Source organism: Pimephales promelas, chromosome 15, assembly GCF_988280905.1.
Source record: "Pimephales promelas chromosome 15, fPimPro1.hap1.1, whole genome shotgun sequence".
NCBI lineage: Eukaryota > Metazoa > Chordata > Actinopteri > Cypriniformes > Leuciscidae > Pimephales > Pimephales promelas.
The window spans coordinates 19,161,695-19,222,642 of NC_142783.1; the positions used below are offsets into that span (position 1 = coordinate 19,161,695).

Sequence of the window (60,948 nt, forward strand, 5' to 3'; positions counted from 1 at the left end):
CTGTCGTTCAAACCACACAACTTTGCAATGCTGTTTGGAAATGTTCGTTGGAATGATTGTTTCGGGAAACACAGACTCGTTGAACTATGCTGATAACGACGGAACTTGCGACCATTGCTGGCTAACGATGCTTTCAGGAAACGCACCCCAGGTTGATTAATTGTAATATTAATTTTACTACATTAAATTAATTATATTACCTGATAGAATATATTCACAATTAATTATTACAAGTTATGATTGATTATTTATTCATTTTGAGCTAATTTACTACATTATTACACTGTACTTTTTAGCTTGTCAATGCACAAATGAGAAATAGATTTCAGAGCCATGGTTCTTAAAAAATGTTTTGCCTATACAGTAGCTTACATTATGAATTTACTTTATTGCTAGATTTTCCAAAATTGCTTGCCTAAAAGAGATGCCAGATGAGCTGTCAAGCGAAATTCAGTTCAAATAATAACAAAACAAAATATGTTGAAAACTTGATGCGCTGTACAGCTATTAGGATGTCCTTGAATTCTTTAAAAATTCATTTCCACAAATACTCTTAAAATATGAATTCTTAAAAGCTTTAAAAAATGAAATCGAATTTTGTTCAACAAGTAGTCAGTGAACAGAAGTATGTTGCCTTCGGATGATGTTGAGTGTCACCTTAGTGGCACAATATTAAATGAGCAGTTTAATTTTTCTATGTATTTTTAGAGGTTGCCGGTTTTACCGTTAAAACCTGAAGTATATATTTACATACCAAAAAAATACTCCAGAATGGGTAACACAACTTCTAAGGAGTATTGAGATCTGCTCGAGGATGTCTTAGGTCTTACAACAGCTATATGAGAGACTGTCTTGTGCAGAAATAATTCTCTTTCATTTTCCTTTTCAACTTTGTCTCTTTCTCTCACTCCTGTGAATATGAGAATGATAAAATGAGAGGATGAGAGAATCTTATGTATGTGTGCTGTGGGGGAGAACATTTATTTTGCAAAGACCATATTACTTTATGTGGGTCAAGATCTGTTGATTTAAAATCTCTTAATATTTCACTGTGGGGTTTTTATTTGAGCTGATGTGGTTATTGTAATGTTTACTGTGACCTTGTGCCATGCTTTGCAGGGCTGTTGCTCAGTCAGATTTCATATGCCTGAGACAGACACTACACTTACATTGTGCATGAACGTCTGTGTTTTTGTCCTCCTTAGAGTGATTATTGATGAGTAGATGCTGTTAAAGAGCATATGTGTGTAACAATGTTTTGATTTAGCTTAAATTATCATTGCCAGAGAGAAGGAGTCTAAAAATAATGTTTGGGTGTCAGGTTTTATGGGGGAATTTAATTGGGGAAAGTCATCTAAACTTTATATTTTTGTCTTGGGTTGAAGATTCAAATGCAGCTTTATTGGGACAATCCAGAATCGTAATCAATTTAAAAGGGCAAATGGTCAAACACACGGGAAAACAATGAGCAACAGTGCAGAAAACAAAGGAAAATGGATAATCAAGAGAATGGGCAAAAAAACAAGACACGATAAACCAGAATAACGCACAAAAAATGCCATGTAACAACATACAAGACTTCGAAAAGTAAAAGTGAATACACAAGGCTTAAATAGGCAGTATTATTGAGTCCAGGCAATGGATTATGGGAAATGTAGTTCATGGTGAGATAAAGCAGATGGAAGGAATGTCCTCTGGTGGAGATCATGAGCGCAGCAGCTGGTGGTTGTGACAGTTACATTAAAAATATATATGTTATTACAATTAATTAAAATCAATTTCAGCAGATTTAGCTAAAAGATTATCCAATTTTATTTAATTATTAAATTCAGTTGAGAAGCTAAAGGGTGGAATACACTATAACTTTCTAAAATCTGAACAGCTTTTAAAATACTAGCATACACTTTGCCCATTTTTTATTTAAAACACAATAAAACACATGTTATTAACATTGTTTTTATTTTATTTTATTTATTTTTTTCATTTAACACTGGGCTTTTTTACCTTGGCATTAAATGAGAGAAAACTGGTTATTGACGCCGTGTGTTTCTAATATGACGCCTGAGGGAGGGAAATCAATGTAATCTTCTGACCAATGTAATCAATCTCTCCATATTGAAACTCTTGCAAGTATCCTGTAAGTCGCTCTGCGCAGTGCTACAGGTGCCATATTATACCCAACAAAAAGTGCCATCCGGCAGATGGCACGTCCCAGTCTCTTTGTCCAGCCAGTTCTTCTTAACTCCTCCGCTGTGGACGTATGCCGTTATATAAGGCGACTGCTGACAAGATGCAGCTTTAGTTCAGGGCATGTGTAATAGCAGCCGTAGACAGACAACATCAGACGGCAACATGAATAACAGATAGAGCAGAGTGCTGTTATGTTCTATCGTCTAAATTCCCAAAACACCTTATACTACACTCTCTCTCCCTCTCTCCCCACCTCCCTCTGTTTTCCCCCCTTCAGCCTTTTCAATCTGCGTAAAGACATGTTGCTGCTCGAGAATGTCTGAAATATTACAACAGCTATATGATAGAATGTCTTGTGCAGAAATAATTATCTTTCATTTTCCTCCACTGACTTTATGTCTCTTTCTCCCACTCCTGTGAATGATAACAGTAGAATAGGAGAGTTTCTCCTAGATGCATGTACTGTGGGAGAGATTATGTATTTTGCACTAGCTTTATTATATGTGGGTCAAGATCTGCTGATTTAAAATTTCACTGTGGAATTTTTTTAGATGCCATTATTTTAATGTTTACTGCCACCCCTTGCCATGTTCTTCAGGACTATTGTTGGCATATCAGGATTTAATATGCCCGAGATAAGAGATTTTATACTTTGTAGAGAGATAGTATAGTGTAAATGAATATGTGTGAATGTGATTGTGAATGACTGTGTCTTGGGACACATAGAGAAATTATTGATGCGTAGATTCTTTTAGGCAGCAGATGAGTCTCGTCATACATAATTACATGCAGTCACACATTCACACACACACACACACACACACACACACAAGAACATTTGGTCCTTATACAGATGAACTTGCACTTATATCATATATAATTAGCCTCATTTAAATTACCAAATTTCTGACACTCATCTGACTTGACATGCGGCCACACACACACACTCACTTGGGACTCTCAAGGGATTTTAAAGTACTTTTGCCTTACCCAGGTGAAAAAAAAAAATCACTAAAATACATTTTATTTAAGTGCACTTAGTACACTTCCATAATGTACTTAAAGTGTTCTATTTTCACACACTTATTTTCAGGGGCGATTTCAGGATTTTAGAAATCAGGGGGCACAGGGGGGACCAAGAATCAGTCAGAAGAAGCCCATGGGAAATCAGAAAATTCAACTGGAAATAAATAATTGTTTAGAAAATATTAAGCACGATTTCAAAAAAAATGTCCAATGCCCAGTGCCCCAATATAAATGGTATTAAATGTGACACTAAACAATAGTCTGAAAATCAGACTTTTGTATTTTACAGGATTGGACCATCACTCAAAAAAAAAAAAAAAAAAAAAAAAAAAAAAGATATGTTGGCTTCAATTAACTTATTTATGTAAAAGGGGTCCTTAAATTAACTTTTTTTTATATCAACATATCCACATAACTGGGTTACGTTAAACAAACATAATTTGTTTATGTAACTTCAACACACTCAAAAAATGATATGTTGGCTTTAATTAACTTTTTTATGTCAACAGTTTCTGATATGTTGGCTTTAATTAACTTTTTTATGTCATCAGGTTCTGGTAAGTTAGCTTTAATTAACTTTTTTATGTCAATAGGTTCCACATAACTGGGTTATGTTAAACAAATTATTATGATATGTTCATGTAATTTTAACATAATGGAATTAAGTCATTTTAAGTGACCCAGGTAAACTCTAAGCAGTGTTAAAGTTAATGAGATAATTAAGTGAATAATTGAGTGATGATTGAGCATTATTGAAGACACCCGATGTCAACAAGCAAAATCACTGAAGGACAAAACCGGAATCTTAAGTCACCATGGTAACCAGTGTTTGTTTTAGTTGAGCTCTTGACCCTCACTTCATTGACTTTATATTATGTTTGGCTGCTGTATACCAGCCAGATGAAGAAATAGAAAAGGTAATTTGATGATGATGGTTGTGTTTTAACATAATTATTTTTATCACAATCATTTGACCTTAATCACTGAACTCATATAGCACCCAATTTCTGAGTTAAGTTTACCCCATGGATTATAGCAGCACCGCCATTGTAGAGCATACAGTTTTTAGCCTTCACGAAGAAATCCAAATAATGAAATCTATCAAAGAGAAACTTCAAAAAAAAAAAAGTAAAAAAAAAAATGTAGAAAACGCACAGAAATCAAGAATCAGACTGTGAATCTCAACAATGGTGACAATTACAAAGCATGTTCCAGTGCATTCTGGATGCCCCAAATCAAAACTCATTCATGGCTCCCATCATGCATTGCTGCATGAATAAATAATAAGTTTATGTTCAGAGGTGATCTGTTTGTCAGCACTGCTGAAATTCATACGCTAAGTCTGTGTGTGCCTGCATACAGTTGTTTGTATAAGTTTTTTTTTTTATTATTATAGATTTGACCATTTGGATTTCATTGAAAAGGCTAAAAATGGTATGCTCTACAATAATAATGCTGCTTAAATCCATAAGGTAAACTTAACTATATGAGTTCGGGTCAAATGATTGTGAAATGATGATTATGTTAAAACTAGGGATGTGCATGAATATTCTACTACTGAAAATTTTTAATAAAAATGTATTACAAAGTTTTCATTTAGACCCTAAACATATTAACTTGTATAAAAATGCCATTATACGACCCCTTAAAGTAAAAACGATCTATAGTTCTATAGTTCTATACTATACTTGTAACAGATCTGTACTTTCACTCAAGTAAAAAAGTTTGTCCACCTCTGCACCTCTATTGGGATGCTGTCTAAGTTGGTAATAAGGACGCATGATGGGTTTTAGACCTGTTATGTTATCAGATTCAGTGAGGTGGATGTGTATTTTGTATCCATTCTTTCTCAGTGTCTATCATTCCTGTCACCTGTTGTCTGTGTGACATCTTACTAAAGTTTAAATGACTATATTCAAAATATTTTTAAACCTTTAAATAATATATCATATTCTACACATACATTGTAGACCTGATAAGCTGCCAATCAAGTCCAAAGGCAGCAAAATAAAGAGCAGACTTTGATGTTCTTTCTTCTCCTTATCTCTTCTCTTTCTTGTGCGACTTTTGACAACAATTTCAACCTGTGGTGTGCCGCTGGACATGAGAAAAATCAGACACTATGGAACAGGAAATACAGAAAATCAGAGAGGAAGTAGCTCTGATGGAACTTCACAGCCCTGGAGGAGAGAATGAAAGTACGGAGAGGTTGTGTGTGTCTGTGAGAGACAGAGAAAATGAGTGTGTGTGTGCGTGCGTGTGAGCGGGAGTGATGGTCGGCTCCTGTCGTTCAGTCTCTGTGGATCTGGGAGATCAAACGCTGTTGAAAATGAATCTCTTTATATGTCTCTGAGGGTAGTGAGAGAGACGCTCTGATCAAGGAGTGTAAGATGTCTGTTGGCCGGATCAATAACAGACTCATTATGGTGCCAATTTTACAAAAAATCTACGAAAACAAAGATACAATTTTAGAATGTGGTGATAATTTTTACATTATATTTATATATAAAAAACTTAGATTTCTTAGTTTATTCAGAATTGAGTTTTTGCTGAATATTAATAATAAATGGCTATTCAAGTCTTTCTTGGAGATAAAAAAAAAATTGGTCCCACTTTATATTAAGTAGCTTTAAGTACTATGTACTTACATTGAACAATTAGTAAAATGTATTATTGTTTTCCTGTTGTATTGTAAAACACTTTTGCTGCTATTGAGGTGTGATACGGGTAAGGTTAGGGACAGATGTGGTGGTATGGGTCGGTTTAAGGGTAGGTTAAGGTGTGAGGGAAGGGTCAACTGTGTAATTACAAATGTAATTACATAAAGTAATTATAGCTGTAATTACATACTGGTATTTTTAAATATATAAGTACAATGTAAAAACATGTATGTACACAATAAGTCCATTGAATCAAATTATTAATTTCAATGTAAGTACATAGTACTTAAAGCCACTTAATATAAAGTGGGACCAAAAATTTGGATGATGGTTTGGATGTTCATTTCCATGCTGATACAATGAGCATAGACTGAAGCTTTCAAAATGAAAAACGAACATGAAAGTATTATAAATGTGGTCCACATAACACACATCCACAGCAGACTAGTGGAAGCAGCCTTGGCCAGCAACATGCCCAGCGCATGCCCACTGCCTATTTTGGAAAAAGAGAAGACAATAGCCTTTTTTCTTTGTTTTCTCTCTAGACAGGTACTGTTTTTCATTTTTTCATCTTCCTACTAGGCAGCCAAGTTTTACTGAAAGCCTATTTTGCCAGTGGTAAATGCATGGACCATTTCTTTTGTTTTTGTATTCTTTTTCAAAGCTTGTTAGCTTTCGTCTCCATTCATTGTATACATGTAAAACGATGACCAGTATGAGTAAAAAAAATAACATAATTTACAATCCATCCCTTTAAAACGATATAGAATTCTGAAACACCGCCGTTAATACATCCACGGCACATCTCTCCCGTGAACACCATCTAATGAGCGAGAAGCCTGGCCTTTAGCTCACTATAGCTAACACTCATAGCTTTCATTTCTGAAAATGTCACATGTTCAAAACCGACACAAAACAAATTGAGGTCCGTCGTTTCGTTGAGGTCTGCACTGAAAGATCCAGAAAGAAATGAAAGCAAGTGGGTTCCATTGATCTTTCGCAGTGTGAATGAGAGTGAATGAAATTATTATGACCTATATCCTCCAGGCCGGCCAAAAAAATAAAGAAATCATTCAATCTTATCCACAGACTGTCAAGACACAGGCGTGTGTAGCCCTGTTATTTTAGGATTCTTCTATATTGCCGTCAAGAATGAATTCCACAGGTTTATGCGTAAATCACAGTTCCGCTCTCTTTGATATAAACATTAAAGTCTTGATCTGTCAGAGCCTGAGGGGATGGAGAAGCTTACCCTCTCATTAAACACCCATCTGCAGAGTATCACCAGTCATTAGGATTACTTAACTAATTTCATGATAATTTAACAAATGAATTCACGGATGAAATATTAGATATTATAAGGGTAATGTCTTGAACCACTCAGAGTCATTTGGAAACACCCTGTTTTGATGAACTCTTTCTTTCTTTGAATGTGTGTGTAGACGTGTAAAACACTCCAGTGATCAATGGGAGGCTCAGAAAGCTGCGGTTCCTTAAAGCTGGAGGTATTTTGTAGCTTTAGGAAGCTCATAGTGTCTTTGAAGGGCTCTTCATATGCTAATGAGGGAACTTTAATCAAGGGTTCTCATTAAGGTCGCGTTTAGAGCTCTTGTGGGAGCTTGTTAAGGTAAACCTGCCCCAGGATTACACCTAATTAACAAACTCTAAACCAAGGGGAAAAATGACCAGCGTGGAAGACTAGCAATGGGTTTGTGAATGCAAAGGGGAGTTTTTCCTCTAAATATCTACTGAATATTAAGCTCCGTCTCCTGGGTGTTGTTTGAAATGCTCCTGTAGTTTTATCTCCATAATGACTCCATCAAATTACCTTAGCTCCGTGTTACAATTTCTCAGCTCCCTATAATCGTCTGGTTCAGGTGAGTTTGAGGGCAATAAAGGCAGCTAATGTTTATTTGTTTTTCCCTTGTTATCTTTATGCACCTCGGACGGGCATCCACACGCGTGCGTCGCTCGGTGGGTTCTCACTGGGTGTTTAAACCTCTCACGCCGTGGCTAATTCTGACTGATGTTCTTCAGCAGCACTCAAATATGTAATTAATTCAACTGAGCCAATTAAATCCTCATCTGACTTACATCTATAAGTGTTGTGCGTGTGTGAGACTCATTTTTGCATTAGACCCTTGGTCAGCATTACCGGAGCCTTTGATTTTTTAGGACTCCATGATCACAGGTTTAATTTATCCAAGGAATTTCGACTTTCTCCGGTCGGCTGCTTTGCAACGATTGTATACTGATGGATCTGCGATATGACTAAGTCATAAAGTAGAGGCAGCCGATCGCCTCGGGCTGACCTGCAGCGAGACTGATAAGATGGCTTACATATGGGGAATCATAATATCTCTTATACACATTCAAAAACAAAAATCAATTAGCTCACATTCTGTAAACATGTGTTTTAAATAAAGCACACCTTTAATTGGGAGCCTGATATTTTCCCCACGAATGTGAATCTTTTTACGTGTGTCAGTGTTGCACTTGTGAGTGAAGGCCTACGTGTGTGTGTTATTGATGTAAGAAACCCAAAAAGAGTTTTGCAGATCAATTCTGCATCTAGATCAACTCAATCTTGTCAAGTTGAGCCTTGATATTTGAGGTTTCTGCTATAATCACGATGACTGTAAATAAGCACACAAAAGTCTGATTTCTGGGACACAGAAATTTCTCACACCTCTGCATCCCCTCTCTCTGTATCACTCTGTTCTCTCATCCTTGAATCGTTTCATCACCTCATTCTTAGAATTCATCTCACACATCATTCATCTCTGGAAAGGGGAAAATAACAATATACAAATATATTTATGTGGCAAATTCTCACCCCGAGAGCAGTGAACCAAAAGCAGCATATCAAAAACCGGTGACAGCGGCTAAAAAGCATGAATATGAAATGGGTTCATGCTTACACATAGCATTGGTGTAGTCACACCAAATTTCATTTAGTTAATTGTGTCATTGTGAACATATGGCTCTCAGATGCTTTTGTGCATCATTGAAATGCAGATCCTGTCTTTTCAAAAGTGTGGACACTGTCAGTAAGAATTGTGTTTCATTTTCTTTAATTGAATCATTTGACTTTTTTTAAACGTATGTTTCATCCAGCTACCCTGCCGTAAATGTTTGAAGACGTTAACGCCATCATTTCTTACTGATCTCTCCATGTCTTTCTCTCATACGCAGTGAGCTGCCTCTGACTTCATAGGTGTGTTCCCGTCGTGAAGACTGTTCCAAAGGGAAGGCAATTTAATTATGCCTCTCCTCAAGATACCTCATTTGGCCAAATTCGAAAAGGGCGTTTGCACTAACAGTGATTTGCACTGTCAAAGACACATTCATTAATTTTGAAAGAGAGAAATGCTGATTTAAAAAGAAATAATTGAACAGCAGTCCTCAAAATTGGTTGGCTGATTTGTAGCACTGGGACTTCACTGAGGTATCACTCCACTACAGACAGAAGCTGTGCTTTATCAGCGAGGGATGTACAGTAACTCTTTCTGCAGGTTACTGATGTATTAAAGGGTTAGTTCACCCAAAAATGAAAATTCTGTCAGTATTTACTCACCCTCATGTTGTTCCAACTCCGTAAGACCTTCGTTCATCTTTGGAACACAAATTAAGGTATTTTTTGATAAAATCTGAGAGCTGGATCACTCCTCCGTCCATAGGCTTCTTGAGGAATTGAAACTTGCCGGACTCGAAAAGTTATTAAAGACATCGTTAAAATAGTCCGAGTGACTACAGTGGCTCAATCTTAACTTCATCAAACGACGAGAATACTCTTTGTGCGCAAAAAACAACAAAAATAATGAGTTTATTTCAACTATTCATTTACTTCTCTCTCTGCCTCGAGTCAGGTTACTAGTTTAATAAAGTAAGCTTCTGTTATTGTACGTCACATGCATCATACACATGACCAGCGTCGGCCAATAGTGAGCCTATACGTGTGACGTAGCTCTACGCTATCACGCTACGTTAATTGACTAGCGGCCCATAGAGAAGGAAGTGAATAGTTGAAATAAAGTCGTTATTTTTGTTTGTTTTTGCGCACAAAAAGTATTCTCGTTGCTCTCATGGATCTAATGGCAGTGTGAACCATATCTTTGGGATGAACGGACACCGAGGATAGCGCGGATATTGGGTCATTGACAGGCAATTTTTTTTTTTTTTTTACGGGACAGCCACTTATTTAAAATTGGAATTTATCTGAAATAAAAAAAAAATCTTTAGAGACTTTGGGGATATTGTAAGTAGTGCAGGAAATACATCACACAGTGCAAGTGATTTTTGGATATTTTATTACAAAATTATTACATTGTACTCTTATGGTCAAATAAATGCATATTTGGTGAGCATAAGAGACTTCTTTGAAAAAAAAAACCCTTTTGGTTTCATTTTATTTTGATGGTCCCGTTAATATGTTGACTATAGGTAACGTTGCACCTATATGTCAATTAACTCTCAACAGGATTGGTAGGGTTAGATTAAATTGACATGTAGTTGCAAAATTACTTAGTCATTAAAGTGTCTGTTGGACCATCACAATAAAGTGTTTGCAGATATTATGCATACAATCTACTAATACTATAAAAATATGAGAGTTAGTTGACATGTAGTTGCAATAGTCAACCACACGTTCAAAAGGGTCCATGAAAATAAATTGTTACCAAACTATTTTAAATCTTAATAATTTTTTACAGTTGTTATTGTTATTAACTTTCTGTTTGTTGAACTGCTGTTTAGGGTTAGGTTTGGTTTGTATATGATAGTTATGGTTTGGTTTGTATATTATATTATATTATATTATATTATATTATATTATATTATATTATATTATATTATATTATATTATATTATATTATATTATATTATATTAAAGATATCATCTCCTTACCTTTATGCTGCCTTTAATGGACAGAGAAACGGAGTGTTTTGTTCTTCAAATATTGCTTCTAATCCAGGAGGCTTCTTGTGGACTACAATACACTGTTGTTGTGCTGTGTTGTCTGAGATGGTGCTATGAATAAAAAGATGCTTTTTCTGTGAGTGTTTATATTTTTGAGTCTGTGTGTTTTCCATTTGGCAAGTGATGTTTAAATGGATGTCAAAAGAGAAAGCAGATGAAATGGTGCACTCTCACAGCACATCATGAACAAGCAACACTAAGTGGGTGTACACACACAGTTTTGTGTGGAAAAGACAGCAGGGGATGGAGATTATCACTCTTTAAGAGTATACACAGAAGAAAAAATCCTTCACTTTCATTCGCCAACATGTCATTAAAGGATTAGTTCACTTAAAACTTTTGCTGATAATTTACTCACCCGCATGCCATCCAAGGTGTCTATGTCTTTCTTTCTTCAGTCGAAAAGAAATTAAGGTTTTTGATGAAAACTTTCCAGGATTTTTCTCCATATAATGGACTTAATGAGAACCTTGAAGGGTTCAAGGTCCAAATGACAGTTTTATTGCAGTTTCAAATGGATTTAACGATACCAGACGATGAATAAGGGTCTGATCTAGCAAAACGATCAGTCATTTCAAAACTTAAGTTTTATAAGTGTAAATGCTTGCCTTGCTCTGTTCTGTGAGACCTTTTCAACATAATTGCGTATTATGTGGCATCATGTACGCGCATCACAGAACAGAGCAAGGCAAGCATTTGTGCTTATAAAACTTAAACTTTTTGTTATTTTTTTAATGACTGATTGTTTCGCTAGATAAGACCCTTATTCATCGTCTGGTATCGTTTAAAGCCATTTGAAGCTGCACTGAAACTGTCATTTGGACCTTGAACCGTTTGGGGCCCATTGAAGTCCATTATATGGAGAAAAATCCTGGAATGTTTTCACCAAAAACTTAATTTCTCTTCGACGGAAGAAAGAAAGACATGGACATCTTCGATGACATGGGGGTGAGTAAATTATCAGCAAATGTTTTTTTGAAAGTGAACTAATCCTTTAACAACCGTCAGAGCTGCAGATACACCACATACAGATTAACATTTAAGCTGTTCAGAGAGGAATATCAGTCTTCTGCTTACTGTGTAATGTAGCTCTATCTATCTATCTATCTATCTATCTATCTATCTATCTATCTATCTATCTATCTATCTATCTATCTATCTATCTATCTATCTATCTATCTATCTATCTATCTATCATCTATCTATCATCTATCTATCTACATATGTCTCTGTGCTTACACTCTATGTCCATCAGGGCTTCAGGGACATGGGTGCATCCAGCAGTGTTAGAGGACCACGATTCCTTTTGGTTTCATTGGAACCAAGATGTAGGCTATGTGTGTGTGTGTGTGTGTAAACCCAGCTTTATCCATTACAGAACTCATCGTGGTGGAGGCCAAAGGTTCCTCCTGCAGAGAGGGGGTGTAACCTGTTAAAAGCAGATAGAGAGAGACAAGAGAGGGAGAAATGGGAGCTGGTGGAGGGGGCTCTGTTTGTAATGAGCTTGGCGTGTGTCCAGTCTCAGAGCTGTGAGCTTAAAACTCTTTGTCGGGTTGAGTGAGGTTTCAAGGTGTGTGTGTGTGTGTGTGTGTGTGTGTCCATGTGTGTGCTTATGGTCCATGGGTCTGATCTCATCTCTGAATTACATAAACGCTCTCTCCTTCTATTCTATCCCAACTTCTCATGCGGTTCCCCCAACTTTTTATTCTCTTTTTCCAAGACAATTACTCTCTCCTGTCAGGACAGGCCCTCGTGTTTCTGCCCTTTTTTTATACTGTGCAATTCACCTGCCTGCTTGTCTGTCCATATGTCCATCTTGAAGTCTCCCTGCCGGATTGCTCACTGTGCGTAATTGCTTCTCGCCTTCTTGTTTTTTCTTCTTTTGGTGTCTGTGTTTATGCCCATGTATGTCCTGTCATCTCTCAGTCAAGCTCATTCTCATTTCCTCCACCAGTGAAATCACTGAGCCGCAAACAAGCCGATCTTAACAAGAAAATCTAAATTCACACCCACCCCCCTTTGCTTATGAGAGAGAGAGAGAGAGAGAGCGAGTACAAAAATAAAGGAACAGAAAAAGATGACAAGAAGGTTTTATGTCATGTAAAATGAGAGATTTATCCCACATTAAGAGTTTGCAGAATTTCCCGTCATCATGCCTTCACTCTGATCAGACCTGTCTGTTCTGTAAACTCAGTTTAGAGAAGCTTTGTGGGCTTTGAGATAAAAGAACTAACAGGGATAATCTTACACACACATACATTCTTTCCAACAGCCTTGACAACCCTGAGAATTTAAAAAAAATTATTTAATTATTTCACGTGTTGACTCGTGTACAAATCTGACATGTATTTTTTCCTAATGGAACATTTCTCTGCTCTGTATTTTCAGATAAGCTGAAGATGTGAGTATACTTGTCTATGCCTGTGTGTGAGTACCCAATGGTTAAAGCCTTTAAAATTTCATTGCTTTATATTGACCCAAATTTCTTGCCAGTTTTTTTTTTTTTTTTTTTTTTGACGATGCCTTGAAGTAAAGTGTAAATAAAAGACTGATGTCCTAATGCATAAATGCACCAGTAAAATTTCCATTTTATGGAGAAGGAAATCTAAAGGAATCACGGTCACTCACTATCTGATGCTATGAAACCTGTATTTTATGAGCCAACCTTGGCTGTGCAGTTGTTAGTGGTTGTGATTGATTATAGTTTATCTCGTATCTTTCTGACAGCTCTCTCTCTTAGTCTTTCTGTCTTTTCTACTTATGGTTCTTTTACCTTGAAACTTTAAAGACAGGGTGATAAAAGGCTTACAGGTAAATAGCCAACATTTCACACACCACAACATCAAACAAGCTCTTCTGGAGGAATCCCTAAGGGGAACGTCACCCGCCAGAAACGGTTCAAGCACTGACACCACACCGCTGACACACAAATGAGACATGACTTTCTGAGTTGCCTAAATTACTAGGGATTAAAGCATTCAACAAATGCTAATACAGTAAGAGAACACACAAGTCATTGAATAATTTTGTATATTCTGTAGTTCTGGTCTACAGCAAAATGAGAAATGAGTTCTGGCCTGTGATCATTTGTGTCCAAAGGGATAGTTCACGCAAAAATGAAAACTCTGTCATCATTTAGGCTATCCTCAACAATTCTTCTGTGCAACACACATTTTTCATTTTTTATTAGTATTTGTACACACAATAAAAGTCAAAGGAGCCCATTGTGTTTTGGACCCCATTCACTTCCATATATGGACCAAAAAAAAATCTTAATTATTAGACCAAAAACAGTAGTGTGTATAAGTCTACATATGACCCCTTTAACGTCATTTTAGTCCATAAACCAGTTGTTTGAAGGATTTGAATCATATTAGCCAAAATTGTTTGAAGGACTTTAATATTAGCTAAATTAGTTAACATGCATACAACCATTTCTGTCATAAACATGCCATGTTATTCCAGCAAAGTGTATAAAATCTCAAATGCTTTTCCTGTGATTCTGAGACACAGATGCCCTTTACCTGCCATCACTCATAAGATCAGTATCGTGCCTGCTAAAGCCTGTCTGGGTTTTGTGCATGTCACAGGCTGGCTCATAGCCTGTGGTAAAAATGAGGGGACACGAACGGGTATAGGCCAATCAAAAAGGTTCTTGAATGTAAACCAAAACAAATCATACCTGGAGGAGTAGAGAGAGAGATGAGATTGGTCAGTGAAGCAGCATGGTTACCCTGAGCCTAGGTGGCTCCAATCACTAATGACCCTCCTATGCCTGCAGGAGGAACCGCCCCTGCAAGGTAGAGGAGGGGCCATGACCATAGATATCCACAAAAAAGGCTAGATGACTTACAGCTGAGTTTCTATCGGCCGTCTGGTCACAGGCAAGCTGACGTAAGATGAGTGATCAGCACAAATCTCTTTCTCATTGAAATCTTGATGGATAACAGTTTGGTTTCTTCCAAACCCTATTAATTTGGCTATAATTCTGGATGATTATTTATTTATGCACTAATTATTCATAAGTATGCAGTGTCATAACTTCATCTCTGACGTTTATAACAAACTAAACCATTTGAAAATCGGTAAAACATTGAGCAAGTTATAGTTATTTAAAAAGTACATGCATGCACCATTAAAACACAATGTGACAAGATGGCCGCCAGGTGCAGACATCGACCTCCATTGGCCAGCAGCGTGGACGAGCTCTAGCCTTTATTGTGAATATCTATGGCCATGACAGTGCGTGATGTGTATATGGTTTTCATAGATCGCTGTAAAACAGGTCTGTCTGTCATTTCAGCACTGGTAAAAAAAAAATTTTACCAAATACATTTTATGTAAATCAGTTATTAATCATTTTTTGTCTTTTCATACTGCAGTCTGCTTACTTCCATTTTGTATGCTGTAACAGCATGCATAAAATGTCTATAAAGTATGAATTTCAAGATATGATCATCTCTTTCTGGGGTATAATTGGATATTTATCACTCAGTTGCTATAAACACTAAATGATACATTTTTGAATTTGTTTTTTTGATTGGTCTGTTTATGTCTGTTTCTAGATTAGTTCTCACTTTGTTCAGTTCATGTTTCCTTGTGTCTGTATTACTTTCACCTGTTCATCTATTATCTCTTTAGTCATGTCAACTGTATCTTGTTTCTTTGAGTAGTCTTTGTGTATTAAACCCTGTGTTTTTCGGTTCAGTCCGTGTTCAGTTCTATGTCATTATTGGTTGTTCTGTTTCTGATCCTTGATGTTTTTTTGTTTTTTTTTTGTGAATAATGGAGGTTCTTTCAAAATAAAGACAACTGCACTTAGATCCTGTTTCATCTCTGCTGCAACCAACTCTGACAGTAAATTATATATGAAACAGCTTGCATTAAAAAAGTAGTATGCTAGTATGCAACATGACCTATCACATGGGTAACACTTTATTTGAAGGGGTGTGCATAAGACTGACATGACACTGTCATAAACATGACATAACACCTGTAATGAACATGAAGGAGTCTTTATGAACGTTTATGACTTTTGTCATTAAGTGTCATTCGGTAAATTATGACGCTTAAGTTGACATTGTTTAAAATGTCTTTGTTATGACTAATTGTAATTCAGAATTCAGTGTTGGCTACATTGTGTACAGAGCAACATGCAAAGACCTTGTTTACAGCTTTTTAGAGCTTGCTTACGTTTCACTCATCAAGTTGCCACATTCTTGTTGTGTATATTACGTGTTCTTTATATTCATCTTTATTTCTAAAGTCGCCTCGCCAAAATACGAATAATACAGCGTTTTTAATAGTTTTCGAGAATCCATGGGAACAGGACAACGTTGTCGTTTGTATGCAAAAAACGCAATGGAAAAACGTGTCCGTTATTAGTACATCGTTGTCTTGTAAACATACGAAAGTGAGGCAGAGTCCAGGGTGTGCATGAACTAAACTAAATTTCCCATCATTCTCTATGGCAGTTCAAGCACATAAAATATAAATACTAAATAAAGAAACATTTGCGCATCGTATGTTTACAATTGTTCTTTATTTTGAAGCACTTTATTTTGAAGTTTATTTCACTTTTAAAATCCATCTTGTCCTTTTTTAGGAAGAGAAAAAAATAAATACATTTAAATGGCCCATCGAGTGAATTTTATTCCAACCAAAATCACACACACAGAAATACACATAATCTACAGTATCTGTTATGAATTTCATATCACTATCCATCACATTATACCTCGATCACTGCCACTGATGGAAGATGCAGAGCATGCACTGCAGGCCCTGCGAGTGAAAGATCCACCCTTGAAAGTAAACACTTCCACACCAGGCACTTAACATTAAAAAATGCAACATAACATTATGAGACCAGACAATGTGACAATGTTCCTAAAGTGCATTTGTGCATCACTTCTCTACTGTTAAGAAATTCATCCAGCCCACACACAACACAAATGTGCCTCGTGGTCTGTCACAAGCCACGACTGATGTTGTTTATGTATGAGGTTTATGAACAGCAATGTGCACTCAAGCAGCTGGCTAGGGGTGTGTGATATGATCAAAATCTTTATCAAGATATGAGTAATTTTATTTCAAAATAACTATATATATAATGGTGTAGAGAATTTGATGTCAAAATTCATATCACAATTTTCAATATTACAAAAAAGAATACTAGCATATTGACACGAAAGTGGTGATACAATATAAACAAAACAGATTACAAGCATATAGGAAAATAAACTACTATAAAAAAGACACAAATTAAATAGACCTACCTGAAAAGTAATAGTAATCAAATTAACAAAAACACTGCATAGTCTTCACTGTGTAAATTAAAGTAAGAGATTTTCTCTCTTTAGGTATTTGATTAACAGTGGGCGCCATGAGCTAGGCAGGCCACTGCCCTGGAAGATTTCACCTTGGGTGTGTCAAATACGTAGCCTACATGGATTAAAAATGAATTTTGTTCATTTCACTTCGTTCTTAGGAAAAAATCTTTTTTCATTCAGTCAGGTTCCAGACTGAAATAAAAGAATGGAATAGTGTTAAATTCACTTTATACAGTAAGCCTAATGAGAGTTTGTGCCAATAGGCTAATCTTTGAAAATAAAAATAAAAATTGCAGAGAGCAAGAGACAGATGCAGTTGTAAGCTTTTTAGCTATTTAACTTTTAACTGGTCTACAGCAACCGTTTGCACAGAAGTGCTTTAGATAACGATTTTAAATTCTTTTAGAGCTCCTTGGATTTAACCCACTTTAATTTCCTCATTCGCTTGAAAAAAAATTAAATTACATAGTAATAAACTGCATATTGTCACAGTCTGCGTCTGCACCATCCTGTCTGCGTCTCCTGCACTACACTTCCCATGATCCTCTCGTCTGCACACCTGAACTCACTCCCTCATCAGCCTCCCGTTCAGCGTCCTGTTTCATCTGTTTCACCTGTTTGCACCTCATTATGTTTGATTCTTGCATGTATTTAGTTCCCTCTGTTCCATTCAGTCTTTGTCGGTCAATGTTGATGTTACCCTGTGTTTGCTCCTGTTTATCTTTATCCTTGCCTGTTCCTTTTGTGAGTAAAAGTTATATTAATTGAATCTGGACTCAGCCTGTCCTTCTGCCTGCACCGCACCGTGACACATATATACAAGTGTTTATCCATTTTTATTATAGTCTAATATATTAGATGGCCCGAGCATCAAGTTTGTGTTTTTTTTTTTTTTTTTTTTTTTGTCATGTACAATGCAGAAATGGTATTTGTTCCCAGGATATTAGCATGAGCAATATCTCTGTGTAAGGCTTCAGTAACATGTATATCCAGTTGAAAAATACAAGCACATAGCTACACACAAAAATTTTGGTTCTTCAGTGGTTTCATATTTTAGAAATTTATTATAATGTTTGTATGCGTGTTTGTGTGAAGCCTATGTTTTTTCTCTGACTTGTCAGCTCAGAATTTAATTGCTGTGGAAAAAAAATTAATTAAAAGTTTCAACGCATTCTCATCCCAAGGTGTCATCTAACTGAATATTTTGACCATGCTTCAATATCTGACGCTTTAGACACCCTTTAGCGTCAGTTACATCTAACTCACGCTAAAGGGTGCCTAAAGCGTCAGATATTGAAGCATGGTCAAAAATGCTTCCCAAGCCGTCGGATTTGTGGGAACCACTGTGTGGAAACAAATGACTATCATTCACTTTTTAAGTAATTGTAGTTGCCATTTATAAGCATATTAACATGTCTATAGGATCTGCCATGATTTAAGAATCCTACTAGGGCAAAATGCAAAAACAATACATGGCTCGTAATGGTTCCATAAAGTCCCATTTGAAAAAGCTCTTTAAAAATAGGTGCCATATACCACCACAACAAGTTCCCCTATGATTACGAACCAAAGTCACTTTACATTTATATCAACTCTCAGGAGAGCGTTTCTCAACTGTTGCTTCAGGATCCAGATTTAGGACTTAGACCTGCTGTTTGTGAACCACTGGCTTAAAAAATACCAATTACAGTTTTCAAAAGATGCAGTAGTAAATCTATTAAAAGGCATTAATCTTCATTGGAATCACTGTCCCTGTTAAAGTGCCAGTACCTGAATGTGATGCTGTTGCATAACCAGTTGAGACTGACAGCTTTGATATTTATGACACAGGCTGATGAAAGAGAGAAATCGGCACTCTGCATGGGTGCTGTGTGTGTGTGTGTGTGTCTATATTGATTGCTGGGCTCTGATGGGTTCGCTGTTGGTGGTCGTCTAAGACTTAGTACACACATCTCTGTTAATAAGGTCATACTAGCCACACAAGCATACACACACACACACACACACACACACACACACACACACACACAAACACACAGCACACATGCAGTGCTGATTGCTCTCTTTCAATATTGTTTTTTCATGCATGTGTTGGCTTTATGGGGACTTTTCATATAGATAGTAATTGTTATACTGTACAAACTGTATATTATATCCCCTAAACCTACCCATCACAGAGAACATTCTGCATTTTTATATTTTGAAGAAACATCACTTAATGTGATTTATAAGCTGTTTTCCTCATGGGAACCAAAAATGTCCCCAGAACCAACCACACACACACACACACACACACACACACACACGTGTGCGTACGCACACAGTCTTCTCTGATGCACAGCCTTATACAATAACATATAATTAAGCTCTTTCTATGAAAAACAAGATAATTTGCCTTTGCCAGCTAAACAGCACATATCTACTACGCTATTCAGTATTCAAACCAAATGTTAATCTCCCCCGCCTGGACAATTGTTAGATTATAAAAGATTCAGAGGGGATGTGTGCAAGTGCAAATTCATCAATGCAACTCAAAACATTTTTCACGAGTATCTTGGTGTTCTGCTCAAAGTCACGTTACAGTGAGAGTCTCGTGGAGCTTGTTGGTGGTGACATTTAGGCTTGTAAAAATCAAACTGCTTTTTAGTGTGAGTCTTTCCCCTTCGCTTGCTCTAAAATATAGTTAAACCGTTATTTGCTGAGAGAGAGAGTGAGAGATGGATGTTCCTAAATTGTCTGAAAAGATCAAAAACAAGATCTACTGGAGAAGAACAGTTATTCATCTGAAAAAAATGTATACTTCATATTCAACTTCACATTCTGAGAAACCATTACTGCTTTAAACATATTCATGAGTTGTCCGTACCATAGGATTTGTTTAACTGCAGCCTATAGGCCTACATCTGTTTAACTGCAGTATAATCTGCAGATTATACATATATAAACTGCATATATATAAACTTTATATATGCAGTTTAAGTTTATATATAAACTTATATATAAACTATAAACTTATACATGTGATTATACATGTATAAACTGCAGATTATACATATAATCATTATAATAATCATAATAATTAAATAAATAAAATGAAATAAATATTTAAGTAGTTTAACAGTAATTTAGTAATTATTATTATTATTATTTTTTTTTTTTTGCTTAATGTAATTTATAGCAGGGTGTCTATTTTTGGTTTGACTGTAAGTGTTCTAAAAAATATAAATAATTCATATATTAAGTAATTTAACATGACTTTAGAATAGTAATTTTTACACAAAAATGAATAGTCACAAGACTCAGTGTCTGGAATGTAGTCTCCAGTCCCATCTCCTGATACTGCAACTTTTCACTGCTTTCTTTCTCTCTGTCTTCCTCTCTTTCTCTCTGTATAACATTCATTCCTTTTACTTATTTCCTCTTCCTCTATCTCTTACTCTTAAGCTTCTGTATCTGTCAAGGCCTCGAGAGGCTTAATCAGTGTCAGAACGGCCTTCACCAGAGCCTCCAGCTGTGGACATATTAGTTTACACACACACACACACACACACACACACACACACACACACACACACACACACACACACACACACACACACACACACATACACACATATATCACATGTCTTTTGTTTCCCTGCAGAGGAAATTGTTCAAACTATCTGGACACAGAATTAGACTGTGTCTGAGAGGGTGCTGGGGGGCGCACAAGCACGCACACACAGACACACACACCATATGCACACATAATGAGATAACAGCTACATGAAAAAAATTTTGATATTTTGTCAAAGTTTACTCTTGGTAGAATCAATCAACCAATGTTGTTGACAGTGTTATTGATAAAATACAGAGAATATTGATGCCTCATAAGAACAGGTGGAATTGAAACGTGAACGGCCAGATGTTTAGTGAGTATAGGGCACCCTTCAGTGGACGAAAGAGGAACTGCCGCGTCGGATAAGAAATAATGTTGATCTTTGTTGCATAAATGACGTTTGAGATAAAACAAGTAAACATGACTGAACTTAATTTGTTTAATTTCCATGGCTGAGTAACAAAATACATTTTAATTGGTCGGTGGCTCATTCTGAACCGCTTAAACCATTGTAGAATTATTCTAATGAGTCATGACCCGATTATTACTGTTTTAGAAACTACAACGGGAACAAATCCAATCACTTATGACTCTTATGACGAGGTTCTTTTTTTGTCAGAGGGAAAACATGTGCTGCATTCGGAACCACATTCTAATATTAGCCTACTCTATTTTACTAAATATTTTGATGGCAGAAATGTGCAGTGTGCTGTTCCGAATTCAGCAGAGCTCTGTCACAAGTAGCCTAGGTAGGCTACACTTTATTTTCACCTGGGATATTTTTTATTGGGGGGAGATTTATTCTCAAACGCTATTTCTAGAACTTCATCAAAATGCTCTAAATTGGAGTGAATTCAGTGGCTAGTGGAAACGCACCATTCAGATTCTGGGATTGTGCTCCTACAGTTTCGCGTCCTTTCAATCAAAATGAAACTGCCTCGCACCGCGATGTGTGTGAATCAGACGACAGAGCAGCTTTCACTCACGTTGTAGGCTAATACTTTGCAAAAAAAAAAAAAAAAAAAAAAGTTGCAGAAACAGGCAGTGTAGCTAAAGTGAGTTTTTCCATTTTATTTTCTGTTCAAAACCTCACAATGTAGCCAACTGTAGCTAGATATGTTATTGCAAGACCAGTTTAAAACCTTGGCATTTGCATTTCATTTTTCGATTGTCTCTTTATCTAAATTGATATCGTGTCTTTAAGTGAAACAGATGTTTATTACGTCATGCCCGGAACTGTACAGTTCACAAGTTTAATGTGTTTAATAAAAATGTTTAATGTTGCATACTTGCAGCAGGTTATCTATAGCCTACATCTGGGTTCACAATTTATAATTTATCATTTGTAGAGTAGGCCTAGCTAGTAGCCTACATTGCAAAAAGGGGTAACCTGATTTTGTTGAGTTTTTTTGTAACGTTGATGACATTCTGTTGTCAGATAAATGTATAGGCCTATGAATTATTTTAAAGTATATTTAAATAATAATAATAATAATAACTGAATGTAAATATTCACATTATTTTATTTAGGATGGGGGGGGGGGGCACTCTGAAGAAAGTTTTGTAGAAAAATGACATCAGGCTATCATTAATAACTGTCTATGACAACTTGTCACACATTTTTGAGTTTTTCTACTGAAGAAATTTTCATAGAATGGCCAGTGCAGTAGTTGCAGGTGAAGTCTCTCCTGCTGACAAAACTGAATTCAAACACTTTGTGGGTGTGCTTTGCTTGTTTGTTCATGCAATCATGATGAGCTTAGACAAGAAACTGATGATTATATGTGTTGTCCTTTTTGACCTTTCACTGCCATAGCCTATCATAGCCTATCTGCAGGTAGGCTACACCCACTCACAGTCACAGAATAATATGTGCCTGTCTACTGATTTCAATTGAAGTGAAGCTGATTTGATCAAGAAACATCAGACCATCTGACTCCCACTCAACAAATTTCCCACTCTTATTTATGTTATTTTGTGATGCTATGCAAGATATTCTTGTGGTCATGTCCACTCTGTGTTTATTAATCGGGTGATTCAGACGTTGCTAGTTGTACAGTAACTTTCCGAAAACTTCTAGTCACCTAAGCCAATTCATTTTCATAATCCAATCCTTGACGAGTAGACCTCCCAAGCCCCGCCTCTTATGCTAATGAATTCGCTGAAGGGTTTTAGTGAATGGGAGCGCGTTTGCATGTGTACCGCCGCTGTACAATAACACACCAGCGAAGTATCTGACACATAGTGCGAGTTACTTTATTTTCACAGCTGTTGAAGACGTTTTTCAGGATTTCATTGTGTGAACATCGCTGAAATGGGTGGGCAAGTCACCCGTACCGCTTTAGGTGAGTGACAAGGAAACATGCGTGTAGCATAATCCATAATTTCATATTGACTTCGAGGAATCTTTGTGAACTGATATATAGAGCATTTTAATTATTTTCCAAAATACTTTATAAGGAAATATGACTGTATTTTCCCAAATTATCTGAATGAATTTGTTATCTGCCTTACATGAGCTATTTACCTTATTGTTAGCCTTAAAAACGTGATAAACAGAATAATTGTTGCCCAAACTCTTATCAAACATATTTGTAGGCTACTGCATGTCGATCAATAGGCTACCGATCAACAGTTTGTCTTTCAGGGAGCATTTATTGTTTTATATATAGGCCAATACAGTGTATATACATAAACTAATTATAATTGTTATATACAGTATAATTATTATAATTAACTCTAATCCAAACCTTAAAGAATATGTTTTGGTATTTTAATAATAATTACTGTAAAAACATTATTCACAGTTTTGAGCAATTTATATACAATTTTTGCCCCAAATGGACTATATTGTTCCCTATATTCATCAGACACCTATTCATAGTTTTAGATGTCTGTTGTATGTTTTGCTCTTTCTTGCTGTGAACAAGAAAAGTGTGCATTATAAACCATTTCAAGTTTATAACCACTTAGTAAAACGAAGCTGACACCGACTCAACCTGACACTTAGGCCAGCAATTGCCTACAGCACTGAGAGAACAAGTCCATAAATATAATGGGATATGACATTTTTATCAGGAGAAAATTCCTAACATCTCTTCAAACCAAGAGGCAAATAATGGATATTGAAATCTGTGATTAGTGACTATGAAAAATTTGTGATGGTTCTGAATGTGCAAAACGTGTAGTTATTTACATTTTTCAAATGTTTTTTTTTTCTTGGTTATGCAAATGTTAATGGAACATTCCATTTCATAATTTTGCAAACATAATGGGAATGTTACTTTTGAATGTTCTCTGAACATTCAGAAACATGTAACATAGCTGCAGTCTGTATAGCTTTTTAGGGGGTTAAAAATGATCCAAAATACATATTTGAGAAAATGCATAACCAGACAGTGTTCAAAACTATCTGCTTGCCTTAGCTCGATTCAAAGCGGTAAGATTGTAATGTTTCATGTGCCAAGTTTCAATGTTTCAAATGATCCAGTGGTACTGGTGGATTTCCGTGGGAGATTCGAGCATGTCTTTGGATCATTACGTCATATCCAAATAAAGAAGAGTCTCGGCTAGTAGTAGGCTATATTGCTCATTACGTCACATCTATATAAAGAAGAGTCTCGGCTAGTTGGCTATATTTCGTGTAAGGATACTGGAGGTTGAGATATAGCCTTTTCTCACACTTGATATAATTAAATTTATTAATTTGACGTTTAGTGTTATGGAATAGAAAATATCATTAGTTCAGTAAAACCGAATGTAGTTTTAAAATCCTCACCATGAAAACAAATATTGGTTGTCATGACAGAGAGCTCAGACTCAGAATATTATTTCTATTTATGTCCCACTTGGCTACGTGCGTGTGTGTGTGTGTGTCTTGATTCCCTATTTACTCATACACCTATAACTACATATCCTCATTTGCCCTCACAGAGCTTATGTGTGGAAGTAGAAGTATGCAGAATCTGTCTTGCGCTTGTGCAACTAAAGTTAAAGACCCACACCCAGTGAAATGTCAACAGCAGTTAATTAAAGAGAAAAATATCTCTGTAACAAGACTGTGTCCTTGACTTAATGCTTCGGAGAGGCCTGGGAAAATATGAAAGGGAGTTGAGGAGCAAGTGTTTGATCACAAGCCAGTTTCGTCTGTGAGAATCAATGTGCATCGTATATGTTACTTTAGGCTGTTTGTGTAATTTATTTATTGTCTCATTCATCATCATGGAATTGTGTAAGATCTACTATCCCAAACTGGTTTATTACATTTTATCACTCAACTAAAATACCTTGTACCTTTATACCATGCACAGCTGTTTTTAATGCATTATTCTGATTGGCTGACTGACATTCTAAGCTGTTTATACACATTTTATTTATTTTTTTCATTTCAATGACTTGCCTAAACGGTATGAAGTAGTTCTAAAACTGATCGTTGTACAATTCTAAATCACAGCAAATTATTTAAGTTATTCAAAATAGCAATCCTGTATTTGTTTGTTTGTTTGTTTGTTTGTTTTTGTTCAGTTCCGTAATTCTGGGTTGTACCGGACTACAGAAAAAAAAATACTTTAGCAATGGCAAAAAAATATTTTAGTAACATATTTATATATTTCACTTCAAGTTATGTTTATATATTTATAGCAGCAATATCTGGTAATTATACCGTTATAATATAACTCAGTAGACAACTGTATTCTGATAAAAACTTATAGTTGAAACAATGACATTCTTTACTGGTGAATTTGTAACACATTCAAACTGCTTCCATTCTCAAACATTACAATTGTGTCAAAACCTCAGATTAGTCAGCTATAACTTTGCCCTGGTAAAATGAGAGTTCATGACAACAATGTTCAGTAAACTGAGGCTTGCATGAAATCAAATGTATGACCAAAGAATGAACTAGTCTGATGTTGAGTTGAGATGTTTCTCCAATGTGTAAGTATTTGTGTGTGTGGAGACATAACCTCATTTTTGGCAGCCTGAATAGTTCTTTCTCTCTCTCTATCTCTGTGTCTCTTTTGTTGTCTTTGTTCTTGATAAAGATTTTCATTCAGAGATGGTAGACACTGTGATCTCTAAACACAGCACAAAGCTCTTAAGTAATAACAGTAGCTAGTCAGAATGTACAGTACATTGTTGCGAATGCCTAAATAGGCAATAGCCTTCATATTTAGCAATTTAACTCTTTTTTTTGTCCATTTCTCAGATGGTGAAACACTTCACTGCCACCCCTTGAAGGCGAGCATATACCCACAGGTGCCAGCCCTCCTGCCGCTCTCTTTCCATGCCAACACTAAAGGCTCTCAGATCATGATGGACAAGACACAGCGCAGCGTGTGCCGAATTGCCAGCTTCTGCAATGCCATCACCTTCACCAACCGGCCAATCAGAATCTATGAGCAGGTCAGGCTAAAGGTATGGTACTCTCGCCCGTTTCCTCATTCCATCCTGTGTGGTCCCAAAATAGCCCTCACATATCCCTCCTTCATATCACTCCATCTCAAACTTTCCAGACGAAGGGAAAACAGAAAGATAATGCTAAAAATGCTAACAGGTGAGGTTGTGCTGTTATCTTGTTTTGGTAAATGTGGTTGTTTGGGAATGAAAAAAGAAGAATCTGTTTCTGATAAATGCTTCTGCTGGTTTTTTGTAAATATTATTTTAAAAATGTGTAATTTTTGCTAACTTTCTCAGTTTCTTAGACGTTTGGCCTTTTCTTTTAGATCACAAAGAGAGAGGGATGTTGGAGTGGTGCCCTGCGTTTGGGTTTCAGTGCGGTGGACCCGTCAGACTTGTGTTCAGCGTGGCTGCCACGGTTCACCTGTCCAGATCTGGTCAGCGAGAGGGGATTTTGGGCCCGAGCACTTCCTGAGGAACAGTGTGAAGAAGGAAACATTCTTTCCTTCTGGTTGGATAACGAAGGACGAGTGTTTTACCGGGTTAACGGCGGCTGTCCGATCTTCTTCTTCAGCGGTGTCCCTGCCGGAGAGCCAGTTTGGGCGCTCATTGACATTTATGGGCTTACACAGGGAGTACAGCTACTTGGTGAGTTCACATTTCTCTTATACGAAATATCAAGTCCTGTCAAGTTCTAAACCAAGAAGTCATCAAACTGGCTGAAACTGGTTTGTCTGACATCTCTGTGAAATAACTCTCTATGCAGATCAGATGATGTGCCATTCAAAGTTTGCTCCAAGTGGAATTGCTGAGCTCCAGGTCGGCGTGTAATGTGGGCCAGTATCTGAGCTGCGCTTCACTGAGCTCCTGCTGATCGCTTGATGAGTTGTAAAGTTCACAGAGGCTAGTTTGTGTTCCCTGTGCCGAGCACATTTAAACCATTTAAATTCACAGCATTTAAAAATAGAATCCTAGATTTATACACTCTTATCCTAATTACAAAAACTGCCCAATGGAAAAAAGATTGGAGAGATTGGAAAGTTGCCTAGCAACACTTTCGCTTCAAAAATGAAAAACGTATGCTGGGGAATAAAACAAAAAAGTGAGACTGAGAAAAAACTATTAGTGTTGAACAAAATCATTGAAACTCAGTTATTCCATTCACAAGTTTTATTTAGATACTGAAACAAAGTCAGGTTTAATTAAGCTAATTAAGCGTTCAGTGAGCCTGCATGCAGATTCAGAATTCAGTTGTTTTTGTTGTTTGGTATTATTAATCAGCAAATTTTTAAAGGTAAAAAAGTTTTATTTTAGGTAATTTCTTCACCTAAAAAACTGATCGGCAGCTATAAAAGGTTAACAGTGTTTGGAAAGTGACTTTATTATATGTTAAATTACTGTTCTACTACCATTTTGCAAAATTAGTTTTCTTTTAGTTGTAATAGAATACCACCAATGCACAAAATTTACTCTAAATATTATCTTGCTTCATTAAATCTTACATTATTTTGTGTATCACTACCAAAAGACGACATAAAAAAACAGGTTGATGTACACTACCGTTTAAAAGTTTAGGGTCAGTAAGGTTTTTATATTTATTTATTTGTTTATTTGCTCACCAAGGCTGCATATATTTGATTAGTAACAGTAATGTTGTGAAATATTATTACAATGTAAAAAAAACTGTTTTCTAATTTCATATTGTTTTGAAAAGATCTGAGCTACTGTCACAGTCTCTCTCTCTCTCTCTCTCTCTCTCTCTCTCTCTCTCTCTCTCTCTCTCTCTCTCTCTCTCTCTCTCTCTCTCTCTCTCTCTCTCTCTCTCTCTCTCTCTCTCTCTCTCTCTCTCTCTCTCTCTCTCTCTCTCTCTCTCTCTCTCTCTCTCTCTCTCTCTCTCTCTCTCACATATGTTTGAGTAAAAATAAATAGTCAATGTTTCCACAGAGTCAAACAGCAGTTTGTGTGTGTGTGTGTGTTGAAATCAGGGGTCAGTATTGGTGTAACATCAATTAACCATGCTAGACTATTTTAACATTCATTATATAACCCGATCTCAAATTTAAAAATGTACTAGACACGTGCAATAAACACAAACATCAAGCCATATTTTGCTAAGTTCTGTTATCCAGCTAGCAACATCCTCTGTGTATTCTAGCTAATTTTCAGTTGCACTTTGCCTCTGCATAAATAGACAGTTGGTTTATAGATGAACCATCGTCACGCAATGTGCTCTCTCACATTACCTCTGCCGCTTCCAAAACGTGTTTAGTCAGATGACCAGATGCTGTGACTAAAATCGCCTCCTCTGGCATTTTGTCAAAGTGTTTCAATTTTAGATGGAAGGTCCCTTGTACTGTAGGTCATCACATATTACCTACAAGTAAATTTCATCCTGTGGATATAGGATTTTAATTGTTAAATATCAGCATGACAGAAATAGTTTAAAATATTGAAAAAGAACCAATGCACATGCCTCGTTCCTTCTTCCGTTTCATGACCCCAGTGTCATTGAAGCTTCCATGTCTCAATAATTCCTGTTCAGACTAGTCAGCGTCAGCTGAAGGCACTTTAGTGGATGGCAGCGACGTCAAGCCCGGAAACTAAAAACAACCCAGAGAGGAATATCTACTGCGTCTGAGGAGGTTTCTGCTGATGCGACTGCTGTGAAAGTTTAAGCAGACCAGTAATTTCCATCACTGAATCTCTGGTATTCTCATCAATGGCTGTGCAGCATGGATGGCCAATGTTCTTACTGACTGAGGTGAAGATGAAAAACTACCCAGTGCAATTATACTGATGTTGCTGATTACAGGCTATACATGAGCAATAGAGTTTTACAATATATGAAGAAAATATGAATTGTGCTTACCTATGCAAAACTTACAGCCACAGTGCTAGGGTGTTGTCGTGGATTTCAATATTGAAAATATTTGTGGCGCTCAATATTTTCGTGGAAACCGAACGTTGTCACGACAGAACTGGCATTAAATTTTTGAACGATAGTGAAAAATGTAACAATTGGGGAAACTAGAATGTAATTATGGTTGCTAGGGTTTTCTGGTAGGTTGCTATGTAGTTGCTTATTGACAAATGGGGTGGGCTCATGTCCCTTGTAAGTGTAATCACATTACTAAAAAAGCAGTGTTTGTTTGTTTTACAGACAGCAAGATTGTGCCAGCTGAATATCTTTGCCCTGCTTTGACTCATGAAGGGATGGATGAGTGTCATCTGTCAAGCAACTGCTCTGAGCTTGACCTCCAGGACGGTCTGCCATCCTTCTCAAGCTCCCCAAATGCCCTCAACTCAGTGTTGTCACGTCAGCTGAACGATGACTTGCATTTTCACTGTGTCCATGGCAACGGTCTACGTCTGCTGACAGAACACATAGCAGTGCGTTATTATAACAGACGTGAGGATTGCGCTCTAGTGTTCACGCATCGACCGTTGCGCTGTGGAGAGTGTGTGTTCCTAAAGGTCTCATTGAGGTCATCTGCCCTGAATGGATTTTTGTCTTACGGATTTACTTCCTGTAACCCGGCCCATATTAACCCTAAGCACCTGCCGGTCAACCCAGACGACCTGCTGGACCGCAAAGAATTTTGGGCTTTTAGCTGCCTGACTTCATCACTTGTGGGCGGGGATATCATCGGTTTCCGGGCAACTGCAGAAGGGGAGGTGCTTGTGAGTCATAATGGAGGGAGAGCCTGTAGAGAGATATGTGTGGATAATTCCACTCCTCTGTGGATGATCTTCGATTTACACACTCACATCAAGCAAATCAGCATTCTGGGTAAAAAATATAATAAATATTATATTTTTTTTATTATAATATAATAATTATTTTTGTACTGAACAACAGTCATGCATACAGTATGTTTGACTTTTTTTTAAAAATTAATTTTTTAATTTTTTTTTTAAATAATGTTTATAAATAATAACATACATCTTTTTTTTCTAGGTACGTCCTTTGGTTACACTGCATCCAGTTCAGAAACACAGAAGTCCATCTTTAGTGATGCCAGTCACACCTCAGCCAATCAGAGACACAGAACCGCAGTCATGGGCTTTACTGACATCTTTCAGCTCCGCCCACAGAGCCTCAGCAGTTCTGCAGGTGTGTTCCTGTCTCTCATTGTTATTCTTTTGTTGATTTACCAAATTCTTTAATGTATTACTCATTGCGGTTTTCTATGTGGTTGTTGTGATCTCCAGAGACAACATTCAGTTCTATGTCCTCAGAATCTCCAAATACCTCGTCATGCTATGCGATTGCTGGTGAAGAGTGTTTGATTTGCTGTGAGAGGGCAGTGGACTCAGTGCTGTACGCGTGCGGACACATGTGTGTGTGCTCAGTGTGTGGTGGCAAGCTGACGGAGATGTCAAACCCGTGTTGCCCCATGTGCCGCAGCCCAATCAGAGACATCATTAAAATTTACCGCAGCATGTAACCTGCCAACAAACAGGATCCCAGTACCTGGATGGTTCCGATGAGGCCCTTAACAGGTCATTGTCTTGTTCCAAAAGGATTTCCCACATGTCCATTTTAAAGGCTGCTTGTTTGAGCTCTGCAAGGAAGAGGCACTAAATGGCTGCTTAAAACGACTAACCAAAAATGCAAGAAAACCCAGAAGTGACTGTGCTTATGCGAATGGCACAATATTAATACATGACATTTTAATGCAATCTCAGATTCTATAAATCATAATTATTATTGCTAAATGTGCACAATGGAAAGTCGGGGTACTATGAGACTAATTCTGATTTTCAGTTTGATAATGTCCTAGTAACTTCATACAAAACTTTTCACATATTTTTTTTTCAATGTTTGTTCCTCCTCCAACTATTCACATTTGTAAGAAATAAATATTTGCATACTTTAAAAAAATCCAGGGTAAGAATCTATGAACTGATTTGTGGATTTGATCTGTTGCTAATTATTTATTTTTTTCTGCAAAATATTAAACTAACTAGAAATGTTTTTACATACCAGACATTCACAATAATGTAAGTGCCAATAACTTTTATCTATGCTCCTTGTGTAATAAAACCATTACTTCAATGATATTCAACAACAGAACTTGTTATTTTTTTGTTACTGTGAATATATAAATATAATTATAGATTTTTAATTAAGGTTTTTAATTGCATACAATTTAGTTTTTATTTTAAGCATTCTGTATTCTGTATACACGCTTATTTACCTAGTTTTTTTGTGAAAAATGCAGACTTACTGACTGATTTATATATCAATGCACAGAGACCATCAAGCTATTGTGATTAAGATGGAAAACAGCACTTGGACATTTATTATAAGACTCAGTTTGAAAATGAAGTGATTTAATAGGAATTAATAGCACCATGTTTAATTACACAAACGAAGAGACATTTACAGATAGATAGATAGACAGACAGACATTCTGAAAGTGCATATAGTCTGTAAACATACCTTGATATATTTATTTAGTAAAACAAAAAAACAAAGATATATTTTAAAAGAAGCTTTCTGCAGCACAAGACCAGCTAACTAAATAACTAAAATAACAATAACTAAAAGCCTGTTCAGTGACAATAACATCACATCATCCAGCAAAAGCGGGAGAAAACAGCATATAAACAAGGTGTCAATCAACAGTTGGGACTTGGTCTGTTTGCGTTTCCTTTGATTTTGTGAACAGAGACGGCCATGTCTCATATGAAATAAAAAGAAAACACATTTTGATTGGGGTCACGGTCAAGATAGAAGAGTGTTTAAAATGAATGGGAAATCATTTATTCTGGTATCCTTTTTAGTTTCTGATGGCAGAATCAAAGAACACTAACTCCTCCTCTCCAGGAAGTTGGAAGGCACCCATCCCTTGCGTGTTTTAGCCGTGTCGAGCACACGGCAGAACCACCATCCATTAGGGTTTCTCTCCAGGACCTCCAGCCTCGTACCTGCAGGGAAGCTCATGGTCTCTGCATCACCGTAGTAATCGGCAATAGAAACATACTCCTCGCGCAGGTTGTTGTGGATCAGATGAGGTTTAGGCTTCACCATTGACACCGGTACCTTACGCCTCATGCTCTCGGTATTACCTACACAGGAAGAGGACGTTTGGTCATTGTAGCTATGTAATGCGGCATGATTAGTCACCATGTCGTTCCTCCATCCTGTGGGAGTTGTGTGCGTATTAGTGTTGTCCTTAAGGACATTTTGAGGTCTGACGGCGAGCTGTTTCACGCCAACCCTGCAGTTCTGCTGGTTAGATCTGTGTCCGCCCTTCAGGCTTTGGTTAACACGCTGCTCGTTCTTCTCCAAACTTACACATTTACCCATCTTTCCAACATCTACCTGCACCGAAATCTCCAGCTCAGGAGCTGCACACCAAGACGTCTCGGAATTAACCTTCTCGGTGGTTTTGGCTTCTATACCACTTGCTTCCGTGCTTTTGATTGGCTGAAGATAGTAAGTGGGTGCCCATCCCTCTTCGTTCCCCCAGCGGACGAACCACCAGCCGCTCTCCTGCTTCTCCAGCACCTCCACCGGCACTCCTGCAGGAAAGCTGAGCTCACACGGCTCTTCTCGTTGGTACGCTGCAGTAGTCCGGTACAGGAGTGAAGATGGATCTGACAATCTCATCTGGAAATCATCCCATGAGCCATTTTCTGAATCCTCAGATGTGCAGGAGGTCCTGAACTGTCTCCGGCCTGGTTGCTCCAGGTTTCGAGGGCTTCTGAGGGAACTACAGTCTTGGTTTGCGGGTTTCGGATGCACGGATGGTTTGCATTTAGACTCATCAGCCTGCTGTTTGAGGTAAGGTTGCTTTGCGTGTGCGTAGAGTGTTGTATTGGTGTCAATGCCAGGCTCAATTGTAGGGGCGTCATATTCCGGTGGATCCCACATAGATGCCCGATGGGCCGTAGAGGGCGAGTATATATCAGAGTAACTGTCCTTACACTGTGGCACAGATCTAAAGCCACCGTTTGCATATATACCCTCATCATCCTCTTCATCCCCCTCGCCCAATGTGAAGGAAACGATGCGCTGACACAGAGGAGGGGGGGCTTTAGTCGGCGCATCTCCTCTGAGAAACTCCAGCTCAGGGTCAAATTCAGGGCCCACTGCTGGAACATCATATTCTGGTTCCTCATACACTCGTGGACTTGCTAGGCTAACATCCTCAGACTCAACACATGACAGTGAGTTCTGCTTTTTGATTGGTGGAGCAGGAGGTGGGACCTTGGGGCGGGTCAATGTACTGGTTTGCCGGTTCAAGGTGGGCTTCTTGCGTTTGTCAATGTAAGAACAAGGGGCCCAACCCTCCTTCTCTCCAATCTGGACATACCACCAGCCTCCAGAGTTCTTCTCAATGACCTGTAAACATACACAGCTTTTAGGTCTTCCATTTAGATACTTATATAGTGTTATTTGCAGCTAATTAGGAACAATTGGCTCAGATGTCACACTTTTGACACTAGTGAATATTGTACTTTTTTTTACACTGATATAGAATAAAAAATTTCAAAAGGCATTTTCAAAAACATCACTACTGTTTAAAAGTTTGGTTTCTGTAAGATTTTTAAAAATATAAGAACTTGTTTTTGAAAGAACTTTTATTATGCTCACTATGGCTGCATTTCTTTTTCATATTGAGAAATATTTTTATGATTTAAATTAACTGTTTAATATATTTTAATGTGATGTCAATGTCAACAATTACATTTTCAGCATTAATACTCCAGTCTTCAATATCAAATCATACTACAGTAATATGCTGACACATTTATTATCAATGCTGTTTTTGCTCCTAAATATCTTTATGGAAACTGGTACATTTATTTTAGGATTCTTTAATAATAAAAAAGTCCAAAAGAACAGCATTTACAATATTTTAAATCAAATTCATTTGTGACAATATAAATGTCTTTACTGTCACTTTTGATCAATGCATCCTTGCTGAATATACATTTTTTACTTTCAAAATAAACATAGCCTACTGACCTCAAATCTTTGAACGGTAGAGTATTATTCTACAAACCCCTAAACTGTAAATTAAAAATAATTCCATGTAGGCTACTGAACAGTGTCGTACGTCAGCTTTCTGTCCTCCGTTGAAACTGATCCCATCTGTCAAGCAGGACCGGAACTCAGCGATGGTGTAATACTCGGCTTCAACGGTAGGGGGATCTGGGGGCTGCGGTAACTGAAATCCCTGAACGAGACGAGAAAAATATGCTGTTCAGCATAATACAAACCACAAAATGACCTATTTGTGTGTGTTGTGTGCAATGGAGAGAAAGAGGAAAAGAAACATGGAGAATGGGAAAATGAGAGAGACATACTGACCAGGCTGTTTTCTCGACGGGGAGGTGGTTTTTGATTGTTTGATGGGGATCCTGGATTCAAAGGGAAAACAAATCAAAACACACTATCTTTAACACATTACACGGAAGAACAACATTGTAAACAATCAAAAGAGGTAGAAAGGAAAAGGGCGAGAGAAAGAAAGAATCTCACGGGTCTCAACGCTGTGGAATCTCTGAGGTGCGACTCGAGCAATGGCAGGAGATGTAGGGACAGTTTTGGTCTTTAGTGCGGACGGTGTTGAAGACACATTTGCTTCAGAAACAGATGCAGATACACACGCATCTGACACTGACACAGACACAGTGCTCTCTGAGACAGACAGACGCACACTTGAGTCTGTGTGCTGGTTGACCTGATCATCCGAGTCTCTCTCTGAGCTACTGCTGCTCATGTTAGCAGCTGTGCTAATGCTGCCGTTTCTGTCAGTGTGTGTATTGTTACTGTAAGCATCAGTCTGCTCTGCATCGCTGTTGTACTGTGTATAGGTGTCAGTCTGCGAGTGCATGTATGTGTTTGCTGAATGTATTAGTGTGTTGCTGTTAAGGTGTGCATTGGTGTCAGATTGTGTATGCGAGTGCCGTTCGTTAACGGGTTTCTTGTTCAGGAGGTTGCTGATCTCCATAAGGTTTCCGATGATTTCCACCTGACCATGGACAGCTGGTTTGTTTGTCTCTGTTGCCTGGTTACCAGCCATGGCACCATCTTGCATTTTCCTCAGGTAAGCAGCTGGGGCCCATCCCTCCTTACCACCATAACTGAAAGGGGAAACCATAGAAAGTGAGTACAGTTCAAATGTTTGGGGTCAGAAGTAAATATTTTTTTTATAACTATTTTTAATTATTAATTGAATTATCCGCTTTATTTAGCAACGATTAAATGGAACTTTCTATTCAAGAATGAGTCTATTCAACTTTCTATTCAAGAATGAGTCCTGAAAAAATGCTTTCAGATTTCTGTTGCCACATGGTTTCCACAAAAATATTAGGCAACACAACTGTTTCAACACAGATAATAATAAGAAATGTTTCTTAAGCACCAAATCAGCATATTAGGCTACGTTCACTCTACAAGCCTTAGTGCTCAGATCGGATTTTATTTCTTTTTTTGTATAGCTGTTTACATTGTTGTTTTAAATGTGGCCAATATCAGATTCCAGTGTGACCAGATCATGGTTTGACCTGGACTGTCCCGGATGCACACACACACACACACACACACACACACACACACACACACACACACACACACACAAACAAAAAAAAAACGATAACTAGATGTCACGCAAGGACATTAAAGTAAGTGATTACACGTTTATTTTATAGTGTGATTTTATGCGCCAGTGAATTTATGTGCAGGCAATATTAAAAACAAAGACAAGGATCTGAAAAAATGAGTTTTTAAAACTTCCTGATACCTTTCCAAACTGTCTTGATAACTTCAGGAGTGTAAAATGTTTGAAGTGACTCCCATGAGGCCGAATTATGATGAATGATGCTCTAGAGAGTGAGGTAAAAGTCGCATGAATTCCAGTATGACTGTTCAGACTAAGGTCGCATTGCAAAACATGACCTGAATCGGATTTAGTGCCACATATGGAAGTTGCGCAAATCGGAATTTAGAAATATCAGATTCCTTTCGCACTGCCATGAGAAAAAACAGATCTGAGTCACATGTGAGCAAAAAAATCGAATTTGGTCTAAATGTAGCTTTAGAATGATTTCTGAAGGATCATATGACACTGAAGACAAGAAGCACTTTACCATCAAATAAATTACTTCAAATAAATGATCATAAAAATTTCATTTTTTTTTAATATAACAACCTAGCATAATATAACAATACTGCCTAATATTTCCGATCTTTCATTGACTATAGTATAAATCAAAGAAGGTCAAAAAAGAGAGTTAAGAAATAAATCCTATTACGAGACAATTAAGTGAGTGTTTTTCTAGTTGTTTACATTGCTGACTGCTGACCTAGCACATTTTACAATCACATTTACTGTTTCTGCAAAAACCCAATAAATACAGAGTAAATTCCAGCAAAAGAAACCAAAGCAAGTAGCTCAAAGAGAAGAATAAACATGTGGAAGAAGAGTTTACCGTATGAACCACCAGCCCTCCAGATTCCTCTGGATGACCTCAACAATGACGCCACTCTCAAAGCCCAGCTCATCCTGACTCGAACTGCTGAAGGACTGAACTGTAATATACCACTCTGCTATGAACAAAAGAGGAAAGAGAGCACATTGTATACTGTCCAGCAACTTGATACACACTTAGACAACCAAATACAATGCTTAGACTAATTACAGGGGAGAAAAAAGCGTATAATAAATGCATTTTAAATCTGTGTAGGCGTCTTGCACGTCTATTCAAACTCTGAGGTGTATGCTTTGGTTCTGTTTAGTTTCAGTGAGTTTTAGTTTGGTTCTTTGGTTTGCCTGTGTTCTTGTTTTATCTATAGTTACTAAGGTGATATTTAACTCCTTAGTTTTTTCAGTTCTTGGTTCAGAGTTGTATATGAATTATGTGGTTGTGTTTTTCCTGAGATTTGTCATTAAAGACTACTACAGTAGTGTCAACTACTACAGCCACGTTACACATACAGTACCCTCAAAATTATGCAACACTTACAGTCACATTTAAACATTTCATCAGGCTTTTAACACTTAACATATTTAACTCCTAGTCATTCCCCAGATCGATTTCACACTTGCATAGTTAGAGGGAGTAAAGTTTAATGTGTATTTGTACGGGGGGAGGGCTCAGAGCTCGGAGTTCAGCCCGACCCAGAGTACTCCCCCCTGTATGTAAATGGTTAAGGACTAGAAGAGTGGAGAAAGGATGCTGCTAAACTGTTAACGAATTGAAGTGAGACTGCTGAATATATATACACCTATTACCATTGATTGCTGAGTGCTTTCCACTCGTGTTAAAGGCTCCGGCGCAAAATGATCCTTCAGTCTAATAGAGTGCCAAAGTGAGGATGTCACTTTGTAGGCCAACTCAGAAGTTATCGGCGCATGGGTTCCCTCGATCGAAAAGTTATGCATTTTCCCCATAGACTTTTGGAAAATCGCAAAAAGTGTTCAACAAAGAGTTGTGACCCTTACATGTTTTCTCTATAAATATAATCTTTACAAGTTAATCCAAAATGTAATCATTTTGAAGCCTATATAAAGTTAAAAAAAAAACACAAGCAGACACAATTATGTTTAGAAAAACACAAGCAGGTTATAACTGGTGTGTTTTATGTCATAGATCAAAACGTGAAAATATTTAGAGGCTTTGTTAACCACAGACCTTATCTCAGACGATTTAGCAAAAACACATTAAAAAAAAAACATAGACTGTTGCCCTGTTAACTCTGCAAAAGCGGTGCTTCCTTTACTTGCCATTAAAAGTTTAGATTGATGATAACCCAGGGTTAAGAAGTGTGGAAAATGTATTGAATTTTATATGCAAAAATCAAACCTTGTATTATATGCTACACCTTTTCTCCTGTAGTAAGTTTTTTTTTTTTTTTTGGAATTACTTCTTTTAACAAACTGGTCCTAAAGTCAGTGGATCTATGAAGTCATCACATTAACTATGAACATGTTCCACTGACATCTGACAACAAGAAATCCCTTTTGCCTTAATTTCGAACAGTATGTCTACTGTTTTATCATATAAAACTGAACAAACTTTGTGAAATGTTCTGGATAAAGGTTTGTTTGTGGTATATATTTAAAATACATTTGGTTTGATATTTTGTTGTCTAATGTAATAACATTCATACATAATTTAAGGCTACTTTATGTAATGCTTGTGTATTCAGTTTGTTTGCTATTTTCAATTTTCAGTGGAAAACCAATCAAAACATACAGACACTGCAGAATCTAGTCTCCACATCTAGTTATATTCTCTCTCAGTAATATAGGTCAGCGTGTGTTGTACCCAGTTGTACAGCAAAAGCCTTCTGGACCAAGAAATGGAAAATCTGACATCTTTGCTGGAATTTCCACTCCCAGGCTGTTAAATGCTCGAAGAAAAGTGTGTGTGTGGTGTGGAGTGAAGGGGTCCCTTGACTACGATCTGATGACTGAATGGTTTTCATCTAAGCAAGACTCTATGTGCTGACAAGGCAAAAACTTGCATCCATAACAGACTTAACCAACAGTTTTCACCCATAAATCTCGTGAAGCAAATGGATGGAAACATGTTAAGAGTTAAGGGTTGCGCAAGACAAAGAAAAACAGGACATTTGGCAGCTGCTTGTTTCAAAAAAGCCAGCAGCTCTGATATCTGCTTTAAAAGACGAGCCTCGTTTCTTTTTAAATCAGTTTAGCAGCAGCGTGGGTGAATAAATATGTAGTTTAGCGGTGTATTTTTGCCTTACTCTCTCCATTCGTTGCTCTGTGGCTGTCTCGACGTCCTGTGAGGGAGACAAGGTATGTTGCAGGAACCCAACCTTGTTCTTCAGCCGTTCTTACAAACCACCACCCTACAGAGAGAGAGAGAGAGAAAGAGAGAGAGAGAGAGAGAGAGAGATTCAGTGAGCGCATACCACTGATGTAACTGATTCCAGCTGTTCTTTTGAATTAGGTCACATCCTCTCTGTCTTAATAGTCCTGAGCACATCAACATAAACAAAAAGAAAAATCAGATCATTAAACATTATTTTTAAGGACAAAGGATTTGGAAAAATGCATCTGTGATTAATGTAATAGAAACCATTTTCAGGCCGAGGACCCCTTGGTGGAAAGCAAAGTATGAATATGGATGTTGTACCCCTTTAGTTACACTTGAAAGCTATGATGTCTTTATTGAAGTCTCATACTTGAATTTATTGGGAGGGACTATGAAACATTTACCTTCTTAATTTTCACTTCAGATATTAACAATATCAAATCTTTTTAATGCTTACGCCTTATGTTATACCGTTGAAAAGTTTTATGTTTTTATTTTTTAAGGAAGTCTATTATCCTCATCATTACGGCTGCATTTATTTGAATAAAAATACAGTTTAAACAAATTTGGGGAAATATCATTACAATTTAAAACAGTTTTAATGTATTTTCAAATGTAATTTATGCTGTATTTTCAGCATCATTACAGCTTAACTGTGCTACATTTTTTTAAGAATACAAAAACGCTAAAAAGAACAGCATTTATTTTGAAACAGATATTTAATGCATACTTACAAAATAAACGTATTCAGTTCTTTTTTAAAAAAAAACTGTGTATTTTACATAATTTACATTATATTTTACAATACATATTTTTAACCCATGAATCAATATACTTCACAAATGTTTAGAAAATACCCCCCAAAAGATAAAACCACAAAAATGTTTATGCTTATCACAAGAACGTTGTCACTATAGTTGCACATCCTGCCTTGAGTTAGTGCTCACAGTGTGAAAGACTCATTAGAGCAAACAAACTAGGTTGCCAGATCCTCAGTTTATTATGCTGTGTAAAAAAAAAATCTCTTAAGGACCTTTACATAGCATACATCATTTTGCAAAAGCATCATATACTGAGGAAATGTGAGACATATAAACATATAAACACCTGTTTGTGTGTGTGTGTGTGTGTGTGTGTGTGTGTGTGTGTCAGGATATCAGGATATTCCAAACAAATGTAAGATAGAAAGACATGTTAACAGAAATTAGAAGTCACTAATGAGGAAGAAAAATCAGACATGGCAAAAAAAAAAAAAATAAGAGTCAATTGAAAGAGAGTGTAGTGTATTAAGCTCATAATGACTTAAACATAAAGAGTTCAGCGACACACACTCACACAAAGACATCTACACAAACAAGTGCCCATACACATATTCTGCACTTTTTCTGCAGAGGAAATATTCTGGAGGATCCATTAAGACGGTCTAAAGACCTTCACTCAAGTACAACGCGCTGACTGTGGTGGGATTTTTCAAGACACACATATAGCTACACGCAAACTACTGCTCCAAAATGACACAATATCATTGGTTTCCTCACTACTGGTTGTTTAATTGTCTGTTTTTTGCATGTGTACGTTTATTTGCAAATTTCAATGCAGTATTTTAGTAAAAAGGTCATTCTGAATTCTTTCCAGATATGCTATTTGTTTAAAACACATTGTATGCTGAAAACTTTCCATTTCTAGTAAACCAAGGAATTGTTCATTTAAACTCTAGTAAACCAATCAATGTTTACTTAGAAATCTTGACAATGACTAACATTTTCCAACATCCAAATAGTTGTAAAGGCAAAATAAAAAGTTCTGTCCTGAAACTCAAGATGGCGCAGGCTAATTGGTCCATAACTCAATTTGTCAGCGATCATATTGTTAACTACATAGCGCAGTTGATTGGTCGCTGTGGCATCAGCAGCCAAATGAGCTGCGGCTCAACATTCGAAGGCTTGGCCTTGTATGTTGTTAGCGGTCTGGAGTACGCTTTCAAAAACCCCAGCTCCGCCAGTATAGATCTGCTATAGAGTTATTTCATGTATGTTATACTGTATTTGCAGCAGCAGCTTGTCTTATATGCTTACAGCAGCATGACTCTTTGCATGTCTTTTAAATTAAATTGGTGATTTTGTGGTTTTCATATATCCTTGTTCTCTCATTTAGCTTCCAAAAAGGTCTTAAACTAATTTAAAAAATAAGCACAACTGCCATGAAAGACGAATCGCAAAATATGCTGCAGAACAAGATTATCTGACTTTAGACAAACTTGTGGAGTTCATGCAGCTTGAGTGCTGCGTTAAGAGAGTAATGTAATGTTATTTATATAATAAGTAATTAAAAATGTTGCATTACATTATAAAATGTAAAATACAAGCATGTTTACACATGGTCTTGGACTTTTGGAGCCCACTGTACATATGTTATGGTTGTGTGTCACTCACCGCTCTCACTCTTTTCAATCACCTCAACTCTCTCTCCTGCTTTCAGGCTGATTTCTGTATTCTCTTGACGCTGATAGTCCGCCGTCACCACATACACACACATACACTCCTCTGCACCCAAGGCTTCTCCACGCTCTTTCCCTGAGGATGATGGAAAAAAACAGGCTGTGAGCCAGCTGCCTCCCCGCCCGTGTCCACCTGAACTGCGCCGCGCCATTCACCAACACCAACACAGCCCAAGCCAATCAGCACGTGGTAACAGATCAAGGGTCATCCAAGAATCAACAAAAACACAGGCCCAAAGAGGCTCAGATGTGTGGAGTTAATGTCTCAACATTCAAACGGTTCAGGTACAACAAATCCAACTATTCATCCCACATTAAAGTTCCAAGGTAAAAGCTTTTGAGCAAGCACAGTTCAACCTGAAGCACATCCTACCGGCCCCGGGCCCAGGGGACCAACCAACGACAAGACTCATAAGGGCTCTGGCATCTCCTCTAAGAGGTTCAGATCCCTTCTGCAGCAGGACACAGGCCTGACTGAATAAAGAAATGGAGCAAAGGGGGAAAAGAAAGACAGAGAGAAAAAGAAAAGGGGTAGCTGACGAAAGGAGTGAAAGATGAGATGAGGAAAATAAACCAAGAGCTAAAGGCTCAAGGGGCGGGGAAATTGAGAAAGTGGGAACAGATGCCAATCAAATGATGCTCCACCCCTTTAAAACTGTTTAAACAGAAACATATGGCCTATGAAAATAGAGCATACTCACACAGTCAGCACATACTCACATTCTCTCTAATTTTCGACAGATTCCCTGAAACACATCCTACTGCCAATGCTCTCTGACACAAAAAGGGCACATTTACATTCACATTTATTCATTTTGCTGACGCTTTTATCCAAAGCGACTTACAATTGCTATATATGTCAGAGGTCGCACGCCTCTGGAGCAACTATTGGTGTCTCACAGTGGATTCGAACCTGGGTCTCTCACACCATAGGCATGTGTCTTATCCACTGCGCCATCACCACCCCAACACTCATAAGCTTCTCTATTTTTAAGGGGGGTGGGACTATATGCCTAATAATGGTTATTATTAGCATTAACATGAATTGGTTATTATTAGCATTAACATGAGTAGAATTTATTAATCTTTAATGAAATTTCTGGAATGTATGCTATTTTGAGGGGGGCGAGGGGGATGGGGATATATATTTCATTAGAATACAATAACTGACAATAACCCACTAACCGAATATGAATAACCGTCAATGAAAAAATATAATAGTGTAGTTCCAGCATCTACCAGCAGGGGCTTTACAGTTCATGGTCATGACAGAAGGTGAAATATTGTGTGTGTGTGTGTGTGTGTGTGTGTGTGTGTGTGTGTGTGTATATATATATATATATATATATATATATATATATATATACTGTATATATACTATATTAGGGTCGGGCTCTAATATATATATTAGAGCCCGACCGATAAAGGATTTTGAAGGCCGATACCGATACAAATATTTGTTGGTTTTAAAATCCGATATTCCGATATATTTTTTTCCGAAACGTGCAACAAAAAATGAACAGATTTCCCTAACATTAGTTATTTGTAGTTATTTATGAGTTTTAACTAAAATAATATGATAATGCATTTTATAAAGAAACTTGTTTCTTTTATTGTCACAACAGAACAGACTGATGAATGAGTGCCCTCTGGTGGACAAACTATACAACTCCAACACTCATGACATGGTTCAAGCGTGTTTCGTCCGTTTTTATTTTATTTTTTAAATATTCATTTATCGGCCATTATCTGCCGATATATAGGTCTGGCTCTAATATATATATATATATATATATATATAGCTATTTCAAATAAATGCTGTTCCTTTGAACTTTCTATTCATCAAAGAATTCAACAAAAACAGTAAGCAGTGTTAAAATAAAGTTGTCAACATTATTGACAATAATAAGAAATGTTTCTCGAGCAGTTCAGCACGTTTGAAGGATCATGGAGGGAGAGTGGAACAGCTGATGCTAGGGAGAGGTAAGTGGTTGCTTTTTATACTTTTATACTATATAGCTGTTGATTGAAAGATCAGATTGGCTCGCTCCTCCCTAACTTATGTTTAGGAACTCAATTTTATCACTGATTTTATTTTTTATGGCCAAATCACAATCATGGTGATATTCAAAACAACAGCACGCTTTTATGTGATATTGCTTATATAAATTTAAATGATGTTAAAACTATTATAAACATATTCCGATTTGGAACATTTCTGCATGCTGTTATTCAGTGTGATCATTTCTTAAAATTTGTATTTTAGCCCTAATTTTTCAACCCTTCCCTCAGACAAGGAGTTTGATCAACTTTTAGTCTTCCATGTACCGACAAAGAAACATTTTATTCCCTTTTTTACAGTCCTGCTTTCTCTCTGTTTTGCTCTTAAATTTTTCTCTTTCGTTCCCCCCTATGGCTCCCCCTCTCCTCACTCCTCATTCCCCCATCGGACTGAAACCACTTCCTCTCTGCCACGTCAACAGCCTCCCTCTGAACTGCTTTTCCTGAAAAAAAAAATCACAGAATCCCTATCTCTCTCTCTGACTATCTCTTTTGTGTTCATTACTCTCTCACACACTCTCTTTCTGACCCCCAAATCATATTTTACATGGACTATGTCTTTTGTTGCTTATTTCTACAGGAATTCAGCTGACCCATGAGCAAACAAGTACAATGCACTTTCTTACATTATAAATCCTACAAATGTAATACTGCAAACTAAATTGCACTTATTTTATTACATAAATATGTTGCAACTCTGCTGGGTTTGACATGAAAAATGGAATGTGTGATTAAGTTGCGACTTTGCAACAAACTCAGGAAAAAGTCGGAGTAATTTTAGGGTATGAACACTGTATGCTTATGTGTGGTTCTGACCAACATATGAATGCTTTTTGGGACAACATTGTTGAAAATGTCTTGCTAGAATCACTCTAGAAGAGAAACCAGGGATCTCAAAATCTATTTTTAAAGCTTAGGTACTTTTTAAAGCTGAAGTACTTGACACACCATGTTAAAATCCAGTACTTATAGCTCTAAATGCTGGAAAACAAACGTGATGCTATGACCAATGACATCAGTCTGATTCAACAATTAATATTTTTGACTGAATGCACAAGCATGACTGAACATTGTTGAGTCATAAAAAAATAAATTGATGTGTGTTGTACAACAAACAATATATCCAAACTAATCTGAAGTAACTTCACAATGTATTTTAATTAACTTCATTTTGGGGCTTTTCTAAGCAAATTTTGTGATTAATTTGATCATACTTTTAATTGATTGGCAGCCCTAAATTAACATATAAAACAATTGTGGATAACTTGCAATGATCAGTACCAAACAGAAACAATTTACATAACACACACTAAAAACAACAGAGCTCATATTTGTTCTCATTCTTTCCAATCACCCCGAGCAGGAATTTGCACTGGCCTACATATCACATCCACACACATTATTATGTCTACTCTGTGTTCATAATGTTATATGTAACTGTGGAATAGTAAACAGATTATCTCTCTTTCTGATGCACACACAATAATATTGGGATAGCAGGCATGTACAATATACACAGGCCTTGATTTGAGGAAATAATTGCATCAATAATGGTATTTCACTGTGTAATTGTGCATATTATCTTGCAGAAGTAACCTGCATGCCTTTGACATCAGCAGTCCAGGGGATCTTATCAAGGACATTACTGTGCAAATTGATTCCAGCAGTTGAAAATATGTGCTTCCCATAATGTAATGGTAAAGCAGCATCTCTTACATGAGGTTCTCTCATATTGTGTAAGTTAGCTTACGCTATGGGAAAGATTAATCTTTTCGAGATATTGAAGCCAAATAATTATCCTTAATTTTTCTATTCATTGTCAACGCAGTGCAGCAGCTAGCAGACCAAGAGCAGGCTGTCTAGCGTGCTCATAGGCTGCCCTGTGGGAACTGCAGCAGCCTACCACTGAGCCTGACGTGACGTCACATCCAATAAAGGGCGCTCGCCCCTTTACAGCATCTAACACAATCTCATCCCAAGACGTCATACAACTGATGCTTTTGACCATACGTCAACATCCGCCGTTTTAGGGAATCCTGGGGCGTCATCCAACTGACACTTTACCTTTAACGTCAGTTAGGTGACAGGGTAGGTTTAGGTCTGGGGTAGGGTTAGGATTAGATAACGCCATCTAACCGACGTTTAAGGGTACTTTAAAATAGCGGATGTTGACGTATGGTCAAAAGCGTCAGTTGTATGACGTCTTGGGATGAGAGCATCATAGCCCGCCAGTATGGGTCTGGTTTAGCGTATATAAGCAGGGCTCAGACAGAGGCTGTTTCTCTGATTTTCAACTCTTCAGCAAAGCCCTTCGCATCGCTGGATCCGAGAGAAGCCGTGTCGCCGCCTGAGGAAGCGAAAAGCCAGCCTAGGACAGTGCCGAAGAAGCGGGTCACCACTGCCTTCAGCCATCCGTGCGAGCTACACTATCTGGCGTCGTATCCTTTTAAGCTCTGTTGTGTTCGACACTGCAACACCACGTCTATCTAAAAGAGCAGCGAGATGTCTTTTTAAAGATGCCTCGCACTTCCTGTGGCTCACGATTACTAATAAACACTCAGGTGATTGGGCATTGCATTCGAATGTAAGTCTCTTGCCCGCTCCCGAGCGCTCTCGGTTACTAATAAACGCTTCGCCCAGGGCGCCGCTCGCGCATCACAAAGTGATCAAAGAACATCTCCCCATTCCCAGCAATCGGAATGTCACACATGAAACATCATGCCACAGCTGTCAGCAAGCCGCCGTATCCAAGCACCGAGGGCGCCCGCGCCGCACCTGAACCTCCGGTTCGGTTTCTCTGCCCCACCCAGTGTGGCGATCAGAAAAATCAACCAACTAGGAAAATCCTCGCAAACGTTCGCCCGAAGAAACAGAGCCTGTCCAGCTGGATAGTGGACGCTATTGCTGCTGCTTACGCGTCAAAAGATCTGCAGTGCCCTTTGGGCATCAGGGCTCATTCCACTAGAGGCATGGCCTCATCGTGGGTATGGTCCAGCGGAATTTCTATTCATGACATGGCGACAGGATGGGCCACTCCATCTACATGTGTGAAACTTTATAACCTGGAAGTTCCTGCCTTACAGGCTAAACTTTTGTCAGTCTAATAGTGTGGATGATCTGCCCGCAGGCTACTATCACGTATTCTGGTTGAGCCGCACTATAATGTCAGACCGGCTATGCTGCTCTGCATTTCCCATGGGGTGATTATGCATGTGTCGGCCCACTTTGCTAGCCCCTATTTTTCCACTTATCTTGTTCCCTGACTCGGGGACTCATGGATTGGATGCTTGGCGCACACTGCATTGACAAAGGGTTCCCGTAGGATAAGCTAACTAACGCAATACGAGACAACCTCTCGTCAGAGTACATGTCGGGTACTTAACATAACCTCGGATCTCTCTAGAAGAGGGAACGAGTATTGCGTGACCTGCCGTGCTCGCGCCACAAGCGACATTCGCTTCAGTTGATGAAAACCAGAGAAACAGCCTCCAAGCCCTGCTAATATAAGCTAAGCCACGCCCATACTGGTGGGCTATGACCAGGTTCAGTGGTAGGCTGCTGCAGTTCCCGCAAGGCAGCGAGCACGCTAGACAACATGCTCTAGGTCTGATAGCTGCTGCACTGCGTTGACAATGAATACAAAAATTAAGGATAATTTTTTGGCTTCAATATCTCGAAAAGATTAATCTTTCCCATAGCATTAGCTAACTTATGCAAAATGTGTTCCCTCTTCTAGAGAGAACAGAGGTTACGTTAGGTAACCGATACATTATCCTGAGAAAACACTTTTCATTAGACATGCAGGACAACATACTGCTAGGTCATCCTGAAAAGGTTGTCAGACTTTCAGAATAATGGTAGTATAACAATAACCAGTAAGGTTCAGGATAATTAAACTAAGCTAAAACAGATAGAAATCATTATCAGATACAATCTAACTTATGCAAACACACAAGGAAGCTGCTAATGTTGAATGTGGGTTATTCTGGAACTGCCCTCAAACCAACATGATACAAAAATACCAAATAAAATAGCCTTACAAACCCTAGGTCAACTGCCAAATCTAAGTACAACAGCACAACCTAGTGTACAAAGAGTAAGACCAACTCTGTATATTCTCAACTCAAGTTCAAACTCATGTGTAGGTAAAACAATATGTAGATTGCTTTACACTCTTAAAAATAAAAAAAAATATTCAAAATGGTCCCATGGAAAACATAAATGGACCCTTTCATTGCACAAACAGGGTTTTTTTTTTAATGCATTACTGTGAGAGAGAGAGAACCTTTTGAAACTTTTTATTTTTACAAGTGTAGAATATTTTATATTTTTCTGTTAAATAAATCTGCTTATTACATGCCATAGAAGGTAAAATATAATCACAGTAGCCATTATCAGAGGAAGAAAACTGTACAGAAATTACAGTTATAGAGTAGTATAGGAAATAATCATTATTGAGATCATAGAGATGGTTGGCATTTAAATGTTCTTTTTTTAAATCCCTAAGAAATTAATTAAAAAAAGACGGGGTTTTTTATATATATATATATATATATATATTTCCAGAAAGTTGTATATGCTTCAATGACAAAGTCAGTGCACATATAGAACTGAGCGGTCATTAACAAAAATGATTCAAATGTGTAATGTGATAATTCCTCTTCCCAAATTGAGGTCACAATGTGAATCCTCACCACTTAATCAAAATTACACACTTGCTGTTCCAGAGGATTCCTGACCAATGAGTATGTTGTTGTGGTGACCACACTTCTTCCCACGACTAAAGCCACCAGAACTAAATACATGATGAGAATTGTGCTGCATCTGGCTGAGTACAAGACATTTGGAAATATGCAGTGTTCATGAATTCAACATTTTAATGTACAGTAGGAAATATGAACCGCCCTGGTAAATACTTCTATAACCTGGCATGAAAATTTGACTAATGATTAAACTTGATAAGCTATTATATTGGTCTAATATTGAATAATAAATATGTATTTGTTTGTTTGTTTTTATTGTTGGTTGTTGTGAGATACAACTCTTAATCGTCCATTTTTATTTATTTATTTATTTTTTTAGTATGGGCACCACCATATGACTAAACACAATATACAACCATCAGTTGACAAACTTCCAGGAAACGCAACAAAAAACTTTCATAGCTTAAGCACTTAGTGCATTTTCAGTACATTACATTCAGGTATGGCGTGTAAAACAAGATAATTACCTAATGATAAGAAAGGTCGGTATCGATACAGCAGTGAGTTTCGTAGCCACACCCAAGGGGCGTGTCATGTGTGACGACGATTCCTGTTTACATGCTTTTGGGCGTCACTGGCAGCATGGTGACTCAGAAACAGAAGGCTGATGTGGCTCGGTATTGCAATGAGGATTTTTTAACAACTGGATAATTTAAATAACCACAAGGACAAACAGGGTAAGACAAGACAGACGCATATTTATTATATAACCAGCAATTCCCATCCACAAATCACACTCATCCACTGTAACAGAGAACCAAAGTCAGATTTGTCAGTGCTTTTTTTCCGTCATTTGTAGAGTCGTTTGAGAGTCAATGCTTAATCTATGTATGGGATTATTTGCTATTTCTTTCTGTTTCCACGTGGATATAATGTACTCACCTTCACGTTGTTTGAAACTTCTTGTATGATTTTCTTTTTTCCGTGGACCGTAAAACCCAAAAAAATATGTTAAGAGGAACCGCCGACAGCCGTAGTCACCATTCAGTTTTGTAGCTTTTCCATACAATTAAATGGTGACTAAGACTGTCATTTTGTCTGGCATCTCCTTTTGTGTTCATTCATTGTTTGGTGAAGTGTCCATTTTAGAACAATTTGATGTTATTTATTTTTAAAGGTTATCTTTGGTTGTGCCTCTGGGACAGGTTTAGTTTCATAGTCTGTCAAAGTCAAGATAGACTCACGCGCACCCGGTACATCGGACACCGGAGCCACAGCTCGGAAACTGGAATCAGTGAGTGGCCAGTGGCCACGCTCAAAACGCGACTTTAATCAAGTTTAATTGGCTTTTTAATTTTGAAGATATCAAATGTCTACTAGGCTAAGTAACTTAAATGACGCCACTCGTGAGTTTCGCGGTCAGACGCAATCCTTTGTGTCTTTTGGCGCCTCTAGCGTCCGTAGTTAGTGCATCAACTTTCAAGATTTATTTGGGTGGGGATGATAAAAAATAGTTTATGTTTGCATTTTAAACTATTAAATGAGTCTCAATGAATGCTACCCACTTGTTGTCTGCCTTTCTTTCACTATCTAACCCAATTTTTTATTTTATTTTTTTTCTGTAATTTGTTTGTACACTTTAAACGTTTTGTTGACCTAATTTATTGTTCTGCAAAATTAACCTACAAAGGCATATGTCATGAATATTAAATCGTTTATCCAGAAGTCAATTAACATTTTTTTTTTTAAGTTTGTTGTTAGGAGCTCGAAATTAACTTTTGACATTTAATTTATTATCTTCATTCTGCTGCTGTCAGTTCCAGAATGTTGTTGGTTCTAATCCCCATAGATTCTATAATAATATTTTATTTTATTTAAAAAAAAACTGCTGATGTGAGATAAAACTCATCCAAATGCCTCTGGATTTGGTAACAAGAAGTTGTTTGTTCATGCAGTGTTGTGCAAGAGGATGAAGCTTCCCTGAATCAATAATTGCTCTTGGTACCGAGTGGCGGTATTCTTGTGTGTGTTTGTGTGTGTTCACACACACCCAATGACTGTAATCATTTTAATGTGGCGGTTTTAGTTGAGTATTATTTAGTTAAGTTGTTCCACTGAATGTCGTGATGTTTTTTTAGTCATTCTAGTTCCAGGACTTTCATGTGACAGTCTGTCATTAAGGCTCAACAGATCAGTAAAGTCTACTACCAAGACAGTAAACATGTACAAACAGTACATACCTGTCAAACGCATTACATGCTAAAGGGATAGGGCACCGAAAAATAACAATTCTTTCATCATCATCTATAGCATAGATAGGAATGTTGGCTTATTTGTAGCTCATCCTGTTGAGCCAGTAGGTCTAACAAAGGATCTAGGCCTACATGTGTTATGTAAATTCAGCATGTTTAGGAACATCGGTATAATCAGATCTTGTCTGTGTACAAATTGCAAGTCCTTTGGCTTGATGACAGGTGTAAACATTTGAACTCAAATTAAGACATCATCTCCGTAAACTCAAGATCTTAAGTTCCTTGTAGTTGTCTAAATGAGTATTTATTGAGATCATACAAGTGAAGAAACTAGTTCACAATGTTATTTAAGTCAGCAAGCACCAGTCATGAGGTTTGATCATTTAGATTTAATTCAGCCTAGCACACTGATCAAATTTTAGACATTCATTGAACTGATTACATTGGTTACACACAGTGATAAGATAGTGTCCTTTGTGTGTTTGTTAGAAACTCTGCACTTTAGCACTCAAGCTCCAGAATCAGCAGAATTTTGCATTGAAGATTGCATGAATGATACAATTACTACTGATTGTACACAGACCTTTGGATTCGGAGAGAGAAGTTAAAGATGTTCCGCTGTAGAGAGTGACTCAATGAGACCAGGGGTGTAAAAAGTGACTGTCTGCTTAGTCAACCCCACAAAATCTGTCATCATTTACTGTTTAAAACCTGTATGAATGACTTTCTTCTTATGAGGGTGAGTAAAAAATGACTGAATCTATCCCTTTAAGGAACCTCTGTGTAGTTAGGTTCGTTTTTGGCGTTTACATCACAAACAGAAAGACAGATTGCAAAAGAATGGAAAAGAAAGCAGGGAACATAAGACACTTCAAAATAAAAAGTGGAACCAGCTTAAAGGCGGGGCTATTTGTTCCAAAAATATTATTATTATATAATTATTATGCTGGTTGAAAGTCCTCACATCCTGATAGCAATCACTAAGTTTAGTGACTATTTATTTATATGTATGTATATACATCGTCTGTGTAAGGCGTAAAACCATAAAATGTTCGTCTATTGCATTCAGTCCGATACGATCTCCTACCGGCCTGCACCATGTTCACATAGACATCACACGTCATCAGCACGTCTCATGCTATGCAGAGTTAGACAGATACAGACACTGAGCAACACAACCGAAATCTCAGCCACCTTTTACAGTTCCTCCGGTACCAAAACATCGAGCTTATGCTGCGTTAACGCCATGACCACTGTAATTTGGGAGAGATGGAAACCCATGACATTACAGTATGTGCTTATGTGCTTTGACTCATGAGGTAGTTTAACGCCATCTTTCGTGATGCTTTTGAAAGCTTTTTCTCGTCCCTGCTGTTCGAGTTCATGTGTTTTGAAGGAAGTGTGGCATTTGAAGCGCTCTGAAGGAAGTTATGCTTTCAAAGTTAGCTTGCTATTGTTAGACTCTATGAAAATTGCCCACCCTACCTTTAACTTTCATGCAACACTAAGAACATAATGTCTGTCTCTGCAGGTATGCCGGGCTCCAGGTACGTTGGTGTGGAGAGTTGGAGCAGTAAGCAGGTTGCTGGCTGGCTTAGAGAACAGGGATTTCGTGAATATGTGGATCTCTTGTGCTCTAAGCACCGTTTGGATGGTGCCAGCCTGCTGTGTCTTACTGAGACTGACCTGCGGTCTCCTCCGCTGGAGCTTAAGGTGCTGGGTGATATCAAGAGATTGATGCTGGCTATGCGGAGGCTACAGAGACAACACACAGTCCTCGTGGATTCAGGGTCAGAGGTCAGTGCGTTGTCTCCCATACACACTGGCGGAACAGGCCGTGCTGTCTCTAATGGCTTCACAAAGCGAGAGTCAGGAGACCACCAACACTATAATGGGGCGGTCACTACAGTTGGTAGTGAACACACTTACTCAAACGGGAAGCGTAAGCAGTATTGTGGTCGGTTTGACCCGGAGTACTGGAAGACCACCCTCAGTGCTCTCTATGCCATGCTGGTGTGCGGAGTGACATCATTTGTCATGGTGCTAGTGCATGAAAGAGTTCCTGATATGAGGACGTACCCGCCACTTCCAGACATATTTCTAGACAGGTGAGTTATATATGGATGTATATGAGGTGGATGTATTTTTGGGATAAGTGTGTTATATTGCTCCATATATTTTAATTGCATTTATTTAAACCTCTTTTCCAAAATGTATTTCTATTAGGCAGTTCATGGCAGTGAATCAAACATTATTTAATCAAAATAAACATATAATGTTATTTAAAGATGTATGCAGTATATCTAATATAACTGTTACTATGCAATGATATAACTGTTCAGTACTTGGATAATGTACTGTATAAAATAATTGAGGATATTTTTAAATATTAATTTCTTAGGGATAGAATGGAAAACGATTCTGTATTTTATTTTACTGTTACTTCTTTTTTATTTTGAATGTGCTTAGCAACAGTGGGCAAAATTATGATTCCTCTGATCAAGACAAAAAAAATCGGAATTTTCATTTTAATCTGTGTTTATGATCAGTATCTTGTTTTAAAATTTGAGTGTTAACATCAAGAATTATGACTCTGTGTGTCAGTGTTCCCAGAATTCCCTGGGCCTTCGCCATGGCTGAAGCATGTGCAGTGGTGCTGGGCTCCATATTAGTGCTGGTCTTGTTGATGCACAAACATAGGTAAACGCACAGAAAATACCAACCAGCACTTAGTTTACTGTGGTCTGACAACTGTTGCATATTGTGTAAATATAATCTTCTCAGAGACAACACTCTTCTTTTCAGAAATTAGCTGGTACTTATGAAAATACTTCATTACTATATGACAATCTCTTGTAAATGTTATTTTCATGTTTGATACTCATTAAACAGAGAGGCTTTTTGTAGATGTAAGTTGATGGGTCAAATCGATTCATATTTTTAAAAAATCTTTTTTTTCTTCCCATTATAAATAATTTTGATGTTTAACAATCTTTGTTGCACACTGCACAGTGACTATTCGGTTAGAGAAAGGGTTTGCCTTTGCAATTTTGTTTATGTTGATGCACTTTAAAGCTGCAGTCCTAAGATTTTTTGGGGTTAAAAATGATCCAAAATACATATTTGAGAAAATACGTAACCAGACAGTGTTAAACTATCCGCTTGCCTTAGCTCGATTCAAAGCGGTAAGCTTGTAATAATGTTTTTAATTCCAGTGGTACTGGTGGATTTCCGTGGGAGATTCAAGCATGTCTTTGCATCATTACGTCACATCATTACGTATAATTAAACTTAGCAATTTGATGGCGGATCCAGAAAGGTTCAAACAACAATCGTCAATAACAACTAGAGACTCACCCGCTGTAAAATGTAAATATACTTTGTTCGGATTTTGGAGTGGCAACAGAAAAAAAAGAGACTTCAACCGGACCCATGCGAAATTAAAGGATACATAAAGGAAGGATATTACATGTAGTCAGGCAATGCTTGCTTACGTTGTTAACATTAACAATTTGAAAACAAAGTATAATTTGCATGGTTTTACATGATAACTTATTAGCAATTGTTAGATTTAATCAGCGTGATTTACTGCAATGTCAGAATCAGAACAAAAGTGGATGTTTCGTACTAGTTTTCATAGTTCCAAAAAGAATTATCTGTGATTCTGAATGCCAGTGATGATTCATCACGCCACCGACGTGATGATTGACAGCCTCACACTCTCCTCAAACACTGTGCTCATCCGCGCTGTGTCGTGTCGAGGGTTTTGAAGTACAACTCACGTAAAGTTGATAATTCCGCGAATGACTGCAATTGCAGATTTCGAACAGAGATGGCGACAAATAGGAAAAACGCTGGACTGCAAAATGCAAATATATATATATTTACAGTTGGAATCGTAAATCGAGTTTTTTATTCAAATCTATGTAGACTATAGTGTTTGGTTGATGCGTTTACAGTTACATTGAAGAGTTTGTTTTGTTTTTTCATTGTGGTAAAACAGTGAATTTTATATTATTGTTATTTTGCTTGTTTTGAACCCCTGATTTTTTTTAAATTCCCATCTAACTGTATCTTCTGTCATTGTGTGTTTGCGTGATAGGTCCATTCTGTTTCGCAGACTGTGTAATTTGATGGGCACTGTATTCTTGCTCCGCTGTGTCACCATGTTTGTTACTTCACTGTCTGTACCTGGTCATCACCTACAGTGTTCAGGCAAGGTGAGAAACATGCATGTATAGGATTTATTTTTGAAGGTGCATTTGGGATGGGCAATGACGTAAGACTTTTACTGTAGGTAGTCCCCGCAATATTTATTGGAAACAAGACAAATGCCACACAATGTTAATCTTGTTTCTCTCATTGGACAGAATTAAAGTTGAAATATATCATATATGTAATTTAATATGTAACATAATAAATGCACAAATTAAGGAGATTCATAGTCCGGCGTCTACATGATTGTGGTGTTCTGTTCTTGGGTGTAATAACGAACACAGCAGTCATTTTGATGTTCCTAAATCTGAACCGCTGAAGACGCAGTGGCTGAGATTTTTTGTTTTTGAAGGGAATATTCCCCACGATCAACATCAATGCTTTCAAGTTTGCGCGAATCATTTCTCACCAGACTGCTTTATAAACGAGGGTCATTATGAGCTGGTTTTGCTAAGAAGCTGCTCCTGAAAAAAGAATCAGTACCAACTATTAGTGTCCCTGCTGCAACTCCAGAAGTAGCGAGTGTAAAGTTGTATTAATCTTTATATTAATCTTTGCAAATCACGAAAAAAAGTTGTTCATGACTATTAACTGTAACATAAATCTGTCAACGAACTAACCTATACATCAGTATAAAAACTGTAAAAAAAAACTCTGGTTCAAAACCGGTTGATACGGTCTCTGATACCTCAGAGACTCCCGCTGCCATTCCTTCTCCAAAATATACCCCCAATTGTTTTCAAGGCAACACTCCATGTGAGGGGTTAGATAAGCTCATTATCATTTAAAGCCATATGCACTGAAACGGCATGCTGAAAACAGAGTTGTTTTTGACCAGGTAAAATTAGTGTTTTCTAATAATACTAATGAGAATTTTTAATAAAAGTATATTACAAAGTTTTCATTTATACCCTAAAGATTCAAATTAACAAAATTGGCATTATATGACCCCTTTAAATATATATATATATATATATATATATATAAACTAAAAACTAAAATTACTCTGTTACCTCTATCTTTTTATTTCACTATTTGTATCTCTCTTACACACTTCAGCTGACCATCATAATGTGTGTTTTGCAGGTGTACGGTGATACATGGACAAAAGTGCAGCGTGCACTGGACATCTGGAGTGGGCTTGGCATGTCTTTAACCGGGGTTCATACATGTGGCGATTACATGTTCAGCGGACACACTGTTGTTCTCACCATGCTCAACTTTTTTGTCACCGAATGTGAGTGTAAACAAAAAGTGTAGAGAGTTTTACTTATTTTTAAATAGATAGCACTTTTATCAGCTGTGATTCAGTGGTGTGGTCAACATATTTTTGTGAATTTGTTTTAGACACGCCACGTAACTGGAACTTCATCCACACCATGTCTTGGGTCCTAAACTTATTTGGAATCTTCTTCATCTTAGCGGCTCATGAACATTACTCTATCGACGTCTTCATCGCATTCTACATTACCACCAGACTGTTCCTGTACTACCACACGCTAGCAAACACGCAGGCCTACCAGCACAGCCGTCGAGCACGGATCTGGTTCCCTCTCTTCTCTTTCTTTGAGTGCAACGTGACCGGACCGGTTCCAAATGAGTATAGCTGGCCTTTCTCCAAACCCTCCTTCATGAGGATACTTCTAGGGTAGGCCATCTGTGTTTGTCTTGCTCTGACTTTGGCTTCACAGTCTTCAAATTTGGATTTTTGGGGGAATTATTTATTATTGTATTTGTTTTGTTTTGTTTAATATCTTGAAACTGCTATTTGTAATGCTTTATTCTCTCTAAATCAGAATGTCGTTTTGAATTTTAACTTTATCTTCTTATAATTTCTGCCTGTATACAAACTAAAAAGCACATCTCAAAATGCTTTTTTTAATACCTCATTATGCAGAATCATATTTTCCATTATCTGGTGAAGCAGGTTTGAGTTCTTACAATTGCAGATTTATCTTTCTCTAACCATTGGACACATAGTATTTCAGCTCCTGAACACTAACAGTATGTTTAACTGAGGAAAAGTGCTAATATACATTCAGTCTTTATTAAATAATGATGCCTCGTGCTGCCTATGCTACGTCCTTATGGGGCAAATTGAAGTCTTACAGCCACAGAGATATAATTCTTATATTTTTTGACACTTTTATTAATATGTGACCATTGTATATAGATAGTTTACAATTTTTATGTGATTCTGGGAATAGATTGCTAGTATGAAATGTTTTGCCAATATCTGCATCAAAGACACATTCAGCACTTTTATATGGACTTGAAGTACATTGTAAAAAAAAAAAAAAGGGGGAGAGCATTTTGTATTTGTATGTTTGTGTATTTTTGAATGTAACAAAAAATTCTTGTACTGTTTTCGTATTTGTTGTTTTATTTAAATGTAACTTGAATTCTGTCTTATCAGTTGGGGTACCAGGTAGAGGATACTTACTGGAATAATAAAAGTTTACAGATTCACTAAACACTCATATATATGCGTTTTTAATACACCAAATTAGCAGCATGACAAATGTCCAGTGTGTTGTATATTAGCTTATTATGACTGTTACTATTTATACAGTTAGGTGTGATGTATAAAGTAGCTTAGGATATACAGCACTGTTTGACGAGAGATTAAAGGATTTAACTGTCCAACGTGTGATCTAGATTACATTTTGTTTTTCAATCAGACAGACTAGTATACTACTGTACATATTAAAGTGAACTAAAAGAGAAAGCAATTTCAACATTTTTCATTTTAGTGCCAGGAATCATGCATTAAATATTCCATTTTGTTTAACAAGTAGTGTCACTATCAAGATTTCGATCACAAGGACTGTTAGAAACTTTAAAAAAAAAAAACAATAAACATGTGATCAACCAGACAACATTTGAATCATTGTTGATGATGGTAAATAAACCAAGAAAAATCACATGAATCACATATTATATCACTAACCCTTACATATTAATGAATAGGAATGATATGATATTACAAATGTGAACTTATAGTTATTCATATACATTTTAAAGGGATACTCCACTTTTTTTGGAAATAGTCTCATTCCAAAAAAAGTGGAGTATCCCTTTAAGTAGGATTTATGTGAAACAAATGTTATATATTTGCTTTAATTTTAACACTTAATATGTAAATTACTTAAAGATAATAACACTGTTGCCTTGTTTAACTCAGTTCAGTCTGATCTGAAATGTGTGCAATCAAAATGTAACTTGTTTTTAAAAAGAACTAAATATTTTTAAGTGTATATTTACTAATAAAATTATTTTTGTGGTGAAGTAAATACTACAGAAAAAAAGTAATTTACATGAAAAGGTTAGTTCAAAAAACCAAGTATATTCTAGTACTCAATTCAAGCGTGTAGAAATGAAAGCGTAAATATTAACATTATATTACTCAACTTTTCTGAAACTGGTGTTCCCATTATGCACTGGGCCTTGAGTAATTAAGGAGGTTGATTTTTTTGTTCACTGTTTTCCTACTGTATTTACACTGTTTTATCGTGAGTATTTTGTTGTTATGATTAGTAAATTCCCATTTTGTGACATTTGGAGTTTATTTTGTACTCAAAATGACACATTCAAACACAAAAACGATTCATCAAATGTTACCATCATTGTATTTTGTCTACCAAGATTTGAGGTCTCTGGTCTCTGCGTTCACACATTATTTACAAGATGAGTATTCTATTTATTACTAATTTATAAGATTATTCTTTAAGGGGTCAATGTTAAATTGTTTGAGCAAAGTGTTTTGCAAAGGAAACTTCAGTTAAACATGTTTTGCTCTATCTTTTACTACTAAGTTCATTTATGTATTTTTTTGTTACTTTCACTTAATTAAGGTAAGTAGACTTTACTTCATTTCATATGTGAAATTTACTTTAAAAATATGCGTGTGAAATTTACTTTAAAAATATTTGTGCAAAAACTTACTAAAGAAAAATGAATTAACTTGTTTAATTGTTTTTCAGTGTTGGCTGAACACTGTTGATTCAGTAGAGGGATCAAGAGGCTCTTTATTATTTATGTTTTATGCAGTTGTGATTAATGCTAACACATAAAAAATGAAGTGACATGATCAAACAGTATTAATTAATTCCTCTAGAGAAATTACCTTACCTTCCCATCATCTGGGAAAACCAGTTCCTATTTATTAATGTGACAAACTTGTCATTTTTGATTTATCACAGATATGGTAGGCTACGATATAAAAAGGTGTGAGGTTTTCTAATCAGCCACTAACTGCCCTCATCAGCACCTGCTTTGGCTGGATATTGCAAACATTCACAACATGGTACAGTATGATTCAGCCTTTTAAAAGTCTTTACAACAACCAAATACAACTTTTAGAATCTCTGTCTTATTTTACAATCGGGCAGTGTCTGTAATTAATAATTAGCCTTCTCAAAAATTAACATTGGTATTTCATTGGTGGAACATTAAATTTAATATTCTCTTTTTTTATTAGCATCATGTCTTGACATGTTTAACTGCCCAGTACTTCTCATCTTCTCAGGTGTGTTTGTTGAGAGTGTACGTTCTCCTCTTCGTGGTGGTCTGCTGTAGTGCCGAGTGCTACATTCAGAAACCTAAAGTGGATTTGTTATCCCCCGAAGACATAAACCATCCACAAGGTGACTACATGTGTTCAAATACATACATACATATATAAATACAAATAAGTACATGTGGCGGGTGGTCACCACTTTTGAATAGGAAACAATATAGCCTAAGATATAGCCTAAAGTCTAAACTCGTCAAAACTCGGCGAATCTCAACAAGCGCATCGGTGAGAGAACACTCACTGCACATCGCATTTTTGACATTATTTAGGCCTACTGCTTTCAATCGTAATGCAACGGATAAATCAAGCCTTTAAATAACAGAGTTATTGGGCTGTTTGTTGCCACATATAGCTACAATAAAAGATCCTGCACAACGACAGGAAATTATTTATTTTTTCGGCTGAGGACGAATTATAGCTACGCACACACACGCCTATGACATCACACTCTGCGCATTAGTGTTAACATATAAATAGTCCTATTACTTTTTAAATAGCCCACTTAAAGTGTTTATTACAAATACATTACTAAATGCCTAAAATGAATAGCTAAAAATAAATAAATAAATAAATGATATATGATATAAATGAAATAATAAATGAGTTACATTTACATCAAAGCACTTCCCGTGCCCTTGGTTTAAAGAATTTTTTTCTATGTTTCTGCTATAAGTTATATTAAATATATATTTACTTTGAATGTTTAACATTAAACAGTATTTTATTACTATTTTATTGAATAAATGTAGGCCTATTTAGCTATCAATTTATAGCCTAAAAGGCCATTAGCCTGTTATAGAGATGTTTGGGTTGTAATCTCACCATCTAAGTGTCCTGTTTTAAATTATGGTTATCAATTATTATTTGCATACAGCTTTTCTATGGTACTGTGCATGATTGTTTATTTAGGTTGTGTCGACTCAGAGGGAGTAGCTCATGACTTCAACTCTGAGTGGCAGAATGAGTGTTACAACTGTCTCTGTACACAGTTTGGCATTCAATGCTGTAACAAGTAAGTTTTGCAGTAGTTGGCCATTATTTAGTCCTTTCATAAACCTTCTGTTTTCAGTAATAATACAAAGCTTATACATGGCATTGTGTGTGTGTGTGTAGGATCCCAACAGCAATAGAACTCCCTGATGAATGCAAGATGGTTGTTGATAAAACAACCTGCTCTTTCACCCTCGTACTTGTTTCAGACCACAGCAAACCATGCGAACTTGCCTAACACAACTGGAAGCAAACGCACATCTATGGAATAAGTCTTGTATTGGGTGAAAAGCCTTACAAATGATAAAAAAGGCTTAACTGTATAATCTGATATACAATAAAAATGATTTATCTGGCTTTCTCTGGATTTGAATCCATTGTAAATGTGCAGTAGGCTATTGTTCACAAATAATCTTTTGATGCAAATTTGCAAATATTATCTGCTGGTTGGAATGAATGTTACACATTACTGCATTTTTTTCTGATTCTCTGTTAATTTAAAAGTCAATGCGACATTTTTTTGTTTTCATGTTTTGTAACAGCAAGGAGTATGCATATGAATTATTATTGTATGGCTAAATAACTAAATAACCATAATTGGTTACACTTTATTTGAAGGTGTTTTGACTTAGTTAATGTAAAACATCAAGTTCCAGGAAATTTCTTTTT

The 60,948-nt window shown here is 37.0% G+C and overlaps 4 protein-coding genes across 6 annotated transcripts; 3 read left to right on the forward strand and 1 right to left on the reverse strand.

The window, feature by feature from the left end:
• Nucleotides 1-22,959: 22,959 nt before the first annotated feature.
• neurl1ab (neuralized E3 ubiquitin protein ligase 1Ab) lies at nt 22,960-31,247 on the forward strand. Of its 2 annotated transcripts, none has more exons than XM_039670403.2 (6): nt 22,960-23,129; nt 25,994-26,202; nt 26,511-26,832; nt 29,345-29,974; nt 30,143-30,298; nt 30,397-31,247. In XM_039670403.2, the coding sequence occupies exons 1-6, from the start codon at nt 23,099-23,101 to the stop codon at nt 30,630-30,632; spliced, it is 1,584 nt and encodes a 527-aa protein (XP_039526337.2). In that variant the 5' UTR covers nt 22,960-23,098; the 3' UTR covers nt 30,633-31,247. The 2 variants fall into 2 exon arrangements, with proteins under 2 accessions (XP_039526337.2, XP_039526351.2); XM_039670417.2 differs by having other exon boundaries at nt 30,424-31,247.
• A 284-nt stretch (nt 31,248-31,531) lies between these two features.
• On the reverse strand, nt 31,532-42,199 carry sh3pxd2ab (SH3 and PX domains 2Ab). Of its 2 annotated transcripts, none has more exons than XM_039670377.2 (7): nt 41,418-42,199; nt 38,915-39,019; nt 36,634-36,748; nt 34,682-35,286; nt 34,511-34,560; nt 34,257-34,376; nt 31,532-33,538 (listed from the first exon to the last, which is right to left on the reverse strand). In XM_039670377.2, the coding sequence occupies exons 1-7, from the start codon at nt 41,632-41,634 to the stop codon at nt 32,000-32,002; spliced, it is 2,751 nt and encodes a 916-aa protein (XP_039526311.2). In that variant the 5' UTR covers nt 41,635-42,199; the 3' UTR covers nt 31,532-31,999. The 2 variants fall into 2 exon arrangements, with proteins under 2 accessions (XP_039526311.2, XP_039526303.2); XM_039670369.2 differs by having other exon boundaries at nt 36,634-36,751; nt 41,418-42,198.
• A 6,631-nt stretch (nt 42,200-48,830) lies between these two features.
• Nucleotides 48,831-57,187, forward strand: samd8a (sterile alpha motif domain containing 8a). Its single transcript, XM_039670362.2, has 6 exons — nt 48,831-48,983; nt 52,030-52,606; nt 53,103-53,198; nt 54,601-54,718; nt 55,800-55,950; nt 56,061-57,187. Exons 2-6 carry the CDS (start codon nt 52,032-52,034, stop codon nt 56,363-56,365), a joined length of 1,245 nt encoding a protein of 414 aa, XP_039526296.2. The 5' UTR covers nt 48,831-48,983; nt 52,030-52,031; the 3' UTR covers nt 56,366-57,187.
• On the forward strand, nt 56,605-60,589 carry msmb (microseminoprotein beta). The gene is made up of 4 exons (XM_039683028.2): nt 56,605-56,640; nt 59,242-59,359; nt 60,199-60,301; nt 60,403-60,589. The coding sequence occupies exons 1-4, from the start codon at nt 56,605-56,607 to the stop codon at nt 60,515-60,517; spliced, it is 372 nt and encodes a 123-aa protein (XP_039538962.2). The 3' UTR covers nt 60,518-60,589.
• Nucleotides 60,590-60,948: the final 359 nt, after the last annotated feature.

Coding starts and splice junctions, on each gene's coding strand:
- samd8a (XM_039670362.2), top strand. CDS start 52,032: ATGCCGGGCTCCAGGTACGTTGGTGTGGAGAGTTGGAGCAGTAAGCAG. Junction 54,719..55,799: donor ACCTACAGTGTTCAGGCAAG/GTGAGAAACATG, acceptor TGTGTTTTGCAG/GTGTACGGTGATACATGGAC. Junction 55,951..56,060: donor CAACTTTTTTGTCACCGAAT/GTGAGTGTAAAC, acceptor AATTTGTTTTAG/ACACGCCACGTAACTGGAAC.
- msmb (XM_039683028.2), top strand. CDS start 56,605: ATGCAGAATCATATTTTCCATTATCTGGTGAAGCAG. Junction 56,641..59,241: donor TCCATTATCTGGTGAAGCAG/GTTTGAGTTCTT, acceptor TCATCTTCTCAG/GTGTGTTTGTTGAGAGTGTA. Junction 59,360..60,198: donor AGACATAAACCATCCACAAG/GTGACTACATGT, acceptor TTGTTTATTTAG/GTTGTGTCGACTCAGAGGGA.
- neurl1ab (XM_039670403.2), top strand. CDS start 23,099: ATGGGTGGGCAAGTCACCCGTACCGCTTTAG. Junction 23,130..25,993: donor AGTCACCCGTACCGCTTTAG/GTGAGTGACAAG, acceptor TCCATTTCTCAG/ATGGTGAAACACTTCACTGC. Junction 30,299..30,396: donor GAGCCTCAGCAGTTCTGCAG/GTGTGTTCCTGT, acceptor TGTGATCTCCAG/AGACAACATTCAGTTCTATG.
- sh3pxd2ab (XM_039670369.2), bottom strand. CDS start 41,634: ATGGCGCGGCGCAGTTCAGGTGGACACGGGCGGGGAGGCAGCTGGCTC. Junction 39,020..41,417: donor GATTGAAAAGAGTGAGAGCG/GTGAGTGACACA, acceptor CTCTCTCTGTAG/GGTGGTGGTTTGTAAGAACG. Junction 34,377..34,510: donor CCCGTCGAGAAAACAGCCTG/GTCAGTATGTCT, acceptor CGTCTCGTTCAG/GGATTTCAGTTACCGCAGCC.